The 72,089-nt window shown below is 37.1% G+C and overlaps 3 protein-coding genes and 1 long non-coding RNA gene across 5 annotated transcripts; 1 reads left to right on the top strand and 3 right to left on the bottom strand.

Moving 5' to 3' along the window:
- Positions 1-18,583: 18,583 nt before the first annotated feature.
- Positions 18,584-22,820, top strand: LOC145101069 (transcription factor MYB88-like). Its single transcript, XM_079038232.1, has 13 exons — positions 18,584-18,856; positions 18,946-19,018; positions 19,172-19,609; positions 19,702-19,748; positions 19,840-19,896; positions 20,011-20,139; positions 20,244-20,423; positions 20,511-20,605; positions 21,206-21,330; positions 21,431-21,543; positions 21,628-21,755; positions 21,834-21,979; positions 22,134-22,820. The coding sequence occupies exons 3-13, from the start codon at positions 19,490-19,492 to the stop codon at positions 22,245-22,247; spliced, it is 1,254 nt and encodes a 417-aa protein (XP_078894358.1). The 5' UTR covers positions 18,584-18,856; positions 18,946-19,018; positions 19,172-19,489; the 3' UTR covers positions 22,248-22,820.
- LOC145101071 (uncharacterized) lies at positions 19,491-23,066 on the bottom strand. Of its 2 annotated transcripts, none has more exons than XR_013705440.1 (3): positions 22,938-23,066; positions 21,584-22,310; positions 19,491-21,291 (listed from the first exon to the last, which is right to left on the bottom strand). It is a non-coding gene; the product is annotated as an uncharacterized LOC145101071 (long non-coding RNA). The 2 variants fall into 2 exon arrangements; XR_013705441.1 differs by having other exon boundaries at positions 21,797-22,310.
- A 951-nt stretch (positions 23,067-24,017) lies between these two features.
- Positions 24,018-26,783, bottom strand: LOC145101070 (UDP-galactose/UDP-glucose transporter 3-like). The gene is made up of 7 exons (XM_079038233.1): positions 26,575-26,783; positions 25,570-25,667; positions 25,329-25,459; positions 25,221-25,251; positions 25,015-25,118; positions 24,804-24,925; positions 24,018-24,619 (listed from the first exon to the last, which is right to left on the bottom strand). The coding sequence occupies exons 1-7, from the start codon at positions 26,676-26,678 to the stop codon at positions 24,211-24,213; spliced, it is 999 nt and encodes a 332-aa protein (XP_078894359.1). The 5' UTR covers positions 26,679-26,783; the 3' UTR covers positions 24,018-24,210.
- Positions 26,784-41,205: 14,422 nt separating this feature from the next.
- Positions 41,206-45,041, bottom strand: LOC145101068 (CDK inhibitor P21 binding protein). The gene is made up of 9 exons (XM_079038231.1): positions 44,744-45,041; positions 43,558-43,717; positions 43,355-43,458; positions 43,037-43,261; positions 42,733-42,942; positions 42,001-42,066; positions 41,819-41,908; positions 41,665-41,721; positions 41,206-41,466 (listed from the first exon to the last, which is right to left on the bottom strand). The coding sequence occupies exons 2-9, from the start codon at positions 43,697-43,699 to the stop codon at positions 41,371-41,373; spliced, it is 990 nt and encodes a 329-aa protein (XP_078894357.1). The 5' UTR covers positions 43,700-43,717; positions 44,744-45,041; the 3' UTR covers positions 41,206-41,370.
- Positions 45,042-72,089: the final 27,048 nt, after the last annotated feature.

Genomic DNA, 72,089 nt, shown 5'->3' with positions numbered 1-72,089 from the left:
GACTGTAAACATGCCGTTCCACTGTGGCGGCATGCAGGATTTCTTGAACTTCGCAACGGAGGTGAGCACCTCCGTGTACCCCATATTATAGAACATGTTGTACAGATGCCCAACCAGAATCGTCTCCGGATTAATTCTCGATGGGTCAGTAGCCAAACCTAGCAGTGTACCAAATCGTTGTCGAGAAATGGAGGTCTTGTGATCAGCAACCTCGAAGAACACACGCTCAACTGCTTTCTCGTAATATGCAGTCGCATACACCTGCGAGAGAATCTCCATGGGCACAGACTCAATCCTGGAGAGAGCTGGAGCGATTTGGGAATACTTCAGGCACTCGATGATCGGCGACATATAAGAGTCGTATGCCAGAGGGTTTAGATCGATCACCAAGCATTGTTGTGGACGAATAGGAAGGATGTGTGAGGTAGCATGGACTGAGGATGATTCTGCCATTGTTGAAGGTAGTAGAAGAAGATGAACAGTGAAGGTTTTGGGATGTTTTGCTCTCTTGGAAATTCCGGATGCAGTAAAAAAGGTAAATGGGAGTATAGACTGCCTTTTATAGTGGGTGAAAGGAGAGAGAAAAATCGTTTCAAATCTTCTATGGAAATACGAAAGGGTTTCCGAAATGACAGATGCGTGACAGTTAAGGCATGCGATGATTACGTAGGAGAGAGAGTGTTAGATTCCTAGGATCACGCCGCCCAGCAAGCGCCGTTTCAGAGCATACCGTTTCAAATCCTCACGCGCCTTTAAGGGCCAGAGAGGTGTTGCTTGAAATGCGCACACGCGTCCATGATGTCAGTAAAAGAATGGGCGTTTCAAATTCACACGCGTTCCCTTTTTACCGTCGTTTGAAATTCAATCCTTTTAACTCCCGCCTGAGTCAGCAACCTTTCGTCTTATCTTTTAAATGGCATCTTTTGAATTAAATACCCACGTGGATGATTTTTGACCACAGCTTGATAATTAACCACCAAAGCAATAATACAGCCTGTAATAATTAGTAATGGAATTTTGGAAAATCAAAGATTTTCGTGCGAAGAGTGTAAAAAGAAAAGAAATAAAGCAACTCTTTTTAGGAATGACTGTGATGTCAATAATGACACGAAACAAATGATCCCGGGCACGAATCTCTTACTTCAAGATCAAAAGAGACCTCAAAGTGTTAATGTGGATTCCCGTTGAATGACGATCAAACATTTATTAATAAATGTTGAAAGGCTTCTTTTAATTAGGCTAAGTAAGGGTGGCTTTCGCTTTGATTCAGCAATTCTAATCTTGAAATAAGAAAGAAAGTGAACAAAGTACTTGTGAGACCGGTGTAGTCTGTTGAACAAGTAGGTAGGAATTAATTTTAAATTGGCTTGGAAAATATAAAATCTCAGAAAAAAATTAAAAACCGGATCCCAAGGGAAGAAATGTTATGGTGTTTAACAATTTCATAGGAATCACTCAAAAATAAAAAATTGAGATTTCAGTAAGATACATCCGTCAATTCTTTGGTGAAAACTTGAGCAAATTTATTGTTCACCGTCAATTCAGATTTGGTGTTGAATTTTGGGTTTCACTCAGCTCGTAGTGGCACGAAACTGAGATCATAAACATAGTTGTTGTGTAACCATAAACCTCAGTGGTAAATTCTGAGAGTCTCAAGGGTTACGTGGATGAAACGAATGTAATGAAGAAATGTAATGGAGATGGTGTAAGAAATTAAAGTACCTCTGCTGCGAAAATAAGGACCAAGCAGAAAACTCTGATCTCATGTGAGAAGAGAGTGAGGTAGCTCACGATTAGAATAAATGTGGTAGCCTAATTGGGAAGACAAGGTTTGTTTATACAAAGTCATTAAGGCTATTATTCAGAATCTTATGAGGCTTGGGACACATACATCAGCATGCTTCTAGGGACACTTAAGTAATCCAACAATTATATCCTTATAAACGGACGAACACACAAACAAAATTAAAAGAGAAAAATGTTTTTGGAGTTTTGGAAATAGATAATAAAAAAAAATAAAATAAAGATAAAAAAAATAAAAAAAAAAGAAGCAAGAAAAAAAAATAAGACTTGGAAAGAGTAAAAAAAACTTTGGAAAAATTTGAAAAACCGAACCCGAGCGTTCGGTTGGTTTCGGTTGAAGAAAATTTTGAAAAACCAAACCCGAGCGTTCGGTTGGTTTCGGTTCAAGAAAATTTTGAAAAACCGAACCCGAGCGTTCGGTTGGTTTCGGTTCAAGAAAATTTTGAAAAACCGAACCCGAACCTTCGGTAGGTTTCGGTTTTGGAAAATTTTAGAAAACCAAGGAATTTAGACATGGAATCAGAAAATACTATTAACAATAAGATAAACAACTTTGTACAAGAAATATACAACCAAGAAAACTACCTTTGTGGTGATGAGCGAGTCAGATGATTTAACCGAACCTGAACGTTCGGTCAATTGCGCTTCTTACGTTTGAGGTTGAGATGTAGTTTGAGGTACTGACTCTGATTCCATCATACCTAGCCCTTGCAATATTCTGTTGAATGATGCTTCAGGAAGAGCTTTGGTAAAGACGTCAGCCAGTTGATCAGTGGTTCTTACAAAGTGTACTTCGACGTTTCCATCTTCCACGTGATCTTTGATGAAGTGATACCTCAGTGCTATGTGTTTGGTTTTAGAGTGTTGCACTGGGTTATGACAGATCCTAATTGCACTTTCAGAGTCACAATATAGTGGGATCTTCTTCATATTGAGTCCATAGTCTCGAAGTTGACTCTGGATCCAAATCACTTGAGAGGTGCAGGATGCAGCAGCTATGTATTCCGCTTCGGCAGTAGACAACGACACGCACGTTTGTTTCTTGGATTGCCAGCAAACCAACTTCCCGTCAAGGAATTGACAGCCGCCAGTGGTGCTTTTTCTGTCGAGTCCACATCCTCCAAGGTCAGCATCTGAATAGGCTTGAACGAAGAAGCTTGAGTTGGAAGGATACCATAGACCTAAGGAGGCAGTTCGCTTGAGATAACGTAAAATGTTCCTCACTGCAAGCATGTGAGGTTCGCGTGGGTTTGCCTGAAATCTAGCATAGTAACACACAGAAAACATGATGTCAGGCCTGCTAGCAGTAAGATACATTAATGAGCCTATCAATTAACGATAGAGCGTGATATCAACAGCCGGTTTGTCTAGAGATGGAGTTAGCTTGGTGCCGAATGCCATTGGGACTTTGACTTTAGAGTCTCCCATCATACCAAACTTTGCTAGGAGAGTCTTCGTGTAAGCTTCCTGATTGATAAAGATGCCTTCGGGTCCCTGTCTAATATTTAAACCAAGGAAAAAAGTTAATAGGACCCATTGAGCTCATTTCAAATTTAGTCTCCATCAGCTTTCTGAATTCAGTTGTTAGGCTGGGATTCGTTGAGCCAAAGATGATGTCATCGACATAAATTTGAACTATCATAAGGTGGTTACCTTCCTTTTTGCGAAAGAAGGTTGGGTCAACCGAACCTTGTTTGAATTTAGACATCTTTAAGAATTTAGTTAGCATTTCATACCAGGCTCTCGGAGCTTGTTTGAGGCCATACACAGCTTTATCCAGAATGTAGCAATGATTTGGATATTTTTCGTTCACGAACCCAGGAGGTTGCTCCACATACACGGTTTCTTTGAGTTCTCCATTAAGAAATGCACACTTGACGTCCATTTGGAAAACTTCAAAGTTTTTGTGGGCAGCATAAGCAAGAAATATTCGTACAGATTCCAGCCTAGCTACGAGAGCGAAAGTCTCTTCATAATCAATCCCTTCCTCCTGACAATATCCCTTTACTACCAGACGAGCTTTGTTCCTTATAACATTCCCTTCCTTGTCCATTTTGTTCCTAAAGATCCATTTGAGACCAACAACCGAGGCATCTGGAGGAGTTGCAATGAGGCGCCAGACTTTGTTCCTTTCAAATTCGTTCAGTTCGTCTTGCATCGCTTGAACCCAATCGGAGTGATCGAGAGCAGTGTTAACTGTCTTCGGTTCAACTTTTGATACGAAAGAGTTAAACATACAAAACTCAACTTTGGAAAATAAGGATGTCTGTTTTGCCTTCAGTTGTGATCGGGTCAGAACCTTTTCAGAGACATCACCAACCACTTGAGAGATAGGATGATCTCTGGTCCATTTGGTGAGAGGAGGATAGTTTGGATCAAAGGTTGGGTCTAGTTCAGCATTGATCATTTCTTCTGGCTCGGATTGGCTTTTGTAGTCGAGCGTCATATCAGCTTGCTCCCCCTCGATAGATGAGCTTTCTGGAATGTTTGGAGAAAATTGAGGTCCAGAGGTTTCTTGTGGTGCTTGGTATTCACGCGTTGATGCACCATCAGTTGGTGAATTACTTTCGGTTGGAGAAGTACTTTCGGTTGGAGTTGGACTTTCGGTAGCAGTTGTAGAGCTTGGCTCCCCCTCAACATGTGAGCTTGGCTCCCCCTCGACTAAAGCATCATTGGATGGGGGTTCATCAGAATTCGATCCTCCTTCGTTCATTCTCCTGGCAGCTTCTTCGACAATTTGCTTCATATGGTCTACCTTGTTGTCTGCCGCGCCTGCTTCTGAGAGAGTAGCTTTCTCTGGTTCGTCAAATAGCTCCACAAACTTCTCGAATAGATTAGCGATCGAGACTGTGACCTGGCCAGTTTGAGGAAAGATTTCCCCAGCGGTGTCTTCTTTGGCCTGTAGCTTTTTGACATAGCTATCGTCAAAAGTCACGTAATAGGTCTCTTCGATTTTTCTCGAGCGCTTGTTTAGGACTCTGTATGCTTTGGAAGTGAGAGAGTAGCCCAGAAAGATTCCCTCATCGGCTTTGACATCAAACTTGTTGCGGTGTTCTTTAGAGTTAAAGATGAAACACCGTGAGCCGAACACATGGAAAAATTTCACATTGGGCTTTCTGTTGTTGAGAATCTCGTATGGTGTGAGCGTGAATCGCCTGTTGAGATAGGACCTGTTCTGTGTAAAACAAGCAGCAGAAATTGCATCAGCCCAAAAATAAAGAGGTAAGGAAGCGAAACTTAGCATAGTTCGGGCAGCTTCACACAAAGATCGGTTTCGTCTTTCGACAATTCCGTTCTGTTGAGGTGTGTAGGGAGCTGAGAAGTTGTGACTTATTCCCTTTTCTGCTAAAAATTCTTCAAATTCCCTGTTCTTGAATTCCAGACCATTGTCGCTTCTGATGTTGCGAACGACCTTCTTGAGTTGTACTTCAATCTGCTTGATGAACACTTTCAGCTTATGAGTCGCTTCAGCTTTGAGCTTTAGAAAGAACACCCATGTAAATCGTGAAAAGTCATCAACAATAACAAGAATATACTTGCTACCACCGATGCTTTCGATAGATGATGGACCACACAAATCAATATGAAGTAATTCGAGTGGTTCAACAACTTTTGTGTTAATTATAGATGGATGACTTTGACGACTCTGCTTCCCCATTTCGCATGCAGCACACAGATGATCTCTGTCGAACTTGAGCAATGGAAGGCCTCGAACATGACCTCCAGTGACAAGTTTGTTGATATCTTTAAAGTTGAGATGAGAGAGTCTTCGGTGCCACAACCAGCTTTCGTCAGATTGAGCTTTTGATAACAAGCATATAGTTGGGTTTCCTTTGATGGGTTTGAGGTTTAGAGGAAACATTTCACCCTTACGTTCAGATTTGAGAATTACTTTCTTCGTCTTCTTCTCAATAATTTCAGAACCTTCCTCGTCGAATGAGACTTTGAGACCTGTACCTCCAACAAGCTGAGATACACTGATGAGGTTGTGTTGTAGTCCTTCCACATATGCCACCTTCCTTATAGTAAAATCACCATTAGTTATCATTCTGTATCCCTTTATGGTGCCGAAAGAGTTGTTTCCAAACTTGACGTTGCCACCATTTGAGACCTGTATTCCCTGAGCTCTTCTTTCCTTCCTGTCATGTGACGTGAGCAGCCACTATCGATGTACCATTCTTCGTCGAACTGCTCGTCACTTATAACCTGCAAAAATTAAGCAGATTTAGTAACCCAAAGTTTCTTGGGTCCACGTGAGCTTTTCATAGGAACAGGAATAGTAAGAGAGATGTCAACAAGATATGTTCGTTTTATAAGTGTTGTTTCATTTTTCTTTTTGATGGTAAAGACTTTTATTTTATTAGGATTAGGTGCGTTCGGTTTAGACTCTGGATTGGATACATTAATCTTCTGTTTGCCTTTTTGTTAAGCTGACAAATGAGATTTTTGAGAACGAACGGAATGAGCTTTTGAGTGAGATGGAGATGAATTGGAAGAAGTAGAAGAATTAGATGAGTGAGAAGGAGTGGGCTTAGATTGAGATGACTTCTTGGCTGGAGACTCTAGGTGACCCTTTTGCTTTTGATCATTGATGGGACTGACCTTAGAGTTTTGATTTCTTTTGACTTCAGAACCGATCCTTTGCTTTGGGTTGGAGTAGTTCTCTGAACCGAACCTATGCTTTCGGTTGGAGTCATCCTCAGAACCGAACCTTTGCTTTCGGTTGGTATTCTCTTCCGAACCGAACCTTGGCTTTCGGTTGTTGTGGCTCTCATGCTTTTTGACAGGATTGTTCTCAAACTTCAGATTCTTGTCTTGATGTGAGAAATATGCATTCTGGGATTGCCAGAATTGAGATTCTTCCTGTATCTCTGGTTCCTTTCACGCTTCTTATTCCTCATCTGTTTCGGTTGATGATGGATATTGGCTTTCATTTTCGGTTTCTCCTTGGCTGGTTCACTTTGAACTGTGGGAGTTTCACTTTGAACTGAGGAACTAGAGGGAAAATCTTCTTTTCCTGAGCTTCCATTCTCTTGAGGAATGTCTTTTGTACCACTGGTACTTGGCACATCGAAATTATCTGGCTTGTTCAAGGGTTCTGGTATGTATCTACCTTTACTAATCCATGAAGTCCTTTCTAACAAGCCTACCGTTTCATATGCATTATCGATTGGAGCGGACCAGAAGAACTCATCGCATCCATCAGCATTGTCTTCGTTTACAATTGTTGTGAGTTCAGCAGTCTGATGTTCGGTTACTCCAGTGACCTTGTACACTTGATTTGGAGTGGTCCCGACCTTTTGATATACAACCGCTTTCTCTGCTAAGATCGGGGACTTTTGTTGGGACAATCGAGCAAACTCCACTGAATTTTCAGAAATTAGATTCTTGTGGTTTTCAGGTTTGCTTTTTACAAATTCTGAACAGTCAACCGTGTCCTCTACAGAAATTTCACTCATGTTGTCATCCTCATTAAGCTCAGATGCATTTTCAACATCAATTTTGTTTTCTGAGCTCAAGTTGGCATTTAAAGAGTCAAATTTTTGTATGGTTTCGGTTCTCAGTTTAAGTCTATCATTTTCATCCAAAAGGTTTTTAAGCATGTCCTTATGGTCCTTGGATTTAATGAAAGATTCTATTTTGTCCAGTCCACACATATAGGTCGGATTGACGTCATCAGATGATATCACACTCTCACAATTATAAGCTTCAGCATCGATTTCATCCTCCTTAAACTCAAGGAAGGGCAAAATCATGTGATGGATCTTTTGTCCTATTTCACAATCCAAGTGAAGCTGAGTAATATTAGTGTAAAGACGTTTTGCAATCAAACAAAAAACATTACGCTGTTTTAACAACTTGAAATTGTCTCTCTGTAAATAAATGTTTTCGTCTTTTATTTTAACTAATTCAGACTCCTTCAACTCGATCCACATGCGCTGCTCCTCACTTTTCGAAGACACCCTGCTTAATTGATCAGTTAGGTTAGAATTGGTGACTCGAGTTTGAGTTAAACTACTATCTAGATGAAAGATTCGTGTATTAACACTTTTTAGTTCTTTTTCATAGGAGCATTGTGGTACTTTAAATGAAACAAAAACCGATTGTACCTTCTTGATCAGTTCATCGAGCTCGTTGAACTGCACGTTGAGCGGTTTGGCCGTAAAGCACATGTCCTGCTGCTCCTTCGGTTCATTGCTTCCACCATCAGTGTTGTATCCCCTCATCTGAGATACATCGGACACCATGAAGCACCGTCCTCCACTGCTCTCCTCTTTTGCCACACAAGCCTTTCCATGGGAAGGCTTCCTCACTTCATCGTCTTCTGAGTCGGTTGACCAAACTTCTACTCCGCCGAACTCGTCATCAGCAACCGAACCCTGCACAATTAGAGCATTCATGGAAGGGTTAGCGGTAGATTTCTTCTTCCTCATCTCATCAAGCTTTTTCTGCAGCAAATCTTCCTCATCCTTTTCCTCATCTTTTTCAGCCATCTTTTTAAGGACACAATCCTTAGCATAGTGGTTCTTCCCACCACAGTAGTAACAGCTTACTCCAGAATCACCATCTGCCTTCGGTTCCTTCTTGGGCTCTTCAACCTTCGGTTCATTGTTAACCTTTTCTGAACTATAACTCCCCTGCCAGTTTCGGTTTTTGTTGCTAGGGAATCTCTTCTTAATGAACCTCTTGGGGTTAGACACCATCATAGCATAATCCTCAAACGTGAGGTCATACTCCTCCAAGTTGAGGTCTTCATCCTCCATCACAGCTTTACTTTTTGACAGGAGGGCCAGTGAACCTAGGCTTGAAACAACGTTCTTTTCCTGCAGCACAATCTTCTCCTGGGACTTGAGAATACCCACAAGTTTCGCTAAAGAATATGATTTAAACTACTCATGGGCTTTAACTGTAGACACCACTGCTCTCCATTCTGACCTTAGACCATTTAAGAACGTAACCTTCTGCTCGATAAGCTTCCTTTCGATGTCATGTTTGATCATCTTGCTGAGAAGATGATTGAAGTGATCGAACGTCTGGGTCACAATTTCTTCGGCTCCTTGCCTGAATTCTCCAAACTCAGATAAGAGCAAGGTTTGGATAGAATGTTCAAGATCCTCATCTGTAGAGTACAGTTCACGAAGTCTATCCCAAACTTCCTTTGCCGTCGTGCATGAGCTTACCAACCTGAAAGTGTCGGACTGAAGGGCGAATCTGATCAATCTTAACGCCTTGATATTGCACTGGAATTTATCCTTTTCATCTTGCGCAATATCTTTAACATCCTCCAGCAGATCATTGTACTCCTTTTGAGTTTTGATAATCCTTGACGTTGCAGAGTGAGAAAACAGTCCATTGATAATTGCTTCCCATATGAGGTATCCATTATCCTCAGATCCTATAACATAGTCTTCGAAGTGATGCGCCCAGACTTCATAATCATGGGTATATAGAATGGGAATCTTCGTGGTTGAACCAATGCTGTTGGAAATATTAATGGGATTCGATTGCGTCTCGTCCATAATGATCAAATAACCTGTTTAAAGATCAGACTTGTAATAAATCAGATTAGGGCAAAACAATAAATATCAAGATACGTCAATAATGAGATGACGGCTCAATAAATATCAGTAATTGCGGAAAAACCCTAATCGAAACCTTTTCACAGAAAAGAAGTGTATCGATTACACAGCCTCCTGCTCTGATACCAATTGATGAGATTAAAACTTAATCTGGAAGATCGATTAGATCTTAAACAGGTAAATAAATATTAAACAGCAAGAACATGAAAATAAAGAACAAGTAAAGAATGAATCAAACGAGTCGAATGATTAAAAAATAAACCCTCAGAAGAGCTCGATCAAGAACATCAACTGTAGAGGGTTGGAGGTTTACAAGAACGATAAAGAAATTTGTAATTCTATCGTAATTCTCTAAATCATTTACCTAATATGCATGCAAGCATATTCTTATATAGTAAACCTAACAAACTCACGGTTGGACAGGCCCAAAACCAGAGTACAAAATAAATGGACTAGCAGCCGAGCCCAATGACGCAATCTTCAAACAAATCTTCAACCCAACAGTTGCTTTTTAACTTTCTTTGAAAATCCATAATCTTTTCTAAAGAAAAACTCTGATTTTAAAAGGCCTTCTATACCACTTATCTCATCTTTTTCAAAAATCAAGGAAAATGGTAGAACTTTACTTGTTAAATGCATCTAATAATTTTGGAGGTTCTAATCGAGCTCTAATACTTGTTGCAAGTGAATATCATCATTGGTCTCAAAGAATGGAAAGATATCTAAGAAGACTAGGAAAGAAAGTTTAGAGATCTATGGAAAAAGGACCACACATACTTGTCCTTACACCCATTGTCGCTGATGGAACTCAAACCATACTTGGAGGTTGTCAAGTTGCCATGACCAGACCTACCAACGATGATATAGAAAAGATGGAGAAATATGAAAATTCTTTCCATGAAATCTCTTGTGGAGTTCATCCTGACAGCTTTGATCTTATTATTAACTACAAATCTGCAAAAGAAATCTGGGATATTCTTAAGAATCTGTATGAAGGAATTAAACAAGTTCAAGACAAGAAGATGACCATAACCTTGAATGATTTCAACAACTTCAAAGCTCTCCTTGGAGAAAGTCTTGATGATTCCTTTAAAATATTCAACCTCATCGTCACCAAACTCTCAAATGCAGGTATTACTCAAAGTGATCATGAATCAAATATGTAGTTCCTAAATGGTTCGGGAAAGCAATGGAGTATGGCAAAGATGATAGTTAAAGGAGATAGCAAGATCAAAACCCTTTCGCTATACAAACTCTATGGTGAACTTGAAGCTCGAGAGTCTATAGTGATGAAAGACTACATGGATCTTGGTGGACCACTTGCCTTGGTCGCTCACTCACCACAGTTCACTAACAGACCACTTCAGTATCCTCATATCGGAGAGTCATCATACCAAACCTCATATAAAGACACACTACTGAAGGTTTGTATCGATCGGATACACTTCAAGTATAAAGACTAAAAAGAAACTTAAACAACTAAAAAAAGAACAAAATTTAAAAGACACAAAGAGTTCTCCAAATTGTTTCTTTCACCAAGAAAGATGTTTTGTCCTCACCAGGAAGATGGTTTTGTCACAAAGATTATTAACACAAAGCCACGATTACAACATTAGGGTTCGCCCTAATGTTGTATATATACTAATCTATACATATCAATCCCATGATTCAAGGGATTGCATCTAATCTATACTAAACCGATCTTATCACAAAGATATCGGATCTGTGATTTACTCTATACTTGTCTATATCATTACCTAATATACAAAAGATTACATAGAAAAGCTATGCTATACGCTAACACTGATAAGCTTGATATGTTGGCATTGTCGATATACTTGATGTTAACGCTGACAAATAGTGGTAGAGTGTTTGACTCATCAGATCATAAGGTCTGACCTTATAATCTCTCCTATCTGATGATGTTAAAATAATCTTCTTTAGAGTCATCAAAAGAACCAATGTAAAACTTTTCAACTTCACGTAAGTTCTCAGGCTTAATCCATCTGAATTTATCAACTTTAAGTTCTTTTAATCTTCGAGTCAACGCCAGAGATATTAGTACATGATATCCTCTTTCCAACTCATAGTGACTAGATCCTTCCATGCGAATATGAAACAAATGTTCAATGGGAGCAAAAGGAAGATCATCAGTGCGTTGAAAGCACATCTAATTTTGACTATCAAGATAGAAAATGCCATGCTCCGGTTATGGAATGAACTTATACCGAGCTGGTTCAACACCCGCCGAAAATTTGTTGTTGATGTACCTAGTGCCATAAGGAAGAAGAAAACTGGTATTCTTGGACTGTTTGGGAGCACCTGTTCTTCCTGGTGAGGATGGTCTAGATGGACCAGCGGATGGCACAAGGTTTAACTTCTTAACTTTGTTCAGCAGCTGCTGAATTGTCAACTTCACTTCTTGAGCATGAATACCCTTGTGTTTGTCGATGATTTCTTGAATTTGTATCCCTCGTTGTAGCCAAATTTAACTAGCTCGTGAGCATAAATAACTTCAGTGTATTCATATTTTGTTTTCATTCTAACCAAGTGAAGCTTCAGTGACTCATTCCTCGGTTTGGTGCATCTCACTTTGATGATAGGCTTAGGCTTTGACCTGCGAGTAAGACATCTCCAAACTTCTTACTATCAATCTGGTCATTCAAGTCTTAAACAATGTGTTTTCTCTCCACATTATTATTTAATATTTCTTGACCTGATTATCAGTTCTTTGCATATTTTCATTCTCATCAGCAGAGGCAAAAGCTTGAGCAACTTTGGTAGATAGACATTCTGCTTTTCTTTTTTCTTTCTTTTGACAAACAGAAACATTATATTCTACCATTATTTCTCTAACTTCCTCAATGGGTAAACTCCATGTTTTCGCTAATTCATTTAGATCAAAGATGAGTTTGCTTTTCTTTTTAGGAGGAGATGTTGAAAGATCACCAGTAGCAGTATAAGAGCTTCTAGTTAATATCACTATCAGTTCCTTGAGGAACCTTTCCTTTAAAATAAGAGTCAGGGTAGACATCACTCAAAGGAACAATAGGTACAACAACTTGTGGCATAAAGCCAAGATCAAGAAATCCTTCATAGTCTTCGGTGTCTGATTGATCACCAGAGTCAGGAGTGGGCCAATTATCAGTTGTTACATCAGCATCAGCGTTTGAAATATTAACAACAACAATCTGCTTTTGAGGATCAACTTCAAATTTAACCCTTCCATTCATCTCAAGTTGAGATGCAATCACCACCTGCTTTTGCGTTGGTTGAGTACCCTTTTGATTATTCTCCCCCTTTTTTGCAGCAGCAAATTGGGGATGAGAGTAAGGAGGAGGAGTGCTCGGAGGGGGATAGGATGGTGGAGGAAGATTTTTTAATGGAGTTGGAGGTGGAGGAAGTTGATCACCTGGAGAGCTTGGAGGGGTGTCATCAACAACCATATCATCATCATCACCTAAAGCCATACATTGCTTCATTATGGCCACATCCCTTTCAACTTTTGTTAACCTTCTATCCATTGACTGAGTAATTTGCCTAATTAGAGAGAGTTGGGAAAGCACAACATTTTGAAAGTTGGATTTGGATGCTTCCTAATCACCCCGATGAAGAGCAACAGTAGTAATGGGTGTTGGCGTAGGGGAACCATCTTAGCTTGAGGAACATTATCAGCTTGAGGAGAAGGAGACGGTTTTAGAGAAAGTTCGTCTTGGATCATTGGCTTAGTAGTATCTCCAATAGGAGGGGTTGACCCACGAGGTACAATGTCATCAACAGAGGAAGAGGATGAATAAGTAGTTGAAAAACGAATGTGCTTGTTCATCCTTGGGGGAGAGTCCATTCCCTGAGCAAACCCTTCTCCTTTGTCAGTGGTTGATTCTTCTTCATCTTTATCAACGTCTTCTTCCTCATTAGTCCCTTCTTTATTACCAACATCATCATCATCATTATTATCATCATCATCATCAATTTCTTCTTCAAAGTCTGAGGCTTCAACCACATAAGGTTGTTCAATCCACTTTTGCATCCTTGTTGTAATAGGCAAGCCACCTTTAGATGGAGCAACATTGATAAATTTTAAGGAAAGGGTAGGAATTGGAATAATAATTCCATGACATTCAACATAGCCTTCTTCTTGAGACAATATCAGACCAAGCCAACGAGGATAAGGAACATTCAATGGCTTCTTGTTTCCAGTAATGCAATCAATCGCTTGATCAAGAAAAATTTGAGCAAATTCCATTCTTTTGTCGTAAATGATGGAGTATAAAATCCTTTGCTCAAAGAGATTCAGTTGATCCAGACTCTCAATCTTGTGTCCAAGACATTTGCCAATCACACCTGCTAAGTACTTCCGCCCTACATTAAAACATTAATGAAGAGTGTTCTTGTATGGATCGCGAATAAGGCTTGGAAGATTGAAGTTATACCCTAATTTTTCACGAACATATTTGCAACTATCTTCGGATGGAGTTTTAGATTAACTTTCAAATCGAGGAAGACGAAGAGCAGTTCGAAAGGATTCAACATCAATGGTAACCCTATATTGACCATCTCCAATGGTTCTAGTAATGGTTCGAGCATCAGAATCAACAGAGCATGAATAATAGAATTCACATACTTGTTTAGGGTAGAACGGATCAGGAAAGTCACAAAATGCATATCGAAGAGGGTATCTTTTGACATAGTTGACAAAATTTTCGATTCCTGAGTTTGCAAACTGCTTTGGAATTTCATCCGAGAACTGAATGATGATGGTAGATTCGGGAGCATGAGGACCTTTGATGACATTAGAGTTGGGTAAAAATTCATATAGAGACTTTGACATGGTGAAAGCTTTGAGGAAGATGATGATTGGGAGTCTTTTTTAGAGAGAGTGTCAATTAATTGCTCTTAATTGCTTGTAAAATTGACCTAGAGCGGACAATTCCTACTTTATACCCAAAAAGATTTCTTCCTTTTTACTTAATCACGGCTGAGGAGATCTTCGCCATAAAAATTTTGTATCCTAAGATAATGATAGACCATTTAATCGTCATTCAAAAAGTTACCGTTTGGATAATATAGATACATCAAACATGTCATCAGCGACAATGAACATCAGCGTGTGTAATCAACGAGTAACTTGAGATGGTCACCCAGTAAGTTTGTGATGTCTCCTAATAGTGTGGGTTTAAACTATCATTCATCGACATAGTATTGTGAGATCTCATCAGCGTGTGGTGTCATACGATGAATCATAAATCTCTTTTATTATAATAAAAATGGCAAGAGTGGATAGGTGCGTGTAATATATCACAGACGATGATATACCCATCAACACATATTTTGTCACGCTCTCATCAGTGTATGGTACATTACGTTGAATCATAAAGCTTTTAAAGAAGAATATAAGGGCAAGAATGGATTGGTGCGTGTGATAGCCTGCAATACATAGACTAACCATCGGCACAAACTTTCAAAATTTTATCATTGTGTGGTTTTACACAGTGAATCATCAAGTTCTATATTAGAAGACTTGTGGAGAGAATGGATTGTTTTAGTCACGCTGAGGTGAAATCAGCGTGAATCATTAACAATTTAACACATCAACAAGAAGTGGTTTAAACTTTCGTATCATGGAGTAAGTTGCAATCTAAAATCAAAGATGCATTGTTAAATCATAATGGTATCATGTCGTACCTCAGACTAGGAGGTCAGGGACATGAACAACCCTTTGTCATTTAAGGACCAGACAAGTAACTCTTACGCTGATGAGTATGCAATCAGGGTAAGCCATTGGGTTTTGATCAATGTTTCAGCAGAACATGAGACTTAAAGCATACGACAAGCATGCTTACAGGGACAGGGTCAGGTGAGAGATAATTGAATAAAAAATGAACACCCCTAACATTTTTATCGATTTTTTTTATTTGGACCAGGCAATATCACTTAGAAAGTTCAGACAATGCTAGACAGTCAGTGTGAGGGGGTGACTCAATGTTATCAGCAGATGGTCTAGTTGATGAGAAACTTATTAGAGAGATTTAGTCACATACAACAACATGCTTCTAGGGACGATAATGTGTCAAAAATTGCATACTAGGCTTAGTGTTGCCACCATTGGATTCCTTTCCAAAATGGTACAAAATAATACACAATATAAGAATACAAACAAAATAATTAATCAAACAAGAAAATATTTTAAACAGGGAAATATGTGCAACTTTTTCATAAAGGTGATAAAGACTCGTTCCATCAAATCTTTGGAATTGAATGGTCATTAATGCATTTCCATTTTCTGAGATATCCACCCCTAGATTTTTTGGTTGTAAAAGAGAACAAACAAGATCAACAAAAACAACACAATGCAAAGTAAACAAGGAGAGAGAATTCCTTTAATCGTTGAGGTTCTGCAGATCGATTCCAAGCTTCATGTTCACCAAGAACAAAATAACATGAACCAGTCTCTGTAACCAACGAGTTAGAGGGATCCAATCTTTGTAACCTTTGAGTTATGAGAGTCTTCAAGACACAACTCAAAGGTTCCATACATTGAGATCCCTGATGGAAAAGAGGGTGAGATCATTGTCTTGTTGAAGACACTTTGGATCTTTGAGGTGATGGATTTGTGGTGACAGCGTCTCTATAAGTTAGTCGCACCAGGTCACAGAACTCCACTGCATCTCATTGCAACCGAAATAGGTTGTTCAAGGAGGAAGAGATATGTGCACAGAGGAATGCTTAGTGGCACAGTTATCCCCCATCTGGTCTCATCAACATAAAGCAACATGTCGATCAGCATGTGCATCAATGTTAGTGAGAGGGAAGTTGTTGTTGAAGAAAAGATGCAGAGTCAGTGTCAACTAGCTCTTACAATGGAGGATGATGCATTCAAGAAGTGACATGATGATCTTAATCAATTAAGATCAATGTTGAGAGGAAAACAGAAGGTCTTAACACATACAAAGGAAATAGAAGAATGAACATTGGCAGTGTTAGTAGCAAAATGTGTATGTACAATGTATACTCCTTTGGTAAAGTATAGAAGAAATTTTTAATGTAAACAAACCAAAAATAAATTAAAAGTGTAGCAACTTATGTTCAAAATTTTAAGAGTAGCAAAACAAGAAAAAAATAAAGTATTAATGTTTAAACAAATAAATCAAACCATATAAATATCGTTCTCCCTGAGAGCAGAAAGCACGATTTTGTTTTTAGAATTAAACACTTTCCCGTCATGACAATTGAAAAAAACTATGTAACCATATAAATATCGTTCTCCCTGATTGTATTTTGGTTAAATTCCCAATTAGAAATGGTGGTGGCATCACTTTGACTTGTTCTAGAAGTGCTAATTTTCTTTTGTTTTTTTTTTATCTATACTATCAGGATTTTGTAAACATACAACATTATGTTTACCCAAAGATGATATACCATTCTTTGTAGTAACTTTCATGAGGCTGGAATAATGTTTGCATTGCACCTTTACAATCTTGTCTGTCTTTGGATCTTTAACGTCTGTGTAGTTGCACCAAGCATCTGATGTCCTTTTGTCCCCAACTACCGGTATTTTGTTTTGCTCAACGACCTCACTTTCACCATCCAAGTCTACATCAATTCGACTACTTTCAATTCTTAAACCTAAAATTTCAGAAAAATAAATTGATAACAACCAAGATATAACAATGAACTTTTGAGGCGACAAAAATAAATCAATAACAACCAAGATATTTGATTACTTTTTTCTGATTACAATGAACTTTTGAGTATACAAAAACAAAATAATGAACTTTTGATTATTGTATCTTCAACAAACAACAAAGCACAAACCAAGTGAACTGATCTTAGTTACCAGATGTAATATATGCAAAAAAAATTAAGATATCGGATATGGATTGGTTTGACTCTTAAGTACAGAGTACATACTATAGAACATAACATATTACAAAACAGATGAACAGAACAGATGGGAACAATCATGGAAGTAACAATTAACATATGCAATTTCGGAATTCCAAGTTACAATCAACTGAAAAATCAAGATATCAGATATAGATTGCTTTGACTCTTAATTACAGAGTACATACTACAGAACATAACATATCACATAACAGATGAACATAACATATGGGAACGGCCATGGAGGTAACAATCAACATATGTAATTTCAAAATTCCAAGTTACAATAAACAAAAAAAAAATCGACATATTAACAGATGGAATAATTGAAGTTTCAGGTAATAATCAACAGAAAAATTGAGATATTAATAGATGGAGGTAACAGTTTGAGAATTTGACCTTGAAGACGGAGACTTGTAGTTGCAGCGATGGTCGGTGATTGGATTTCTCCAGTCTTTGATTGAACAAGGAGAACATCGTGAGCGGGAGATTGAGGGAGGATTACGAGATACGAACTCAAATTGGGGGAGTCCACTGTCGTCTTCTACTCCATTGAAACGAATGAGTTAAGAAAACCAACGAATCGAATTGAGAGACAAGAAATAATGAGACTGTGAGAGACAATTGAGAGACGATAAATAGTGAGACTGTGAGAGACGAGACGACTGAGGTCTAAGAATGGAGCAGAGATAAAAAGTGTGTCGACGTCTTACGATTGTGAGAAGAAAGTGTAGGGTGTCTGCGTTTTTTGTAAGAATGAATCACACAAACCCAAAAAACAACTAAGGGCAGGTTCTTTTTCCCTATTTTTTATAAAAAAAAAAAACCAAATATAAAAATTAAATATATATTTTTAGAAAAACGCAGGTAGCCGTCGATACCGGTTGCGGTTAACCGCCTGTTCCGGATACTCGATATTGGAACCATAACTAGCGGGTGTCCAACGGTTATCGATTTCGTAAAAATGAGAATTGGAGTCGGAATCGCTTAAGACGGTTCCGAAACTTTAGAAACTAGAACCAAAACCACTTAACCAGTTTCAGGACCGACAGTTTTGAGACGGTTCCGATTCCAAAAACAGGTTCGCTTACACCGCTATTAATGTGTGGTTCTAAAAATAAATAAATCAATAAATAAACTGATAAGCATGAAAGACAAAAATATGATAAAATGTAATATGTTTAGATTGAATCGATTGTTCATACATTAATGAGTGGAAGTTATTTACATATTTGAAAAAAAAAAAAAAAAAAAAAAAAAAAAACAGGTATATACTGTATTTAAAAAAATTAACATTTACAGAGATCACATGGAAGAGAAAGGGAAAGTGACAGCGAAATCAAAACCCCTACCCCTACCACCACCGCCGGCCCATCATCATCAGCATCATCATCATCCCGGAGCGTAAAAATCAATAACCACACCATTAATAATGTTGATTTTACTGAATTTCAATTGATTAGATTACATTACATTTTCTCTCTCCTTCGTGGATTTCAGCGTCAGTTTTTTCAAACTCCTCCTCATGCCCGCGCTCTCAAGCCCCACCACCCACACCTTTTCTTAGAGAGCGAAACACCGATTTACAGGTATATTTTCCATTTCTTCCAAAATAAATTTCAATATCCACAGTTTCTCCGCCCTCATTCGATCGTATTAACTTGTATTATACTTCCAGATCAACCGCAAACTCCCTCAGATCTACGGAGACTCCTCTTTCTCGATTCTCGCGATATATACGATACCAAAAGGTAGTAGTATATATGATTTCAATATAATCCTTAATCCATAATCCAATCCGTGTTTGATTTCGCTTCTTATAGCTGTGAAGTTTAATCAATAATCTGTTTTCAGTTTCAACTTTCTCGTTCTCATTTATTTGGATTCTGTTTGTATGGTTTTAGGGCATCAAAGGCGGCTGATTTTTGATTTTTGATTCAATACAAAAGGTTGGAATCCAAGGCAAATGCGACGTATGACGTTTTGCTCCATGTGTGTGTGTGTACATGTGGTGTTCCGTTTGAAGTAAACAGTAGCCTGTAAAGTTTTCTCCCTAAAAAGAGGGAAATTTGGGGTTCCTTTTGCTTATCTTTTATTTACTTCTTTATATAAACACAAATAACAAAATCCACCCACATATAAACGCAAAAAGAGTTCCTTTACCATAGCATGCGAGAGCTAGGTTTTTGGGATAAAGGAGAGAGCGGTTTTGTTGGTGAAGGATGCAGAATATGAAGAAGAAAGCCTGTGATTCTACTAGTAGTTCTAATAACAACAACAGTAGTGGTGATGGTGAAGCTCAGAAGCAGAAAGAGAGGCATATAGTTTCTTGGTCTCAAGAGGTTCATTATGAATATGATCACTCAAATAACAACTCATCTTTCTCTTATAATCATCATCTTGCTCAATATCTCCATTGTTTGTATTTCTTCAGGAAGATGATATATTAAGGGAACAAATCGGTATCCATGGAATCGACAAGTATGATTTCCTTTCTTCAAATCTCATATTTGAAAAAGCTATTTCTTATTGGATTCATAAGATTGATGGGTGTCAATACTGTAATTTTCAGTTGGGCTATTGTTGCATCAAAGTTTAAGGATAAAACTACAAGGCAATGTAGAAGAAGGTAACCATAAGGAAAACTTAACATGTATCTTTACTTAATCTTATATTTTTTAAGATCCAAAACTTCCTTTATTGCTACTAACTCTTGATTTTGGATAAATGTTATAAAACACAGATGGTTCACTTATTTGAATTCTGATTTCAAGAAAGGAGGATGGTCACAAGAGGAAGACATGCTTTTATGTGAGGCTCAAAAGATTTTTGGTAACAGATGGACTGAAATAGCAAAAGTCGTTTCAGGCAGGTAAATGATGTTCTTCTCTTCTATATATGATTTTTGATTTGCTAAATTTTTATTGAAAAAATAACTAACAAGACTATAATTTTTTTATTTAAAAAAAACAAAAGAACGGATAATGCTGTCAAGAATCGGTTTTCGACATTGTGTAAGAAGAGAGCAAAGAATGAAGCAATGGCAAAAGAGAACAACACTTGTTACATCACACCAAACAACAAAAGGACCAGATTTCAGAATGGACAAAATGAAGACAGAGTTCTAGAACCTTCAATGCCTCTTTCCAAAATGAGGTATTTTTGGATTTAGATTTTTGGTATGAAATATTAAAATCAAATTCTAATTCTTACATTAATGTATGTATATGTATTTTGATTTAGGAGGAAACATATTCCTGATACAACAGAAGAGAGCCATAACATCAACACCTTGACAACACAGGTTCATCCCAAAAGTGAAGAGGTCTCAAAAGATGGTAATACACCATAAAAATGGAATCTTGAAGTTGTTGTTTGTATGATGGTGGGTGGAGAGTTAAATCAGAAACAAAATGCACAAAGGATTCGTATGTGTTGTTTGTTTCTTTTTAACTTGATGGGGACATGACTTAATCTGGACAGATATATAGTGGTGTTTCTTTTTGACTTGCTATAAACAATGAGCTCGATTGGGTTGACTGAATTGAGGATATCTTTATCCATTAAACCTCATTCTTTATCCATTGAACCAAACTCTTTTTTTTTTAAACCTATTCAAACCCACTTGTCTTCTTTTCTTCTTCAAGAACAATCGGGTTTTGTTGCATTTTATCAATCATTTATTAACCAGCATCACTTTAAAACCGAAGGTTAAAATGGTCATTTTTTTCACACTCAAACTGTTCAGAAAAAAATATTGGTTTATACATTCAAAGCACTTTAACCATACAAAACCAAATGAAGAAAAAAAAAAAAGAAACAATTTCTTCGATAATAAAAACTCAAGTTGTTGAAATTCGAATGCTTTGATTGGATAATGAAATTAATAAAATGTGTTCGAAATTGATAAAAAGAAACTAATGGTATGATTCTTGAAGGAACATTTCTGAAGAAAGATGACCCGAAGATTATTGCATTGCTACAACAGGCAGAACTTCTCAGTTCACTTGCACTCAAAGTTACTCTGGAGAAAACAGAGGAAAGTTATGAAAAAGCTTGCAAGGTAAATAATATATTTTTTTATGATGACTATATTGTTCTTGTTTCTTGTTGAAAAACGTATGTGAAAATCTTACATTTAATCAAATACTATTTATTTTCAGGCTGTTGAAGATTTTTTAAAGAAAACCAAAGAAAGTGATGTGGTTGGAGTTAACAATAGCATGTCTGATATGGACATAAGAAGTTGTGATGAGGGCAGCCAACAATCATGGAGGTAGTAGGCATAACTCATGAGGGCATAATTGGAAATTCACCTGATAATATTTAATATTTTATCATGTTCATTTGTGCTGTGCAGACAACCTGATTTATATCAGGGATCCCCAGAAAGCTCAGAGTACAGTACAGGGTCAACTGCTCTCTCCCAAGTGATTGAGAAAATTTGTGGTAAAAATATAATAACACCTGATTCAACAACAAACCTAGGTAAATTTTGCTATACAGGGTGAAGATTTGGTGTGAGTTACCTTTTTTACCCCTAACAAGAAACCTATGTTTACACAGATGTTTTAGCTTCTTGTGATGAATGTGAGAATGATGTTGGAGGCATATGTCCCTTGCCAAATTCACAATTCAATTCCCCACTTCAAGTAACTCCATTGTTTAGATCAATGGCAGCAGGAATTCCAAGCCCACAGTTTTCAGAAAGTGTAAGCTCTCTTGCTAAGATGGAATGGAATCACAAAAGGAATGGAATGGAATGGAATCTTCCATTCCCTCTTTGATTACTCCATACAGAACACTACCTTAGCATTTTTTATGACTTTGAAGTACAAATTTATGTTTATACATTTTTTTTTTCAGGAAAGGAACTTCCTACTAAAAACACTTGGAATGGAATCAACACCACCACCAAAGCCAGGAATCAGAACTTCACAACCTCCACCTTGCAAAAGGGCTCTTCTCCATTGCCTTTGATTTGATTATTCCCATGTAATGTAGAGTTTTTTCATAGGATTTTGCATCTCATATCATATCAGCCTGATTTTTTAAACAAAAAGGTTTGATCAACATCAAGATCTGCATCAAAATCTGGAATGTTCCGGTACATTCCAGAACAACCACAAGTAGATCAAGGATTTACATTTTACTAGTTGACATGCATTGTTTTTTGTTTCTTCATTTTTGGAGGGTTTCGAATATGGCTAGTATTCCCCCTCATAATTATTTGGCCTTCAAATATGCCAAAATCATGCACAGAACATATATATATATTTTTTTTCTTACAGAGTGTAATTATACATCGGCGAGTTGCTGATATTTACAATATTACCCCTAAATGGAAAAGGGGGAGGTTTTAGAAGCATAGAAGTGAGTGAGCGAGTGAGGAGGAGGCTCAACCACCCCAGTTGAACTCCATTTTTAGAGTGTGTGTGTGTGTGTGTAGAATAGAGGTTATGGTATAAGTTTTTTTTTTTTTTTGATTTTTTGATATTGTGTATTAAACCTACAATGATTGGTTTTTAGCGGATGTGATTCTTGTGTGCAGAAGCTTATTTCTTTTATTTTTTTGCCTTCAAAGTTTATTAAATTATTATATAAAATTGTGATGAAAGAATTGAATGCAAAGAAGACAATGTAGTTAAAGAAAGGGATATAGAAACTTACTTGCAGAAGATGAAAGATTGATGCTGTTTTTCACACTGTGTGTCAGTGTGTAAATTTGGTTAAAAATGGTGGTTTTGGGCTGTGGGGAAGGTGGGGATTGTGGTGTGCAGATCTGTTGGTGTATTTAAGTTGGTCAGCTCTGCTGATAATGATGAGCAAAAAGAAGTTTTGGTCTTTTTTCCAGGGTGGAAGTTGGTGAATTTAGAGATGTGTACAACTCTTAAAGTATTGGGTACAAGTTGGTATAGGGGGCTGTTGGTTTGGGAAAATGATTTCTTAAAGAAAAGGTATGTTGGAAGTGATGAGAGAAGAGAGGGAAAACTGTACAAATTTTAAAAGCATGTTTCTATGGAGGCCCCATTTCATCCACCTTTTTTCCTTTTTCTCCAATTTTAAATCGCATATATAAATCAATGATTGGTTGTTGGGTTGTAAGCATTTTAAATAAAACAAATCTTGTTTGGTACGCGTTGTTTATTTTTTTAATTTATAGGTAATTAATACGATTTTAAAAATTATATTCAGTGGTAAGCATTTTAAATAAAACTTCAAATGACTTTTGACATTTTAGACCAGTTTTGTTTTTGTCAGGTTCTAAACTATTACCTGAAATAGACTTTTTTTTTTTTTTTTTTTTAAATAAGTTCGTGCGTACTGATACCTACAAATAATTTCTAGAGTAAATTACAAATTTGGTCATTATAATTTACGTAAAAGTTGCAAATTTAGTCCAAATTTTAAAATTGTCTCAATTGTATTTTCATTGTGGATATTGTCCCCGTACTTTAAAAGCAAAAGTTTAGTCCAAAAGATGAAGTCATTTAATGAGTCGAGGATCACATTGAGAGAAGTACAGAATTTGGACTGAACTTGAGATTTTTGGTAAAGCATGAGGACCAAATTTGTAATTTACTATAAATTCTAAGTTGGCAATAATAACCAATAAAGCCATTTTGTCACATGTTACCTTGACGCGAGCATAACTACAGCATACATGCTTCACATACTTAACACATCTAATTAGATAAAATACCAACTTAGCAAGCTAGCAAAAGCTTAAACTACTTGACTATTAAAAAAGAGAGAAAATACTTGACATAACTTGAGAAAAAAGAATTATGTGAAATAAGTACAACTTTTTCTCTATGGTAACACTCAAGAAAATTCTAATCTAAAAAAAAATAATTTTTATGGATTATGTATTCGAACTAAACAATGAACTAATGAAAAAAAAAAGATTTACCTAAAAAATGTGGTTTAGACCGAATTTTCATCAAACATTCTTCTTCTTTTTCTTCATTCTCTTGGGTCTCTTCTTTTTGAGGTAAATCTGAAAGGATAATCCAGTAAAAACCATAGCAACACTCCCCCATTGCTTTCGAGATAAAGGATTGCCACTAAGCACAGATGAAACCACAATACTCACAAATTTGCGAGTTGTGGTGATAGTGGTGTTAGTTAACGAACCAAAACGACTAATTGTAAAAAATATAAAATTTTGACCAATCGCGCCACATAAGCAGTAGTATAAAATATCCCATGTTGCTTCAGGGTTGTGTTTGCAAAATTGAACTGCTTCATATCCACTCGCTTCAGGCCAACCAAACATGAAAACCGTGTTGTATACTGTTCCCCATAAGTTCATTCCTAACATCATGTCCCATGCATTTGTTTTTGGGTACCTACAAAATACTGTGTTTCACATGCATTGGACTGGAACTAAACCCTACCTAAAATTAGCAAGTTATTTTCGACCTGTTTAATTAAACGCGCAACAACTATATTTATTTCACTTGATATTTTAATTTAATGTATCACAAAACCCTAATCTTGTTACATACATGATATATTAGGAAAATAAAGTACCTTGCGGAAATTGAATCTTGTGTCGCATTTGTGAAACCATCAAACACCAAGTTGAGAAAGCAAAGTCCATATCCGAGTGGAGCATTTGGATTAGCAAGTTTATTTATGGTTTTTGAGCTAGTCTGGATAAAATAAAGTCATTGAAATTAAATTAGTTTTGAATTTTTATAAGCAAAATAAACAAAATTGAGTAGAATGATGATAAATTCACCTTTGCCAATGCAAAGATTGACACACCACCAGCAACAAGGAGGCTGCAAAGATACTCCTGAAAAGTGTATCGAATACCATAAACGAGGGACCCCATCAACATCACTGTGCAAAAGATTAAGATTGATTATATATATATTTTTTTTGTAAATATGGTATTATGAAGCTTTTTTATATAAGTGATATGAAGAACAACATATGACACACCTGGAATCATTTTGGAAGATTTTGCAAGAACCTGTAAGTGATATAATGATTAGGTTCTTTAAAAAAGAATAAGATTGTCAAAAACAATAAATACATTTGTTACACAACCTGAGCAGGATAACTGATGTATTTTAGAGCTTCAATCCCCATTGCAGGGCCAATTGTGTTTGTAATTCCAGCACTCCAATAACTCCACCATGGAGCACGAACACCTTTACCTTTGCCCCAAAGCTTTATCACTAATGCAATGAACAGAAATTGTTAGTATTAATATTTATTTAATAGAATAGTGATTTGGATTTAAGATCATGAGAAGAAATGAAAATGAAGAAACATAAGAAAGACTCACTAACGAAGGACCATTGCAAACAGACAGCACTTTGTGCCAGGTTTAAGAATGCCAAATGTTCAAACCTCTCCTTGTCAGGGCCAAATCTCTTAGTAGACCTGGAAATTCAACAACTAAGTTTTAAGCAAAAGATGATAAAAAGTAAAAACATCTACCATGTTTTCAAAGAATTGTAAACATGTTTTACTCTAAAAAGGAAAATAGAAACAAATTTGTTATTGGTAGGATTCATGAATCATGACCACAACAATTAGAAAGGAAGATTAGTACATGTTTGTAAAAGAAGCCCGACATCAACAACATTAACATAGAAAGGAAGATTAGTACACGTTATATGGCTGAGAAATTTGCTTAGATTAGGATTGCTAATTCTTTCAATTGGTTGTTCAATTTCGGTTGAAGTTGCATGAAGAAAAAAACACTATATGTTTGAAGAAGAAATATCCAAACAAAAAGAGAACAGCAAATCATCATTATCCACGACTTTCATCTCTAAAAGCCCAATTTATAGGGTTCTTGGATCCATGATTCCAAATTAGACTTTGTATCCAAAAGTCATAGTCGCTTTCTGCTTTACAAATAACAAAAATATCAGTGGAGTTCATCCCCTGAAAAAAACCCAAACTCTGCAATTCTCATAACTTAATAGAACCTTAGATTTCCATTAGTAAAAGGTGACAGCAATGTTAGTCTTAAGTTATGTGTTTAATGTGAGAGGGTAGATTGAAAAAAAAACTTCCAATGGATCTTAAAATCGACATCATTTTGACGTAATTTATCGTCAATGTTGATAGATAGTAAGTTAAAACTTCCTGTATACGTTACTTTCAATTTCTTCGACGAGTTCATGGAAATTAAACATCAATCATCAGAAATTCCATTATTACAAGTTAGAAATTCAAAATTCACTAAATGCTAAAAGTATGAAACAATTAGATGAATAACATAATACATGAAATCAACAAAAGGAATTTAAGAGATCGATAGCTAAAAACTAACGCTTACACGGTCTCTTGAAGAACGCCTTGATATATATAAGCCGACCAAATACCAGCGATACAGAATGCTAGCTCCAGAGCACGGCGGAGACCTACGCCATGGAACACCATCGACGCCGAACCTAGAGATCCGGCGAGATACGTCGATTCGCCGGTATCACAGATCCAACGAACTCTTCCAAACGGTGGTGCTATAACCGAAAACTCAAACGACGGGAAATTTTCTATCAACCAGAATTTATATTTAATTTATATATTTTACGAGGAATGTTCAGGTGGAATAAAATCTCTTGAAGCTATGATGCACTTCCCACGTGGACGTCTTTGATTCGATGGAAAGTTAACTTTACAAATATCGTTTGATATGTTATTGAAAATGAGTTGTTACGTTACATTATGTTATCAGATTTTGCTGATTTATAAAATCAATGAGTATCCAACGTGTCAAATATCTATATAAATATACAATTTACTGAATTAAATTGATATATAAAAATAAAAAGATGTCGATTTATTAAAGCATATTAGATTAATGAAATTGTAACATTTAATAGATAGTTAAACATTTGGTAAAATTATGATTCCATGGGTATGCATGTTTGAGTTTTAGCAAGTATTGATGTTGCTAGATCTTGTGTGCATTAAATAAAATCCCATAAGATGATATGTTATGTTAAGTTTGTATATGATATTAAAGTGTTGTCCCAAACCCCAAAAGGCAACCTAAATCACCTCGCTCCAAATTGTCCCAAGCTGGTGTTAGAAGTAAAATCAAGTATTTAGGGAACGGACTAGTTAGCAGGAAGTTGCACATAACATATATTATCCATATTCTAATAAAAGACTTTTTTTGTCCACATAACATCTTCTAAGCCCTTCTCTTTTACAAAGTGAAATACCTATTTTGCCCATTCAACTCACATCTGTTTATTCTATTCTACTAAAGGATAATGACTTAAAAGGGTAATATATTTTTCGATCTGTACACATTTGGTCACGGGGTTTTTTTTTCGTCCACATTTACCTCTTCAACTTGTTAAACTGTACACATTCAGTCCTTATGACCGGTTACTGCATGTTAGTCGGAAAAACTGACTTAATAGGGTAATATATTTCTTATTTTGTACACATTTAGTCCTTAATATTTTTGTATACATTTAGTCCTTAATATTTTTTGTTTCAAAATAAATCATTTTTGTTTTTGTACACATTCAGTACTTATGACTGTTTTCTTTAGGTTTTTCTCACGACATCTTACGTAGGACAATCATTGATGAAGTATGTGGGCTGTTGATGTTTATGTGTAATGTGTCATTTTCACAAAAAACAAAATTTCATTTTTAAATAAGGCAAAACTCCCTAATTAAGAAAAAAAAACGTTTATTCCAAAATACATTTATCGAAAATCAGAGCAATATAAGAAACGCAGAATCCTCAATATTGTTAATGAGTGTGTACAGTCATGCATTCCCCTTCCCACGACCAACGATAGAACCTGAAAACATAAACAATTGGGTAAACACAAATTTTAGTGAGTTTCCCCCTAAAAGACCCGATACAACAAACGTATTATCATGCATAACGTACCCACACTCATCGGAATGGAATACCTTAGCCCAATTAGTCATCGGACTGGAATGCCAAAATGCAACAGGTCCAATCAGTCATCGGATTGGAATACCCAGGGTTTGTTGGCATGTCGCCTTAACCCAACCGCTCTTCTCGAGTCTCTGTGCCTAAAGCTTATAGCCGGCCCGCACCAGGTATCTTGGCCTACAGCATATAGCAGGACCACCTCCACCTATCCCACCACCATATAGCTATCCCACATAAGATGTCGTGAGAAAAACCTAAAGAAATCATTCGTAAGTACTGAATGAATACAAAAACAAAATTGACTTATTTTGCAACAAAAAAATTATTAAGGACTAAATGTGTATAAAAATATTAAGGACTAAATGTGTACAAAGTGACAAATATATTACCCTATTAAGTCATTTTTACCGGCTAACTTGGATTAACCAGTCATAAGGCCTAAATGTGTACAATTTAACAAGTTGAAGGGGTAAATGTGGACAAAAAAAAAACTTAGTGACTAAATATATGACTAAATATGTACAAATCAAAAATGTATTACCCTTTTAAGTCTTTATCCCATTCTACAAATCACATAAATCACGTATCTATTTCCTTTAATTTGACCTTCTTGTATTAATTCAAACAAGCGTCATGTATTGTATACCCGACATCCTAAGAAGAGCAAATGTATGGTTCTGAGTTCTGACCATTATGTTAGACCTACAATTATATGAATTATATATGTTATAAGGTCATCTGGTATACCTACAACTACCACAAATATGGTGGGATGTTATCATTATCACCGCATCGCCATACAAAATCCATATAAGTTTGGTATACCCACAATTCACATCATCTTTTTTAATTAAAATTAAAAAGTTCCTAAAAAATGTAAAAATATCAATTACAAGGACCAAATCAAAACGGCTAAAAGATGAGGACAAAAGTTGTCAAACCGTTAACGTTTTGTGGCCAAACTTTAAATATTAAAAGGTTCCTAAATAGAAAAGGGATCAAAGTTGTCAAACCGTTAAAGTTTTGTGGCCAAACTTTAAATATTAAAAGGTTCCTAAAAATGTAAAATTATCGATTACAAGGACCAAAAGTGTAAAATGGCTAAAAAATGAGGACCAAAGTTTTATGAAAAAATGTAAAAGTTTTGACTGCAAGGACCAGAAGTGTCAAAATGGCTAAAGAATTAAAGCGGTAGGAATTAGCAAGGTTTTAGAAAAGGGATCAAAGTTGTCAAACCGTTAAAGTTTTGTAGCCAAACTTTAAATATTAAAAGGTTCCTAAAAAATATAAAAATATCGATTACAAGGACCAAAAGTGTCAAAATGGCTAAAAAATGAGAACCAAATTTTTATGAAAAAATGTAAAAGTTTTGACTGCAAGGACCAGAAGTGTCAAAATGGCTAAAAAATTAAAGCGGTAGGAATTAGCAAGGTTTTAGAAAAGGGATCAAAGTTGTCAAACCGTTAAAATTTTGTGGCCAAACTTTAAATATTAAAAGGTTCCTAAATAGAAAATGGATCAAAGTTGTCAAACCATTAAAGTTTTGTGGTCAAACTTTAAATATTAAAAGGTTCCTAAAAAATGTTAAAATATCGATTATAAGGAATAAAAGTGTCAAAATGGCTAAAAAATGAGGACCAAAGTTGTCAAACCGTTAAAGTTTTGTGGCTAAACTTTAAATATTAAAAGGTTCCTAAATAGAAAAGGGATCAAAGTTGTCAAACTGTTAAAGTTTTGTGGCCAAACTTTAAATATTAAAAGGTTCTTAAAAAATGTAAAAATATCGATTACAAGGACCAAAAGTGTCAAAATGGCTAAAAAATGAGGACCAAAGTTGTCAAACCATTAAAGTTTTGTGACCAAACTTTAAATATTAAAAAGTTCCTAAATAAAAAAGGGATCAAAGTTGTCAAACCGTTAAAGTTTTGTGGTCAAACTTTAAATATTAAAAGGTTCCTAAAAATGTAAAAATATCGATTACAATGACCAAAAGTGTCAAAATTGCTAAAAATGAGAACCAAAGTTGCCAAAGTACAGGGACCAATTCTGCCAAAAAAACAACATGAAGTTCAGGGACTAAAATAGACAAAAATTGTGGAAGTTCACTATTAAAGTACAGGGACCAATTCTGCCAAAAAAACAACATGAAGTCGCCAAAAAAACAACATGAAGTCTAGGGACTAAAATAGACAAAAATTGTGGAAGTTCACTATTAAAATACAGGGACCAATTCTGCCAAAAAAACAACATGAAGTCCAGGGACTAAAATAGACAAAAATTATGGAAGTTCACTATCCCTAAGGAACAATTTCCATAATATATATATATATATATATATATATATATATATATATATATATATATATATATATATATATATATATATATATATATATATATATATATATAAAATAATAATAATTTGAAATACCCAAATCTCACAAGTAATTCCAAATCAACAGTTTTAGACGAAGTTAGGGTTCTAAAACGAAATCATCTTCAAATCAATTCCTATAAACTATGGTTGCACACTTTCTTCTTAAAGGGTGTGTTAGGATACAGAAAAAATGGCTACTTATTAGCTTATTGCTTATTCTCACCACAATAAACTAATTAAAGTGTTTGGATAGGATGCTTAAAAAATTAGCTTATTGTGGTAGAAATAAGCAAAATAAGCTGATTTTAATAAGCAATGGGGGAATGCTTATTACTTATTGGTCATTTTACTCATATAAGTTATTTTATTTTGCCAAACACTTAAATGCTTATTGTTTATTGCTTATTCCCACCACAATAAGCTAATCCAAACACATTTAAAAAAAATACTTATTCTCACCACAATAAGCAGATAAGCAATAAGCTAATAAGCTAAAGACTATTTATCCAAACACCCCCTAACTTCACTGATTTGCAGGTTTCACAGGTATCTTGATGATTCATTCTAAAAAAATACTTGAAGTTGTTTCACGATTGTAAGTCTTTTCAATTGGATTCTCTGCTATAGTTTACATACACAGTTTTTCCATTGAGATGATTTATGTTCATCATCTAGGTTTCAATTTCCCCATCGATTTGTTTCTGATGGTCATCATCGAATGGGTTTATGTTCATCTTTGTCTTTAAATTTGGGTTTTGTATGTTTATATTTTCTTTCATTTGATTTTAGCTATGTTTCAGTTTGAAATATTTCATAGTATTTTTCCATGAATCAACTAAAGAACCATTTCATGAAACTTTAGGTTTTGATATTACAAAGGAATACAAACTTAAATTGAACAAAAACCTGCCCAAGGATTATGGATAATCGTTCTCCACTATTGAATCATACCCTTCCTTTTGTTAAACTTAAATTGCAATATTTCTTCGATCTTCTCCTGCGATTTGAAGTTTATAGCAACTATTAATCATCCTTCTAGAGGTATTCTAGAGATAAAAAGTCGAAAGAAGCAGGCATGGAAGTTGCAAAAGAAGAGATAAGAAGGATCAAGGAATAAGAATAATTGGCTATGAAGGAGGCATTGGGTTTAACTCCCAAGCGTTCTTCAAAACCTCAAGTTAATAGACTTGATAAACATGAATTTTCTGAACTTGTGAAGAGAGGTTCTACTGCTGAAGATTTGGGAGCAGGTCATGTTGAGGCTGCTCATGTTCAAGGTCTTGGTTTTGCCAAGTAAGTTTCTGATCCATAATACCAAATATTAGTATGTTATTTATGTTTTTAAGGTTGTAAAGTTTTAACATTTGTTTAAAATTCTACAACAGGGTACCTAAAGCACGAGAAGAGTCAAGTTCATTGTAGCCTGTGGTGACAATGGAGGCACCCAAAAGTGCAAATGCAAAGAGAGATGAGAGGAAACATGAAAGGAGAGAGAAAAGGCATGATGATGATGATGATGATGATGATGATGATGATGATGATGACAGGAGACACAACAGAGGTAAGGGGAAGAGACGCCATGATTCTGATTAGTTTTGGTTTTTGCATCATTGCTCTCTTGATTATCTACATTTATGTTTTCATGTTTGCTATAGAACTCTTTATTTGTTAAGATTTGATCTTAGATGTCAAAATGTATCTTTTTTCTTTTAGGATTGAACCATGTATTGTACTATCTATCCAGGTATATCACAAATTTTGTTTTAAATAATTCACCAAACATGACAAATGTGATAAAGAACAGATAAAAAGGTAGGTTTTTTCCAAGATTTAGTCAATAAGTTGTAAAATAGCCTTATATTCTACAAGTCCTAACTATGAAATTACCTGCAAAATGCATAAAATGTCAGTCAGTTTGAAAAAAAATCATGTAAATGCAAAAAAATAACAATAATAATAATAAATTAATTAATTAAATTAAGAATATTCTTTTTTGTAGGGTTGACTTGCAAAATGCAAATAAACAATAAATTTAGAAGTTTTGCGAAATTACATCCAAACTTTCGAAAATCATGAGTTATTTTTAAAACTTTGTTATTTTTAGATTTTATTCAACTGTTTTTGTAGATATGTTACTTTTAAAACTTCTCGATCCTTTTGAATTTTGTTTGTTAATCTCAAAATCAAGGCTTCATTTTTTATATTTGTTTTAAACTATCCATTCAATCTATTGCACTTTTTTATGATTTTTATCAACGTGATAAAAATTCTAATAAATTGTCAATTTCTTGATTTATTAGAAAAAAATGTTCTAACTGGATTACCATATACGATTATGGTAATTTATTTTGTTGATTAAGCGATCTATTATTTGGCTTGGATGGCTTTTAAGGATGATGCTTGGCCCCATAATTGTTCCTACCACCAGAATTACATAGAACTATCTATTTTAATATATAGATTTTAGCTATGGGATTTAATTCAATATAAATTTGGATCTATGATATAAACAAGTAGTTGTTACTGTAAATGCCAAATACAACGACGTATACTTTGTAAAATCCTTAATGTTACTTTTTTTTATTGATTATGTCTTCATATACTCTTATTAATTTAATAAAAGTTTAAAAATATTTTTCTCGTGGTTCCACTGCTTGTAACCTAATATGGTATTAAAGTTAACACCAAGTGAGAGGAGCAAAGCCTAGTTAATAAGCTATCCATAATTCTACATACTGATTATGCTTATCTTGTATTTAAAAGCGAACATCTAAACTAGATACAATTAATTATCGTAATACATGTAGTCTGACACTCTTAACTCCTTTACACCTTGTTCTTGAGTTTTTTTTAGGAGAGAAAGGGGAGGAAACCAGAGGATTAAGAGGGAAGAGGGAGTTTTTTTAAGAGGGAAAGGAAATGGGAGGAGAGGATTGAGAGGAAGAGGAAAGAAGGAAAAAGGTTTAGCTTCTTTCCGCTCATGTTTGGGCGGATTGTGAAGGAAACAAAAGAAAAAGGTGTTTCTACCCTTGGCCCATCTTCATTTGTTCAACAAATAGGGCATGCCGATGAGACTTCTTCTTCTCCATCAAGCAAAAAAGCTTACGATTTTCTTCCTGTATCTACAACTTCGCGGGTATTTGTTTTATCTTTTAAAACATCTTTTAGCTTTTAGGAAAAAACTAAAAGATGTTTGGTAAAAACAACATACCTTGTAAAAGCTCCTTTTAGTTATAATGAAAATGAACTTTTTGCAACTTTTTTTAAAAGGACTTTTACTCTTTCAAAAACTAAGCCAAACACCCTATTCATCGTCTCTTTTTCCATATGTAATTTTTCCTGCCTGCAACTTCATCTTTTCCTTCTTTGCCTGTATTTTTTCTTACTTTTTCTTACGGCTTTGACTTTACCAGGTAAAAAAATTTGAATTGAAATTGTTTATTCTTTACACACATTGTTATTTTGATTAATTACAATCCTGATTGCTATCAATGCATTGTAGGCGGTAATTGATTTTTTATATTTAAATCAATGAAAGACAAAAACATAAAAAGGACATTTTCATTTCCTTTCCTTCCAACTCGAGAACATAACTTTCATTTCTTTTCTTTCCATTTCCTTCCGACTCCATAACACTAATCATTTCATTATTTATTTTCTTTCTGTTTCTTTTCATTCCCTTTTTTTAATTTTAAAACTCATGAACAGGGTGTGTTAGAGTTTAGATCGACAATTTGTTAACTAGTTTGGAATTGGATCTGTGATCCAAACAGGCCTATAAGTCCATGTTCTATCCGTAAAATTGCTAAAGCAAGTCTAAACTATTTTTACTCTCACAGCCCGTTAGGCCCATGCACCCATATGATATATTGTTTGGCTCCTTTAAGATTTTAAATCCAAAACACTTAGGAGTTTGGGTGTATATATTTTTAGAGTCGGAGCAGCATCTTTATTCTTTAGGTTCATAGTCGCTCCCTGTAATTAGTTATTTACAGTATGGACCTTAATAATAATTTATCTAACATTTGGATGTATTATTCTAATAGTCTTATTAGTCTTTGGTATAAGGCAAAATTTATTTAAATAGTTTATGGGGTTTTTAAAAATTACATCTTTTTAACTTTTTTTTTGACGCACATGGTCGCTGTTTCAATTTCTTTTATAGTTTGTTCTTTATTCATGTAAAACAAAAACCCTATTTTATAATTTATGTTATAATTCTTAAATAATTTTAATTTAAGAATGAAAAGAAAATAAGATAGACCCCATCAATACCCATATAGCAAAACGTACTTTGTATATACTTATAGAGTAAATTATAGTTTTGGTCCCTATGGTTTGGTCAGATTTGCATTTTCAATCAAACCTTTGAAAATTTGACAAGATGCATCCTTGTGGTTTAAATAAATTGTATTTCACATCCTTAGTCCATTTAAAAAGACCATATTACCCTTACTTTTATATTTTGTTTTTCTTATATATATATATATATATATATATATATATATATATATATATATATATATATATATAATTTTTTAATTTTAAAAAAATTTTCGCTTACATTTTATTTTATTTATTTATATTTTTTATTATTTAGATTTTATTTGATATTTTTTCCAATATATTGTTTAATGTTTTTTTACATTTGTATGTTTATATTTTTTTGAATAAAATTTTCTATTTTTTTAGCGTGTTATTTGAATATATTTTTTTTATGTTTTGTTTGTTTATATATTTTAAAATATTTTTTGTAGAAAATGTAAAAAATTTCGTTAAATTTGAATATTATTAACATAGATTAGGTATAAAAAAATTTTAATATGATAAATAGATATGCCAACCAAAATTCCAAAACGGGTTTCAAGTTATGAAATGGCTAATTGGAAACCATATAACTCGAAAACGAACAAAATTTCAAAAAATAAAAAAATGAACTCGAAAAATATTTATAAGTAGCTTTACAAATATATAAGAAAACAAAATATCAAAAACGTTAAAAATATATTCGAACAAAACATATAAAAAAATTATTCAAAAAATCGTTAAAAAATGTACTCAAACAAAATATAAAAAAACATTAAAAAATATATTCGAATAAAATTTCAAAAAATTACAAATAAATTAAAATAAATGCAAGCAGCAAAATATAAAAAATTAAACATATATATATATATATATAAGAAAAATAAAAATATAAAAGTAAGGGTAAAATGATCTTTTTAAATGGATTGAGGATGTACAATGCAATTTCTTCAAACCACATAAATGTATTTTGTCAAATTTTTAAAAATTGGATTGAATGTGTGAATCTACCAAACCATAGAGACCAAACCTGTCATTTATTCTATTTGATATGTAGCCCATTTGTATTGTTTTAGGTAAAAGTCTTGTAGAGCTGGCTGATTGTCTTGTCTACATCTATTTATAATCATACCCATGTGGTTCGTGGTCCTAATATGTACTTAGAAAGTATCCATCGAACCTGAATTAAGTCTATTGTTTTTTATTATCATTTATAAAAAAATAAAAAAAACTACAAAAACATAGCCCTTGTGTGTTGAAAGAGAATGGAGACCCCTGACTCGAGTTTCTGGAAGAAGATGTAGACTTGTTAGTGTTTTCAATTATGTACCAAGATATTGTTTGCTTTTGGTCAAACGATACGAAGACTTTCCATTGGGTCACAAAGTATAAATAGTTATCAATGATAATTGGGTGCGTTTCTACCTACGACAAAAGCGATTGAGTGGATAAGGACAAAATAATATTTTTTAAAGCCATTATGAACAATCAAGTTAAAAAAAGTTAAGGACTAAATATACACGCTACCCAAAATCAAAAGAATTATTAATATAATTTACTCTAAAATAATTGATGCAACATATTTAGTTATGGAGAAAAAAATAGTTTTATTTTTTATTTTTTATAAATGATAATAAAAGAGTGAAAAAAAAAACGAAAAAAAAATAAACTAGTTCAGTGATTAATGTAGTTTAAACAAATATTATAATGATTAAAAATAAAACACATAGAAAAATTCAATGACTAATTATAATTATAACAATGTCGTTCGATGTTATACACCTGCTATGAGATATCACCGATTAGAGTGACCAAAATAAATAAATTTCAATAACCAATGGTAGCTTAAACAAAGTATAATGGCCAAAATAGAACATCCAAAAAAGTTTAGTGACTAAAAATGCATAAACACTTTGATTTATTGGAAACGAAAGTTACATATTTATATTATTAGTGTCTATTTTTTCATGTTTAAGCCATCCATGAATGACATGTAGTCATTCTAGAACATCCTCACTTGATAAATATCATGGGAATGATAACAAAACAAAGTTATAGTAAGCATCTAATTCATTTGTATTTGTTTATAGGGAAAAAGTTGCATCGAATTCATTTGTATTTGTTTATCGAAAAATGTTAGATAGACTTATTGTTGAAATCACTTCATGGATTGTCGTTATAAGTGACTCTCACAGATCTATATTGCTTTGTACTTAAAAATATATACTTATAGATATCGGCATGGTTAACACTATGCTTAGATGTAGACAAACATTATGCTTGTGTCTTCACTAGAGTGTATGTCCTGCACTAGTGAGAGTTTGATAGAATATATGCCTAAAACATAACACACTGATATCACTACCAAACGACAGTTGAACCTAATAGGTCATATACATAAATAAAAAAAATAGTCAATAAATATAATAAAGATATTTGTGAGTGTTAGTATGTTAGTATTTAGGGTTTAGGCCTAAGGACCTTAGGGTTTAGGTTAGGCCAACAGGCCCGGCGCTAAAGGGGTGTGGGGTGTGCGATCGCATAGGGCCACGAAAAAAATAGAACCCGAAATTTAGCCAGTTTATCTAAGCAATATATTAATATATATGGGTTTACGTAAATGATAACATAAATGTTTTATGTTTTTACTAAATATTGATAACATAAAACATTTATATAACTTATTAAAACAAAGATTATAGAAACAGAATCTTGATAAGAAAAAGGTGTGATCACCAACCCACTAAGGCACTAAGGTCTTGTTTGTTTTTTAGAAAAAACCTTTTTAGACCTCTTATTGCTGCGCGGTGCAGCACACACGCAACACTTTTCATCTCGCAGTTGTTTGTTTTTTAGGAGTCTTCAGAGTCAAAAACCTTTGCGCGTGTTCTGTTTGGCGCAACACTTGTACTGCCTCTTCCAACCTCTTCCAGCCTCTTCTTCTTCTTCTTTTTTCTTGTTGAATTTTTTATTATATGTTGTTGAAATTTTATTTCACTTTTTTTTTTGTTTTTTTTGTTTATTCTTGTTGATTTTTTTTTCGTTTATTTATATTGAATAATGATAATTTTGATGAAATATCATTATTTTTTACTAAATATCTTTATTTTTTTTGTTGAAATATCATTATTTTTTATTGAATTGTCATTAACTTTTGCCGAAATGTTATACATTATTAAATTTTCTGTATTAAAAAACTATTTTTGATTTATAAAATTAGTTTATTTAATTTTTTTAATATCTGCAGCAGTATGCAGATGTTAAAAAAACAAACACGCTTCTTATTACAGCTTGCAGCCGTTTGATCCACCTCTTCTACTGCAGAGGGTTGCAGAGGTGGTCCGTAGACTTCATGAATTTTTGCTTCAGAAAATCAAACAACACCCAACTCTCCACCACAAGTCAACATTCTACAACCAACATTTGACCATAAGACGAGCTGGGACTGGGTTTGATCACTGATGTGAAATGCATTCATGATTTATAGTTTTATACCGTAAACTTTACAAATAATTTTATGTGACCAGACTACCCCGGCCCTATGTGCCTCGGTTTCATTTTTTTTCTTCAATTCATCAAATGCATTGAGACCTATCCCATCCCATAGGATCAGGAGTTGTTAGATTATCGTATGATTCCAATTTCTTAATGACAAGAAGGTAGGGTTCATTAGGATGTTAATGGTTGTGGAAAAATGTTTTTAGTTTTCTTAGAAAGAAAATTAAAAAAAAAAAAAAAAAAAAAAAGGTAGAGTTTTTATTTTCAGTTTTCAGTATCTAGAAAACACGTTTGGTTAGAAATGATTGGTTTTTATTTTTCATTTTAGAAAATTGAAAGACTAGCAATAGTAAGCAGGGAAGCAGAAGCAAAAGGTCTTCAAAGAACTTTTGTGTAATAAAGCTTCTTGGTCTCATTTCATTGGAGGTAGCATTCTACTGATGTTAAGTCATGGACTGGTTTCTTCCTGAGCTACTAAAATCTTGGAAATCGACTAGCCTTACTTCTTTCGGGGCTCCATCCCTGTTACCCTCGAGGAACTGTTTAGCGGTCCGGTTGTCTCGCACTCCTGGAGGATGGTCGCGGTGGACGAAGACCTCGTTTCGGGGGTGTACTAATCAATGAACCCCCGAAACCTACTTTCTTTTCTGACAAAATCAACTAAGCCTAACCGGTCACGATGTGCAAATTAACTAACATAATTTGAAACGATTGATCCAATTACAATTGGATTGGATCGGTTCTTGGATGACCCTGAAATCCAATAGAGCCTAAGTAATCCAACGTTTATCCAATATCATCATCTAATAAATATCCAATTGTCAACCAATATTATTATCCAATTAATATTATTCAGTTAAAAAATAAAATTGATCAAATACATTGTTATTATCAATTATCATAATTATGTATTTATAGTTAGTTGTTTAATTTGATAGCAATTAGATAAAAATTAGTTAGGGTAATAAATCAAAAATATCTCATGGATAAAACTGTTCCAATTCAACATCCGACTGGATTTGGTTTAGTTTTGTAGCCTATACCGAATTAGATTGGATCAACTAACAAAATCTGACATCCAATAGATAATTAGATTGGATCGGTTCTAGCAAAATCCAAGTGACTTGAACTGAAGAACACCCTAGTGTTCGGAGCATACGGTTAGGTGGGGTCGTGGGTGCATGTTAGGTTTATATTTTAGAAAAAGTTTAGAAATTGAAAAATATGAAAATCACTTTTCAAGTTATATGTAATTGAAAAAAAAAACTCCTCTTCGAAATTTTTTGAATATATATATATATATATATATATATATATATATATATATATATATATATTCTAATAAAAGAATAGTTTTAATATCCTTTTGACATGTGTCATCATATTAGGCCTCCTAATTAATACACATTTTATTCTTTTTTTTGTTATATGTCACCATATTAAACCTCTTAATTAATGCATGTCACTTGTTAACATATTAATTCTCTATTTCAAATTTTAAAATTTTCACTTTAATTACAATAAATTAATAACAATGCAATAAAAATTAAAATAAAATTAATACAAATTATAAGGTGATATAATTTCACATATTTATTTAAATTAACGATTATAATTGATTAATAATTTTGTGTTCTAACTATTAAAGTTTAATTAATTTTGTAGCCGTGGTTTCACGGGTTATAAACTAGTGTGTGTGTGTGTATATATATATATATATATATATATATATATATATATATATATATATATATATATATATATATTGAACAAACATGTTTTCTAACTTTTTGATTTTTCTTAGGAATTTTTTCAAGAAAACTGTAGAAACCAAACACACCATAACCATTTAAAGATAGTTCAAAGATTGTATCAAACACAATGAATGTCAACTAATTCAATGGTGAACTAAAAAAAATGGTTCACTTAGAGGTTATCAAAAATCCCCTTCAATGAGATTTCAATGCTAATAGGTTTCACATTTTGGACCAAGACTGATATAATGAGATAAAATTTACAATTTTTTCTCCCACTTTAGAAAAAATACGTCTGGAAATCACTCTATTTCCTTTTTCTGTAAGAAAACATGATGAAACCCATAAAAAGCTTGCTAAGGTTACTCTCATCAAGACATGGTGGGACAAAATCACAGAATCTCTCATGAGACTAGGGAATCTCTCATGCGACTAATTTCCATGAAACAAAAAGTGTAAAAAACCCAAGAAACAACAAAAAAAAAAAAAAAAAAAACAACTCGAAAAGATAGAGAATCGCTCTCAATTTTTCGCTTGTTAAAAAGACATCTCCATCCCATTAAACGAAAAATGTTAATAAGACAAAATTTGCAGCTCTTTATAACACTCACAAAGATGGGATAGATAATCGCTCTCGATTTCTCGTTTGTAAAAAAGGCATGAATGCCTTCTTTATCTGATCAACAAAATAGCATTAGAAAGCTTTTACATTCTCATACAGCGGGACAAGAAATCTCTTCCGATTTCTAATCTGTACAAAAGACATAAATACCCTTTCCATCCCAATTATTGAAATAGCCTTATAAAGTTTGTTCAATCTTGTCATGTCCAATGTAACAAGTACAATCTACAAGATCAAACTGATAGGTATCCTACATCTGAACCGAATTATTTCTGGTTAAAGAATCTCTTTCTAGTTGCTCTGAATTATTTCTGGTTAAAGAATCTTTTTCTAGTTGCTCTGAAACAATTAAGAGATTCTCTAGGTGGCAATATGCTATTGAGTGGGCTTTTTTTGTTCCAACAAATTCCATATATATATATATATATATATATATATATATATATATATATATATATATATATATATATATATATAGGAAACATATTCTAAAAAAAATACCCTTGTCAATATTTTTTCTCATATCCATTGCACAAATAAAAATTGTCCATTTGATTCTAAAGAAAAAGAAAATTTCTAAACAGAAACTTGGAGGTTGAAAATGAAGAAAGGATATCCGCAAGGGCTAAATGTGCACTTTCTAAAAACTTATCATTCGTCTATTAACGAACGTAACTGTCGTTGAAAAGTTGGAACACTAGTTGCTTTAACGGCCATCACTAAACCCATCAATCGATACTCTTTCAGCTACAACAGAACATATTACACAATCACTAGTGTTTCAATTGTATTTACTTTTAAAATTATTTTAATATATAAAGAATTTCTATTTTTACTTTTTATTTTTTTGGAACTTCAAATTATGTCGTTTTAACTTAACAGTTAACACTGTTCGTAGGTTTTAATCAAACAGAAACGACTTTAAGTTTTTTAAATAAAACTTACCTCATTGGTGGTGACCTGTTGGGTGCGCAAGGGAAAGCAGAAGGACCATTCACTTAGCTGATGGATTTATAAAAATAAAAAATAAATAAATAAATCAGAATTCCTCAAGCTAAAACAAAAATTAAATAAATAATTAGAAAAAAGAGAAGGGTACATTATGAAATATTTCATCTTCTGGCTTCAAGTAAATTATAGCCTCTTCACTCGAGCTGCTTCCCTTCTTTTTCTTGTCAGCATTCTTAAGCTAAAAGTCAGACAATAAAATAATAAATAAATAAATTATAATTAAAAATATAAACCAAAAGACCACTCATGTATGTATAGACATTACATTACCTTATAAATTTTGCTGATCAATAAATAATACTTGAAGCAGAAAAACTTCCTAAGCTCCTGTGTAGGCTATAAAACAAAAACTAGAAATTGATATTTCATAATCAAAAAGATAAGAAGGTATTATATTAGAAATAATTCTAGTTATTCATATGAGTAAAAGACCATTCTGCCCTTCTGTTTAGAGTGATGCTGAGGTGGGTAAATGATGCATTAGCCATCATGCATGTCTAAAGTACGTGTTGTATACATAAATTCTGTTATGCTTTTGGACTGAATAAGTTGTCTGAATGTGAGTAATTGACCATTCTACCCTTCTGCTTAGAGTGATGTCAGTAAATGATGTGCATGTATAGAGTACGTGTTGTATATACAAAGTCTTTCTATTTTGGACTGAATAAACTGTTTGAATGTGAGTAAATGACTATTTTACCCTTCTATTTAGAGTGATGCTGAGGTGGGTAAATGATGTCTGTCTAAACTCAAGTGTATCTGTCGTACACACAAAGTCTGTTTCTTTTTTTTCGACTGAATGAGAACAAATGACCATTCTACCCTTCTGTTTAGAGTGTTGTTGAGATGAGGTCTGTCTAGAATATGTATTTGTATACACACAATATCTAGAGTAAATGTTGTATAAACAAAATCTGTTTCTATTTTGATAAACTGTCTGAATGTGAGTAAATGACCATTTTACCCTTGGGAGAAAAGTTTATAGGAAAGTAATCATCTAACCTCATCTTCTGTAGCCCAAGAGATTTCATTAAAAATAGCATCATATAATGATGGGAGAAGCTGAGGAGGAAGATTTACAACACGTTGTGAGATCAAAAGACCAACATCAGCTGCTTTCTCCCCTAAAAATGATTTTAAATTTTCTTTTATTTCTTTTTCTTGACACTTTGATAACAAAAACTCTTTCACTTCCATCATGCATTTACAGTCCTGGATTAAACAACCACCATATATTTATTCAATCATGTTTCAAAAAAAAAAAAAGTGGAATATGAATCTTGAGATAAATGAAGAATATTTTTACCTTATATCTTTGTAAATTTAAAGCAGAAACAAAGCCATAAACCGATTCATCTTCATCATCTTCTATTTTAACAACTGATCCCACTGAAGTTTGTTGCAATATTAAGTCAACAAAACTGGTCAAATCCCATTCTTTATTATCAAGGTAAGTCTGCATCAAGACCTTTACTCCATGGAAATCATCAGGCTTTGGGTCAAAGAAGACAAAATCTACTTGAACAGCTCCCTTAAAAAGAAAATCATAATTTTAATAAAAAGTAGAAATAAAAATTTCAACTTATTAGAAGGGCGAAATGTGAATAAATAAATAAATAAATACCTCAAAGTCATCTTCATCTTCTGAAGAAGAATCTTCATTTTCAGAAGAAGAACATGACACTTCTCTCTTTGATTCTATGACATCATGTTTCTCCTTTTTTCTACCTGTAAACACTTAAAATTTTAGCTTTCACAATCCATGAACAAAATAATGACCATTTTGCCCATAGGAGAGAGAGAGAGAGAGAGAGAGAGAGATCATGCCTGTTGAGTTGAAAGGGGCTTTTATGTCATTTTGTTGCTTGGCCTTTCGTGCAGAGAAAATTAAGGCCATGGAACGGCCCAAGCGGGAGATGGCATGTTGAGGCTTTTGTAAATGAGTTCTTCTTGTTGGCTTTCGTGGCATTATAATTAATATGGAATCCTAGAAAAGTTCATAAATATAAAGATTGTAATATTTATAAAGTATAATATACTCATAGGCATGTAAAATGATATCACAAATATTCTAATTTGTATAATGTAAACACATGAAAACATCACAAGTATTTACAGTTATAATCATATTCCAAAATTTAACCCAAAACCTAAACAACGTATAAGAGGCCTGAATGATTCAATGATGTTTGGTAAGGTTGCCCTTCTAATAAAAACAACTTTGAAATGCATATTAACTACTCAAAATCAACAACATTTATAAATTATATAAAGATAATTGCAACATATAAATTATTCAAAATCTACCATTTTACCTTCTATCAATGTTATCTAATCTCAAAAAATCAAGTTTTAGAGGCACGAAACTAATCAAATGAGATTCAAGAACCAAAAAAACTGAACCACTCAACATCACCTTCAATAACTTTTAAACTATCCTATGCTAACATACAATTGTGATCATTCATTACAGATGTGAGATGTGAACAAAATGTTCAAATGATTCATGAAGAGAGGTTACAGATGATATGGATTGGGCAAACATGAAAGTCCTTTGACTGGGAATAAACCCATTATCCAATAAATGACATTATTGCCCTCAACCTCTATAAAACAGTTTATGTGCTTCATCTATTTGCCCTGTAAGTGAAGACATCTAGTTGGGGCAATTTATCATGCCATTGTAAGTATAGACATCCAAAAGTTTATTTGCTGCCTTCATCTGTGCCCTGTAAGTGAAGACACCTATTTGCTCTCTATAAAAAGTTTATGTGTTTCATATGTGCATCCAAAAGTTATTAACATGGCATTGTAAGTGAAGACATCTAATTGGGGCAATTTATCGAACACGTTCTCTGCATCCAAAAGTTCTTCGTACAAATCAAGAAGACGACTGTTGATAAAAGTGACGGTGGGTTCGTAGAGAATCAACTGCTTCCTTAATCTTGTACAAAGAAATATCTATTGGTCTGAACAATCAAATTATTTTAGCAAAATTGAACGGAATTTGTACCTGCTAGAACCAACTGTGTGTCGACGGACGAAGGATTTTTCCTTGAAAGCTCGAGGGAAGCGAAAGACTGCAAGGACGGCGGTGGCACCGGGTACGGAGGAAGAAGGTACCGCCGGTTAAGATTAACTGGAGGAGTATATCTCCGGTAGCACTGCACGAGTCGACGGAGGGAGGAGCACTTCTCTGGTGGCCGGCGGATGGGAAAATAAAGAGGGAGGAAGTAGCTGTTGGACTGTTGGAGGCGTTTTTTAGATTAGGGTAAAACAGAGATTTTCACATAAATAAATGAATCGTTCCGCACATATCTAATCTCCCGACCAATTCTAAGATAAAAATTGAGGCTTTTAATGGTTCAGCGGTACTTTTAATAGTTTAGAGATGAAATCTTTTTTGTTGCTAAACCGAAGGCCTATATTTAAAAAAATCTTTTTTTTTTTTTTTGTATAAAATCTTTAACACATAATTAGAATGTAACTAGTAAAAAGGTACGTGCGTGTTGTACGGGTCATATTTTTTTGTTGATGTTTGGTGGGTCACAAAAACAGAACACTATAAATGGTTGACTCTGCAAGTATGATGCTTAAAAACAAAATAAAGTAGAAATAGAATTTTAATGAATCCTAAAAAAAATCAAAATTACATAATCTTACATTTCTACTATACACGTCAAACTTCATCTAAATTTTATATTAGTCACACAGTTTTAGCTTTCATTCCAATTGGCAAAAAATATTTTGCTTTCACATCTTCGATTAAGATGATTTTTGTAAGAAAAGCATCATACCAAATAAGGCTAGTTCATTTTCAATCACATGTAATGATCACATGTATCAAAAAAGACTTTAATAGTAATGTACTTTCAACTTTCTATAAATGTGCCATATCTTAAATGTGTGCATGCTATGCGTGGATATGACCATTTTTTCCATTTTAAATTATAGAATATATGGTTGTGTGTGTAACTGTGTAGTTTTTGTGTATGTATGTGTTAATGATCGTATTTATATGTGTGTCTATGTTGTTATGTATGTCTTATTGTATAAAGAGTAAAACTCTAATTTTTCAAATGTGTGTCTGTCTTTTTAAATTCAGCCTCATGTGAATCTATGTTCTTTTGTGTATGTATTATACGGATAAATTGTATTAAAGTTATGGATTTTAAAAACGATTTTAATCCATAAAGGGTAAAATTATAAATTTTCAAATGAGTCTCTGTAATGTGTTTCTGTGAAGTTATGTATGAATCATTTTTGTAATTTACATTTTACCTAAATTAGGATCATTTACTATAATATTTACATATCAGGGACCATTTATGTAATTTCATAGTGAAACCCTTTTGGTTTGAAGTACTTAAAGGGATAAACCCTTTTTGTAACATCCCCTCTGGCACTTATCACAATATTGTCTGATTTGGGCTCCCGATACGAAAACTTTCCACGGGTGTTACACTTTTGATTTGAAGCCATTGAGTGAAACCATTCGTAAATTTAATATCTCAAAGTGAGAAACCTATTAGCTTCACTAGCCTGAAATTTATAACTACCAATATTTATAAAATTTTAATCTTTTATTCCAAATTTATAAATATTATAATCTAGTAACCTAACCTATTGCCTTGCAATCTCTTGATCAACACTTCACCAAGTAGCTTTCCAGTCTTGTGAGAAGGGGATGGAAAATGGAATTCGTAATGTGCAATTTAAAAAGATAATAAGAATAAGAATTGGAATAAATATAACCGTGAAAATATAAAATTATAAAAATGAAAACCTGTTGACATCGATTATCCATTGTGTTTGATCATAAAACATAGCACAACCAATATGTACTCAGCTTCAACATACATAACTTGAATCCAATAAAAACACACATATTTATTAGACGGTTGAGAAAAAAAGCATCATATCAAGTAAATGGAAGATAATTAATTCATACTTGGTGGAATAAGTGGGAGAAAATTATATTTGTTTACAAATTGAGGCCATGGATTCAATATTTGATCCTCTGTGTTATAACACCTGTTCCAGGTATCATATAATTTATCTATTTTTTTAGGATTTTGTGCTTGGACTCGGCGAGTTAGGGAGCTCCAACTCGTTAAGTAGAGTCATTTATGAGGACGCGGGATTCAGATCCTACTCGACGAGTCGGAAGGCCCCGACTCGACGAGTAGGCACTGTAAAGGAAAACCCCAATTTTTAGTGTTTGCACCTTATTTAATGGACTTAATATGCCTCTTGTGGCCTCCCTTATCACTTCACTATCTAGAGAAGAAACCCTAATCCGTTCATTGATGTTTCCTTAAGATTGAGAGGCTAAGAGAGAGTTTTGGTGCATTTAGTTGAGGAAGTTGAAGATTGAGGAGCTTGGAGCGAGAAGTAGATTGTAAATCCAGCATCTACAACATATGGACACCCATTTGAAGGTAACAAGTTGTTACCTTGATCATTCTAGCATTAGATCCTCTTCTTCTTGGGTTTTAGGCCATTTCAAGTACATTTGTGAAGCATTTCGCGTGTTGAGTAAGATCTGGAGTTGCAACTTCAGATCTGCACTCTTCTAAGTCCTTAAAGTCATAAAGTTGCTAAATTTATCAAGCTTGGCCCTTCTCTTTGGCTAAAACCCCTCCCTTAGCTTGGTGTTGGCAACTAAGAGCTTGCATACATGTAAAGTTTGCAACTTTACATGGAAACCATGCCTTAGGTGTGACATCCAAATTTTCAAACCAATTTAAACTTTTTATAACATATCAAGTTCGTCAAACATTACAATTTTGTTTTCAAAATATTGATTATCAGAGTTTTTCCCAGAAACATAAACACAATAGGAGGAGTTGTACGATCACGCTTTGGCCTTGCCTCGATCCCCTGATGTACCTAAAATAATGAACTGAAACTGTAAGCCCGAAAGCTTAGTGAGTTACCCCCAAAATACTGATACACATACAGTCCACATAGCAATATCAACATTAGCATATCATATCAATCAGAACAGAACAGCATGCACTAGGTCCACAATTTTATAGGCTGGACTACCCCTGGGCCCTCAGTACGAGTCTGGAATGCCTATCTGGCCCTCAACTCGTATCTGGAATGCCATCGAGCCCTCAGTACGAGTATGGAATGCCTATCGGGCCCTCAGCTCATATCTGGAATGCTCCAGAGTCCTCAGTATGCGTCTGGAATGCCTACCGAGCCCTCAGCTCATATCTGGAATACTTTCGGGTTTGTTGGCTACCGCACGAAGCAGTACAACCTCAACCCACCCCCACATAACATGTCGACATGTAACAGATAAATGCACATACAGGTAATCAATCAGTATCACGGGCAGTCCTACCGACCTACCCGACTAGCATATCAACTGGCATACATTACCAACTCAACTCAACATACCAATAACTACTATGATATCAAATCCAATGGGCCGGCCTTGGTGCCTTAGACCCCTTAGTATAGTGAGGATAACTCACCTCGCAACTGACGTCAGAAAACTAGAAAGCTTCAGCTCCCGGATCACCAACACAAACTCCACTACCTACGATTACCATACAATCCTTTTTCATAAGTTTCCAAATTATCATAACACCCTCAAAAGTCATCTGGTCAACTCTTGGTCAAATTCAATGCTCACAGTCAAAGCCAACAGTCCATGTTGACCCAACTCGTCAAGTGCAGTTCACCGAATCGTCGAGTCCTTCCTGAACTCAAGAAGTCGTGAAATCCTTGATTGGCTCTTCGAGTCCTCTTTTAACTCGTCGAGCTCATACGTGTCCAAGAATTGGGGGAACTTTAGTCGACTCGCCGAGTTTTCTAACAACTCGTCGCGTTCAAGGCAAACTTCAACGGACTCGTCGAGTTGTTCATCAACTCGTCGAGTTCACGACCAAATTCATCGGGCTCGCCGAGTTGTTCATCCAACTCACCGAGTCCTCGCAGACCTCCATCCATGCAGACGCTTTTTAAGCCATGGCAAGGCTCCAAATTACAGATCCAAGCCTCTAAGGCATGATTATCGCGTAAAGTTGCAAACTTTACGCACATGCAAGGTTCTAAAGGCTCTAAATGACCAATTTATGCTTCCAATGGAGTTTTACACCTTGGGAGAGTCTCATTCTAGCACAACCTGGAAACTTTATGCACTAAGAAGCCCAAAGGAGCTCAGTTCTAAAGTTACAACTTCAGATCTGAGGTTGCAAAGAAGGGTAGCTTCCAAACATACTATGAAAACCCTAGAAGTTACCCCATAGAATGAATGAGGTTAGAATAACAATTTATACCTTCCAGAAGATGCTAACCACAGAAGATCTTAGGTCCTCTAAGCTCCTTTCTTCTGAATGCTTGGTCTCCAAGCTCTTTTCTCTCCAAGAATTTCTCCTTCAAGCTTAAAAATGCACAAGATGAGCTCACATACACGATTGGGACTTTTGAGGGACAAGAGGCGGTGAATGGGAGGCCAGAGGGTGGCCAATGATCCTTTAAATAGGGTGAAATGCCCCGAAATTTAGGGTTTCATCTGCCAGCTCCTACTCGTTAAGTCCCTTTGTGGACTCGGCGAGTAGATCACTAAATTCACGATCCCACCTCGATGCTACTCGATGAGTAGGGCAACCTTAACTCGTTGAGTATGACTTAAAAATAAAGAAATTCTTTATTTAAATCTATACCTGAGAATCGGGGTGTTACAATTCTCCCCTACTTGAATTAGACTTCGCCCTCGAGGTCCTCTGGCATAAACAACGTTGGGTAGTGCTCGTGCATCTCTGCCTCCGGCTCCCATGTCCACTCGGGTCCCCTTCGATGTTCCCACTGCACCTTCATCAAAGGTATTTCCTTGTTCCGCAAAATCTTCTTCTTCCTTTCCAAGATGGCCATAGGCCTCTCCACGTAGTTCAGGCGCTCATCAACCTGAATGTCATCCAGTGATACTACCACCTCTTGGTGCGTGATGCACTTCCGTAACTGCGAAACATGGAATGTGCTGTGAATTCGGCTAAGCTCCTCCGGAAGCTCAAGCATGTAGGCCACTTTGCCAACCCTGGCGATGATCCTTAATGGCCCAATATACAGAGGGCCTAATTTTCCCCTCTTTCTGAAGCGGATCACACCCTTCCAGGGCGAGACCTTCAGAAGTACCATGTCACCTACTTGGAATTTCAACTCAGATCGACGTCTGTCAGCATAACTCTTCTGCCGACTCTGAGCTGTCTGCAGTCGCTACCTGATCTGCTGAATCTTCTCGGTAGTCTGCAAGACCACCTCCGTCCAACCTATTACCCTGTGACTCACCTCGCTCCAACAAACCGGGGTGCGACACCTACACCCGTACAATAGCTCGAATGGCGGGGCGACAAGACTAGAATGATAGTTGTTGTTGTAGGCGAACTCCGCAAGCGGTAGGTGAGAGTCCCAACTCCCACCGAAGTCGATGACACACGCCCTCAACATATCCTCGAGGGTCTGAATAGTTTGCTCGCTCTGGCCGTCTGTCTGCGGGTGAAATGTTGTGCTAAAATGCAATCGCGCGCCCAGCTCCTCGTGAAACTTTTGCCAGAAGTGGGAGGTAAACCTGATATCCTGATCAGAGACAATGGAACGTGAATCCCATGGCGAGACACGATCTCGCGAACGTACACCTCGGCCAACTTCTCGTCCGACGAACTCTCCTGAATGGCCAAGGAATGGGCGCTCTTGGTCAATCAATCCACGATGACCCAAATGGCGTCAAACCCCTTCACCGTCCTTGGTAGCTTAGTGATAAAATTTATCGTGATATGTTCCCATTTCCACATGGGAATCTCCAGGGGCTGCAGCTTGCCATGCGGCTGCTGATGCTCGGCCTTAACCATCCTACAGGTCAAGCACCTCTCGACGTACCAGGCAATCTCACGCTTCATACATGGCCACCAGTAGCTCAAACTCAAATCTCGTTACATCTTGGTGGCCCCCGGGTGAATGGAGAAGTGAGACTTATGAGCCTCCTCCATAACCATCTGCCTAACCCTACCAGACATCGGAACCCAAACCCGACCACATCGGGTCAGTAACCCCCGACTATCCTGCACGAACCTGGTGTTCTCACCCTTGATCCTCTCCAGCTTTAAATTCTCCGGTCGCATGCCCTCTATCTGGGCATCTCTGATCAAACTCACAAGCAGGGAATCCACTTCTATCCTCATACATATCGCGGGGGTGGAAGACCCAGCCGACTTGTGGCTTAAAGCATTCGCAACAACATTTGCTTTACCCGGGTGGTAAAGGATCTCGCAATCGTAGTCCTTGACTACATACAGCCACCTGTGTTGCCTCATGTTGAGGTTCGACTGATCCATGATATGTCTCAAGCTCTTATGATCCGTATAAATGGTACAGCGGACCCCATAAAGGTAATGTCTCCATATCTTGAGGGCGAACACCACCGCCCCCAGCTCCAAGTCATGCGTAGGGTATCTCGTCTCATGCGGCTTCAGCCGCCGCGATGCATAGGCTATCACTCGCCCTCTCTATATGAGGACCGCCCCTAAACCTGTGATGGATGCATCACAGAACACCACAAAATCCTCAACCCCCTCGGGGAGTGTCAATACTGGTGCCTCACACAAACGCTGACGGAGGGTCTCAAACGCCCTCTGCTGCTCGGGGCCCCACCGGAAATCCACCCCTTTCCTCATCAGACGAGTGATAGGTACTGCAATCTTGGAGAAATCTCGTATGAATCTCCGATAGTATCCTACCAATCCCAGAAAGCTCCTAATATCTGAAGGAGATTTCGGAACCTCCCACTGCATAACCACCTTGATTTTGGCCGGATCGACCAAAATCCTCTCCTGGTTAACAATATGTCCGAGGAACTGGACCTCTCGTAACCAAAACTCACACTTCGAGAACTTGGCTTACAATCGTTCCCACCTCAGGACTCCCAACAGCTCTCACAGGTGCTCCTCATGCTGCTCTCGGGTCTTGGAATACACCAAAATATCATCTATAAATACTATAACCGAGTGGTCTAGCGTCGATCTACAGACCCGATTCATCAAGTCCATAAATACTGTTGGCGCGTTGGTGAGCCCAAACGTCATTACCACGAACTCGTAATGTCCATAACGAGTTCAGAATGCGGTCTTCTCCACGTCCTCCTCTCTGATCCTTACCTGATGATACCCAGACCTCAAATCTATCTTGGAAACCCAAGATGCGCCCTACAACTGATCGAAGAGTTCATTTATCCTCGGGAGTGGGTAACGGTTCTTTACTGTTAGCTTGTTCAACTCCCGGTAATCAATATACATCCGGTGCGAACCATCCTTCTTCCGGACAAAAAGAATCGGCGCTCCCCATGGAGAACTGCTAGGTGGAATGAACTGCTTACCCAGCAGTTCCTGTAGCTGCGACGACAGCTCCTGCATCTCTAGTGGCGCCAATCGGTACGGCACCTTAGCGATAGGGGCCGCACCTGGAACTAGGTTGATCCTGAACTCGACCTGCTTCTCCGGAGGTATCCCTGGCAATTCCTCCGGAAACACATCTGCAACCTCCCTGACCACTGGTACATCCGAAACCGAGGTCTGGTCCTTGACTCGCGTATCTACCACATACGCTAGATAACCCATACACCCATGTTGAATGTACTACCGAGCCCTGGCATCTGAACAAAATCTTGATCCCACTCTGGTGCCCTCACCATATATAACTAGTTCTCCCCCACTTGGGGTCCGAACTATCACTCGCTGGCCCTCGCAATCAATCATAACACCGAACCGATCGAGCCAATCCATACCCACAATCACACACACCTCCCCCATGGGGATCAAAATCATATCTATCAGAAAAGACACCCGGAAAATCTCCAAGTCACATCCTCGATAAACTGAAGAAGCAGAAACCCCATGTTCTTTGGCGATAGACAATCGCAACGGACACTCTAACTCGCTCACTGGCGCACTGAACTCTCTACTAAAAGACTGAGACACGAAGGACCGACTCGTCCCTGAGTCAAATAAGACCAAAGCATGCAAAGAGTTCACCAAAAACGTACCTAATTACAGGTACAACAGATAAGCATACAATAGATAAATAAAACGAGATGAGGATAGAAACGTACCAGCAACCACATCTGGTGCTGCTCTGGCCTCATCCGCCGTAAGCTGGAAAGAATGACCCTGAGCCTTCGGAGGCTCTGTCCTGACTGGTCTCCCATCCGTGATCCTCAAAGTAGCCGACGTTGCAGCCTGCACTGGCTGGGCGGCAAGTAGTGGACAGTTGGCCCTCATGTGACCAACCTGGTTGTAGTGATAACATAACCTCATACCCTGAACTGGGGCGGCCTGGCGACAATCCTTTGCGTAATGCCCCTCCTTGCCATGCTTGTGGAACCCAGTACCAGCCCGACATACACCAGAATGACCCTTGCCACACTTTCCACAAGTGCGGCCCTGCTAACCCCCAGTCCTAGTATCAGCGGTCTTAGACCACTTCGGTGCCAGCTGTGATAGTGTCGGGGCCGGCCGGTGCTCCCTTAGCTGCAGCGCAATCTCTAACTCCCGCCGTCTGGCAGCCTCCTGCAACTCCAGAAGAGTATCACATTGCTGGGTAGAGACAAACTGTCGGATATTAGTCTTGAGCATACTCAGATAACGGGTCATCTGAGATTGCTCGGAAGCAAACTCTGGGCAGAACATCGCCCGCTCGATGAACATACGGGTGATCTCCTTCACCGACTCTCCATCTTGTCTCAAACTTAGAAACTCCTGTGCCAAACGTTCCCGCTCAACCTTCGGAATGTAACGGGCGCGGAACATATCCCTGAACTACTCCCAAGTAACAACAGCTCTATGATCATCAGTGTAAGCCCCAGTCGCAAGTCTCCACCAATCCTTGGCCCCGGACCTAAGCAGGTTCAGGGCACACCTGACCTTTTGGTCAGCATGACACGAGCAGGTGAAGAAACACCCCTCCAAATCTAAAACCCATCTCATAGCCTTGATGGGATCCTGCGTCCCATCAAAAGTAGGGGGCTTCGTGTTATCGAAGTCCCTATACTGAAAACCCCTACCAACTCCTCCCTCAGCCATAGATACAGCTGATGTAGCTGCTACGGGGGGCTGTCTCTACAAGGATGCGTAACGCTCATCAAAATACTCCACCATGGCAGTCTTAATCGACCCGAACATCTCCAGCAACTCGGCCCGGAACAACGCAACAACCCCCATCATGCAGGATCGCTCGGATCCTGTCATCCATCTCATCTGGCCGATAGTCTCGGGTGCTGTCAGCTCCCCCTGTCCGCCCTCTCCTGATCCTGATCCTGATCCCGAACCGGATCCAATCACAAAGCGCCTGGTCATCACCATTCTGAAACCCAAAACAAGGTATCAGATAACTCATACAAATAATTGGGGACCAACCCCCGACAAAACCCTAGGGGTTGTGAGTTCCTTGTTATGCGTATGGGTCCTGTGCTTTCAGTAGTACAGGCCCATACTACCTTCCACACCTATCCATATTTGTCCCAAGAATCATCACAAGGCCCTAACAATACACATAATAATATCGAGCACTCAAGCCTCACTGCTAAAGGAAGGCTAAATGCCTCGAAGTCGGCGAACTCCTCCCAAATAACCTATCCATCCACGAAACTTCCACCATCCCTGTAGCACTAGCGTATGCTATCCATACATAACGTTGGAACTTATAGACTTTCGAATATTCAATTCTACCCTAAGCTCCCAATCAAACAAGAACGAAACAAAAGGCTAAATCAAACATTCTCATGATATAAGATCTTAATTATGTACGACCGTGATGCCGACACTAGATAACTACAGTAATGATGTCAATTTCATATAAGGAAAACCCTAGGCTAGCAGGCATCATGTATCAGGCAGTTCTATCATGCAATTCCTGAAGATCCCTAGCCTAACACTAGCATGCTGTTCTAACATATCACATAATCAATTAACTGTATGGTATTTTGGGGTTTGCTTACTGGCTCCGGTTGATCGACACCCAGCATCCTCCTTTATTTATTTTGAAAACCAATTTCTTAATATATATATATATATATATTTTGAAAACCTTTCCTCGATTTGAGACTGGATTCACACGAAAATTCCTCCAATTCACTCAAACCAAGGCTCTGATACCAACTTGTGACATCCAAAATTTCAAACCAATTTAAACTTTTTATAACATATCAAGTTCGTCAAACATTACAACTTTGTTTTCAAAATATTGATTATCAGAGTATTTCCCAGAAACATATACACAGTAAGAGGAGCTGTATGATCACACCTTAGCCTTGCCTCGACCCCTTATCTACCTGAAACAATAAACTGAAACTGTAAGCCCGAAAGCTTAGTGAGTTACCCCCAAAATACCGATACACATATAGTCCACATAGCAATATCAACATTAGCATATCATATCAATCAGAACAGAACAGCATGCACTGGGTCCACAGCTTTACAGGCTGGACTACCCCTGGTCCCTCAGTACGAGTCTGGAATGCCTATCTGGCTCTCAACTCGTATCTGGAATGCCATCGAGCCCTCAGTACGAGTATGGAATGCCTATCTGGCCCTCAGCTCATATCTGGAATGCTCCAGAGTCCTCAGTATGCGTCTGGAATGCCTACCGAGCCCTCAACTCATATCTGGAATACTCTCGGGTTTGTTGGCTACCGCATGGAGCAGTACAACCTCAACCCACCCCACATAACATGTCGACATGTAACAGATAAATGCACATACAGGTAATCAATCAGTATAACGGGTAGTCCTACCGACCTACCCGACTAGCATATCAACTAGCATACATTACCAACTCAACTCAACATACCAATAACTACTAGGATATCAAATCCAATGGGCCGGCCTTGGTGCCTTAGACCCCTTAATATAGTGAGGATAACTCACCTCGTAACTGACGTCAGAAAACTAGAAAGCTTTAGCTCCCGGATCACCAACACAAACTCCACTACCTACGATTACCATACAATCCTTTTTCATAAGTTTCCAAATTATCAGAACACCCTCAGAAGTCATCTGGTCAACTCTTGGTCAAAGTCAATGCTCACAGTCAAAGCCAACAGTCTATGTTGACTCAACTCGTCAAGTGCAGTTCACTGAATCGTCGAGTCCTTCCTGAACTCGAGAAGTCATGAAATCCTTGATTGGCTCGTCGAGTCCTCTTTTAACTCGTCGAGCTCATACGTGTCCAAGAATTGGGGGAACTTTAGTCGACTCGCCGAGTTTTCTAACAACTCGTCGCGTTCAAGGCAAACTTCAACGGACTCGTCGAGTTGTTCATCAACTCGTCGAGTTCACGGCCAAATTCATCGGGCTCGCCGAGTTGTTCATCCAACTCGCCGAGTTCATGGCCAAATTCATCGGGCTTGCCGAGTTGTTCATCCAACTCTCCGAGTCCTCGCAGACCTCCATCCATGCAGACGTTTTTTAAGCCATAGAAAGGCTCCAAATTACAGATCCAAGCCTCTAAGGCATGATTATCGCGTAAAGTTGCAAACTTTACGCACATGCAAGGTTCTAAAGGCTCTAAATGACCAATTTATGCTTCCATTGGAGTTTTACACCTTGGGAGAGTCTCATTCTAGCACAACTTGGAAACTTTATGCACTGAGAAGCCTAAAGGAGCTCAGTTCTGAAGTTACAACTTCAGATCTGAGGTTGCAAAGAAGGGTAGCTTCTAAACACACTATGAAAACCCTAGAAGTTGCCCCATAGAATGAATGAGGTTAGAGTAACGATTTATACCTTCCAGAAGATGCTAACCACAGAAGATCTTAGGTCTTCGAATCTCCTTGCTTCTAAATGCTTGGTCTCCAAGCTCTTTTCTCTCCAAGAATTTCTCCTTCAAGCTTAAAAATGCACAAGATGAGCTCACACACATGATTGGGACTTTAGAAGGACAAGAGGCGGTGAAGGGGAGGCTAGAGCGTGGCCAATGATCCTTTAAATAGGGTGAAGTGCCCCGAAATTTAGGGTTTCATTAGCCAGCTCCTACTCGTCGAGTCCCTTTGTGGACTCGGTGAGTAAATCATTAAATTCGCGATCCCACCTCACTGCTACTCGACGAGTAGGGCAGCCTTAACTCGTCGAGTAGGACGTAAAACTAAAGAAATTCTTTATTTCAATCCATACCTGAGAATCGGGGCGTTACATTAGGAGGCTACATCTGAAACTTGGAGCTTTGGAGTAGCTTAAAAATGTCTGAACACAAAAAGGACTGAAGGAACTCACCGAGTCCCTTAGCCAACTCGACGAGTCGAGTAGGGTTTACCCATTTTCGAGACTTCGAGTTATTCTGTGAAGGATTGGGGTTTTTGGTCTGCATGGGTTTTCGGTCTTCTAGACATTGAGGAACTCGATGAGTTACATAGGTAACTTGTCGAGTTGAAGAGTTACTCGGGTAACTCGACGAGTTGATGGATGCACTCGACGAGTTGAGGTCAACATGGAATGTTGACCTTGACTTTGACCATGGTTGACTTTGAGGATATTAATGATAATTCGGGATTGTGACAAGTTAATCACATGATGATTATAGGCAGTTGAGTTGGAGCAGCACGTGGGATTTATCTGATTGTAGCTTCTCAGTCCAGCATTCACGATAGATGAGTCTCCTCACCATACCAATTGGTCTAAGGCACCAGGGCTGTCCCATTATTGTTATTAGTTATGATTAGTTGGTTATGGGATATGTTATGCTAGTTATTTGTGATACTCGCATGAAAGACCTCGGGGGGGGGGGGTCATGAGGCACTTATATGTAAGACATAGGAGGGTTTCCATGGCATTCTAGTATATTTGTTGGTGTAGATTGTATGTCGTCTCTTGATTGTAAAGACCGTGTGGGGGTTCCCACGGCAGGAAAACCATGTAGGGCTTCCCATGGCAGGAAGACCATGTGGGGGTTCTCATGGCAGTCAGTGAAGACCACGTAGGGGTTCCAGTGGCACTAAGTGTAAGACCTTGGAAGGTTTCCATGGCTTCCTGATATGTTTGTATGCATGGATTATTTGTTATATGTAGTTGTTATAGCTAATATGATATGTGTTTATGTGGATTGTGTGTGGGGTATGCTATGGGGAACTCACTAAGCATTAGCTTACAGTTTGTGGATTTATTTTAGTTACATCTGAGCCCAAGAGCAAGGGCAATGCTTGATGGTGCGACATGCACTCTCTCTCAGGCATTTTTTATGGGACATTCTGATGATTGGAATAATATTGTTATTGTTAAGAATTTGAAAACAAATGTATTGAGATTTTATTGTTTATGGAAAGTGTTTGACTTTTTAAAAATGAAAATTTTCTTTTGGAAATTTGGTTCGTTACAAGTTGGCATCAAAGCCTTTGTGACAACCTGAATCTTTTCCGTTACCATTAGCTGATTCCATTAAATAAAATTTGAATTTATTTAGTTCCGTCAAAATTCTTATGGTTTGGAAAATCATTTAAGTCATATAATTGAATTTTATATATGATTCGGAACCAAAATCGCCCGAAAAACCGAGTCACTTAGAAAATTAGCGAATCCGGTCAGACTGGTGTTCACGACCGTAAACTCGATCACGGTCGTGAACCATGCACGACCGGACCCCACCGACCATGAAACCCCCTATAAATATGTGCCCCTACCCTTGATTTATGCTTTTCTGGCCGCGAACACCCCCTCTCTCTAAAAACCCTCACCCGAAAACCCAAGAAAACTCAATATTTCTCTTTATCTATCACTCTATCCGCCTTAGAACACGTTTTGGAGCATCAAAACATCTGTTTTTCGTCAAATCCGGTGTTGTTGTTATTGAGTTCACGACCGTAAACCCTTCGAATCTTCATAAATCAGGTCGTGAACCCTTCTAACCTTCAAAGACCGTGAACCATTCAAGGTCAGTAAACCGTTCACGATCGAGATCAGTTCACGGCCGTAATCCCTTCACGGCTGTAAACAGCCCTACACCATGAATCTTGGCTGCAAACCCGCTTTCACCAATTTAATCTAGTCCTGGTAGAATTCCTAAACGAAAAGCAAGTGTTTTTCCAACACTATAAATAATGGTTTCGCTAATAAAATGCATATATGTATTTAATTGTTATTAGGATCCCGTTAAGTTTCACGTACATCAACCCGAGGGTCTTCATTTCCAATCTTATCATTTGACACTTTCACGCAACTAACTATGAGTTCATACCCATATGCTTTTACTGTTTTTAATTTTTTCAAGTGGGAATACAAGCCAAACACAAATGATTTTGTGAACTTATACAAAATAATTTCAACATGTTAAAACTGATGCAATGGATACATTCAAATGATTTCCACATTTTATAAAATATTTAGATATTTTATCCCTTTTGTATTATGCTGAGCATTAAGGAAGATTTCAACATATTTATAGGGTTTTCAGTGTAAAACTTGAATTGAATACATTAACGAACATATAAGCTATAATAGGTATAGCGTATGGAACAATTACCTTATTAATGTAAGAAACATAGAATCAATGTGATCAAACATATAAGCTATATATAGTATAGTTTATGAGTCATATAAACAACAATTTAAAATTAAATGCATTCATTTTATTCTACACCTAATCGTTAGTATAGCATTTTATGAGTGAGCATCTTCGCGTACTTACTTAAGTACTAACAAAAGTCTTGAGATTATAACCAGAGTCTCCTCGAGGGAGAACGTGAGTTTGTGTATAGATCTATACGGGATTGACAATCCCGCACCATAACTGTTAGCTACACTTTGGTCGGCAGGCCTGGGTGACAAAGTCATTTCGATTCCGACGCCTGAAGAACGTCGTTCAGAAAATTTAATGGTCAAGTATGGTTATAACAATTCATAAATTTGGTACTAATTAATACGATTAATGTATGAATGATAACAACTTCAATTAGTTTTATTTTTGAAGTAATAGAACTACTATACATACTGAAGGATTCTAGGGTTTTCATATATGGTTTTCATGTAAAACTAATCTACATAATACAACTGGTGGTATCTAGATATACAAAATAATACATTCATATAGTTTCATAGTATACAGTAATGAACATACACTTCAGTTTTAGGGTTAAGTCTACTTTTCAAAACTAAAGAGAACATTGGATTTTCTTGAGATCATGTAAACACTTTTTTTACAGATTCACAGACAGGTTTCCTTTTCAAAAACATACTTATGAACTCACCAAATTTAATGTTGATACTCTTTCAAATCGTTTGTATTCTGAGGAAATCAGTAGACAGGTACTACCGCAGGTTTTGAGAAGACGGAGCGTATAGAGTCACGTCTTTTATATTTGGTTATACTTTTGATGTATATAAATACGAATCAAACAGATGTAAACATTTTACATATTCATTGTAATGGTTGTGTTTACTTTGATTTATATGATGCAATTGTTGTGATACTATACATAATGTCCTCAACCCCCGAACGTTTCTGTCGCTTCGGCTTGGGGGTGTGACAACCTTGGTTTAAGGGATTCAGGCACACTCTCGGGTGTGTCACGACTCAAACTAAGGAAATGGTAAAATTATTTTCAAAAATAAAAGTTAAAAACTTCTTAAACTGGAAAAAATGAGAGTGCAATGTGCGTGATCGGTCGAGCCAAGTAAGTAGTTCCCTAATATGTTAGCCATGTTATACTGATATGTGAGTTATGATAATTTTATGAATCTTGCTATGTGTATGCTTTCAAAATTATATACAGTTAGGGTCTTATAGCCTCAAAATGATTGATTTGACCTTATTTCTTGTTCCTTGTATGGTTGTGGTCCTAGGGTAGAATCTACTATTTGAAAGTCTATTTGATCTTGTTCTATGTATAATTTGCATGCATTAGGCAACTTGTTATGATTGAGTTCTGGTTTGATATGGATGGAGGAAATATTAGGTTAGCCTAGGATTTGAGCTATGCGGTAGTTGTGAGATATGATTTGTTTTGGGACTAATTAGAGTTACAGGTAGGATCTTGGGGAAGGTATAGGTAGGTGTGGAAGGTAGTATTGGGCCCGTACTACTGAAAGCACAGGACATGTACCCGAACCAATGTTAGACCTGGAAGCTCTAAGGAGGACCAGTGTGGGAGGATCCCCTCTATATACATCCTGATCATTATGTTTTACGGTATTATAGTATAGTATAGTGGTGAAATGACATGGAACTGGGAGATCAGGATCGGATCTGGATCTGGGTCGGGCGATGGTACCGAGCCCATTGACGAGGGCTGCGAGAGCTCATCGCAGCCGAGGTTACAAGGGGCATCCTTGAAGCTACCCCAGTTATCTTTGGGAAGGTCAAGGAGGGTATGATGGAGATCATGGAGGAGAGGCTTAGGGAATTCAAAGTCGAGATTGTTGCGGTCCAGGTCGGGGATCGAACTCCCTCGTTTCGGGAGTTCAAGGCGTGCAGGGGACCGGAGTTTTTCGGGGTCAGGGAGCCCATTGTTAGCCAACTATGGGTGGAAGACATATAGAACGCCCAGCGCACAAGTTCATGCCTTGATGCGGCGAAGGTGGGGTTTGCTTAATGTGTGTTGAGGGATCAGGCCCGTGATTGGTGGAGAGAGGTGACGAGTCAGGTGGGAGCAGCCAGTGTGGCTGAGATGACATGGGATGAGTTTGTTAGGCGATTTGATTTTGAGTTTGCACCACCTATAAAGGTACAACGACTAGTGAGGGAGTTTCATGAGCTCTAGCAAACCACCAAGACTGTGGCGAAGATCACCGCCAAGTTTCGGGAACGCGCATTGTTGATTCCACAGTATGTCGGGAGTTTGTGAGTGTTACAGAGTGTAAACCCCTTAATGAGATGGTGGAGAAGGCCCGTAAGCGGGAGATGGAGTTGGACTTCCACACCAAGCGGAAGCCTGAGCAGGCACATATAGTAGGGGCTAGCAGGGCCATGAACGGTGTGCCAAGTGTGGGAGATCTCATGGTGGAGCTTGTCGGGGGACGGGTCCGGTATGTTATACGTGTGGTCAGTCGGGCCACGTGAGCAGGGACTGCCCCAAGAAGGGCCTGATTTGTTTCCACTGCAACCAGACTGGCCATAAAAAGGCCGATTGTCTGAGGTTGCAGGGAGGGGGAGGAGCAGTGGTGGTGCCTGCACCGGCCACATTGAGGATTACTGATTGCCACCCTGCTAAGGCGGATGCTCCAGTGGTCAAGAGTCGGTGTTTCAATTGACCACCGAGGAGGCTCGGGCAGCGCCATACATTATGGTTGGTACATATTTTATCTTCCTATTATATACTTGTTGCATTGCTTATGTGTATATTGTGCTTATGTATAGGGACCTTTTTGGTCAATGGTATGTTTGCCCACATTTTGTTCGATTCGGGAGCTACCCGATCGTTTGTATCTCTTGTGCTTAGCAAGAAGTTTCGGGATGCGTTGGGGACTCTGGATTCCCCGCTTGAGGTCGAGATTGCGGATGAGTACACTGTGAGTGTTGCAAGGGTGTACCGGGACTGTGTCCTGAATGTGCTTGGGGAGAGGTTTTGTGTTCATCTAGTCCCTATACCGTTGCGAGGGCTGAAGGTGATCATCGGGATGGATTGGTTGGGAGCCAATGGGGTCATGATAGATTGTAAGCACCAGTTGGTGAGGGTTCGAACCCTAAGTGGGTGAGAATTGGTTATTCATGGAGAGAGGGCCTCGCGGGGGTCGACCCTCTATTCAGTTGCAAGGGCCAGAAGATTTCTACAGCAGGTTTGTATGGGATTTTTGGCATATATAACGGATACGAAGGTGGAGACCCCGAGGGATTTGGATAATGTACCGGTTGTACAGGAGTTTCAGGATGTCTTTCCCGAGGAGTTACCTGGAGTGCCTTTGGAGAGGCAGGTGGAGTTTTGCATTGATTTGGTATTGGGTGCCGCTTCGATAGCCAAGGCACCGTACCGGTTAGCTCCGCCTGAGATGCAGGATCTATCTACGCAGCTTTAGGAGCTGCTAGACCGGGGGTTTATCCGTCCGAGCAGTTCTCCGTGGGGAGCTCCGATCCTGTTCATGAAAAAGAAGGATGGGTCACACATGATGTGCATCGATTATCGAGAACTGAATAAACTAATGGTGAAAAACTGTTATCCGCTACTGAGGATCAACGATTTGTTCGATCAGCTGCAGGGTGCGTCCTGGTTTTCCAAGATTGATCTTCGGTCAGGGTACCATCAGATGAGGATTCTTGATAAGGATATACTGAAGACAGCTTTCAGGTATCGATATGAGAACTACGAGTTTGTGATGATGCCATTTGGTCTCGCCAATGCCCTAGCAGCGTTCATGGATCTCATAAACAGAGTGTGTAGACCAATGTTGGATCGGTTGGTGATCGCTTTTATTGATGATATCCTGGTCTATTCTAAGACCAAGTAGCAGCATGAGCAGCATCTGAGGGAGGTATTGGAGACACTGAGAACAGAAAGGCTTTATGCCAAGTTCTCAAAGTGTGATTTTTGGCTGCGTCAGGTGCAGTTTTTGGGGCACATCATCAATTAGGAGGGTATTTTGGTTGATCCGACCAAGGTTGAGGTTGTGATGTGGTGGGAAATACCGAAGAACGCATATGAGATTCATAGCTTCTTGGGTTTAGCAAGGTACTACCGGAGATTCATTCAGGATTTCTCCAAGATCGTTGTGCCTTTGACCCGCTTGACCAAGAAGAATGTGACATTATGATGGGGCATAGATCTGCAGATGGATTTTGAGACCCTATGACAGTTGTTATGTGAGGCTCCGATTCTAGTACTACTTAAGGGGCTGGATGATTTGGTAGCGTACTGTAATGCATCGATCTCAGGGTTAGGCACGATACTGATGCAGAGAGGGCATGTGATCGCGTACGCTTCGAGGCAGTTGAAGCCTCACAAGGCGAACTATCCCACTCATGACCTGGAATTTGGGGCAGTGGTGTTTGCTCTCATGATTTGGAGGTACTACTTGTACATAGTGTGGTGCACTATTTGTACCGATCATAAGATCTTGAAGTATTTGATGGATCAGTTGAACCTCAACATGCGATAGAGGAGGTGGTTGGATGTGCTGAAAGATTATGACTGCGAGATCTTATACCATCCGGGGAAGGCCAACGTGGTGGCCGATGCTTTAAGCTGCAAGACGGCTGGTTATCCGATTAGGAACGTTTGTCTGAGGACGATTGTGGTCTCTTGACTGCTTGATATGATCAACAAGGCTCAAGTAGAGGGTTTGAAGAAAGAAAACTGGAAGATAGAGTGTATTCGGGGGCAATTTCCTTTGTTTGTCCGGGATGGTCGGGGGCCCTTGACACAGTGTGGCCGGGTCTGGGCACCGGTCACCAGGGGAGTGAGACAAGAGATATTGGAGGAGGCGCATAAGTCCAAGTTTTCTATACATCCGGGAGCTACAAAAATGTATAGGGACTTGAGACTGAGTTACTGGTGACTCTACATGAAGCGGGAGATTGCCTGGTTTGTGTAGCGGTGCTTGACCTGCCAGAAGGTCAAGGCCGAACACTAGCGAGCATATGGTAAGGTCCAGCCGTTACCCATTCCTATGTGGAAGTGGGATGAGATCACCATGGACTTCATCACGAAGTTTACCGAGGGCAGCAAGGGGTATGGATACCATATAGGTGATTATGGACCGGTTGATGAAGAGTGCACACTTTATTCCAATCTCCGAGAGCATCTCTGCTGAGAAATTGGCAGATATTTATGTGCGAGAGGGGGTTGATAGACACGGAGTGCCAGTGTCAGTAGTCTCTGATAGAGATGTTCGATTTACATCTCGATTTTGGAAGAGTTCCATGAGGAACTGGGTACTCAGTTACATTTCAGTACGACATACCACCCCCAGACAGATGGCCAAAGCGAGAGGATGATCCAGACGCTCGAGGATATGCTTCGGGCATGCGTGTTGGGTTTTGGAGGTAGTTGGGATACATACCTCCCATTGAAAGAGTTTTCAAACAACAACAGTTACCATGCCAATATTGATCGATCTCCGTTTGAGATGTTGTATGGTAGAAGATGTAGGACCCCAGTTTGTTGAGGTGAGGTAGGGCACCAGGTCACGGGGAGCACCGAAGTGGTGCTCAAGACTATTGCGTTGATTCAAAAGGTACGTGACAGGCTATGAGTTGCACAAAGCCGCCAGAAAAGCTCTGTTGACCAGCGTCAATAGGATCTTAAGTTCCAGGTGGGGGACTTTGTGTTACTAAAGGTGTCTCCATGGAATGGGGTCATCAGGTTTCATAAGAGAGGCAAGTTGGGGCCGCGATATATTGGCCCGTTCAGGATTTCATCTTGGGTGGGCAAGGTGGCTTACCATTTGGACCTGTCGAACGAGCTTAGCCTGATACACAACACCTTCCATGTGTTGCGGCTTCGGAAGTGTGTCACTAACGAGGCCGTGGTTGTTTCACTGGATGGCATTCAGGTGGGCGAGAGCTTGAACTACACTGAGAGGCATGTTGTAATTTTGGATACAAAGACCAAGGTTCTTCGGAATAAGGAAGTGAAGCTAGTAAAGGTGCAATGGCAACACCGAAGGGACATGGGAACCGAAGGATGAGATGTGAGACACTATCCGTACTTATTCGTGTCAGCAGACTTCGAGGACGGAGTCTAGTTCAAGTGGGGGAGATTTGTAACACCTGTTCCAGGTACCATATAATTTATCTATTTTTTAGGGTTTTGTGCTTGGACTCGGCAAGTTGGGGATCTCCAACTCGTTGAGTATAGTCATTTATGAGGACGCAGGATTCAGATCCTACTCGACGAGTCGGAAGGCCCTGACTCGACGAGTAGGCACTGTAAAGGAAAACACTAATTTTAAGGGTTTGCACCCTATTTAATGGACTTAATCCTCCTCTTATGGCCTTCCTTATCACTTCACTATCCAGAGAAGAAACCCTAAGTCGTTCATTGTTGTTTCCTTAAGATTGAGAGGCATAAAGAGAGTTTTTGGTGCATTTAGTTGAAGGAGTTGAAGATTGAGGAGCTTAGAGCGAGAAGGAGACTATAAATCTAGCATCTACAACGTCTGGACACCCATTTAAAGGTGACAAGCTGTTACCTTGATCATTCAAGCATTAGATCCTCTTCTTCTTGGGTTTTAGGCCATTTCTAGTACATTTGTGAAGCATTTCGGGTGTTGAGTAAGATATGGAGTAGCAACTTCAGATCTGGACTCCTCTAAGTCCTTAGAGTTATAAAATTGTTGATTTTATCAAGCTTGGTCCTTCTCTTTGGCTAAAACCCCTCCCTTAGCTTGGTGTTGGCACCTAAGAGCTTGCATGCACGTAAAGTTTGCAACTTTACGTGGAAACCATGCCTTATGAGGCTAGATTTGCAACCTGGAGCTTTGGAGTATCTTAAAAATGTCTGAACACGAAAAGGACTGAAGGAACTCGTCGAGTCCCTTAGCCAACTCGACGAGTCGAGTAGGGTTTACCCGTTTTCGAGACTTCGAGTGATTCTATGAAGGATTGGGGTTTTCAGTCTGCATCGGTTTTCGGTCTTCTGGACATTGAGGAACTCGACGAGTTACATAGATAAATCGGCGAGTTGAAGAGTTACTTGGGTAACTCGACGAGTTGTTGGATGCACTCGAAGAGTTGAGGTCAACATGGATTGCTGACCTTGACTTTGACCATGGTTGAATTTGAGGATATTGATGCTAATTCGGGATTGTGACAAGTTAATCACATGATGATTATAGGCAGTTGAGTTGGAGCAGCACGTGGGATTTATCTTATCTTAGCTTGTCAGTCCAACATTCACGATAGATGAGTCTCCTCACCATACTAATTGGTCTAAGGCACCAGGGCCGTCCCATTATTGTTATGAGTTATGATTAGTTGGTTATGGGATATGTTATGCTAGTTATTTGTGATACTCGCATGAAAGACCTCAGGGGGGAGGGGGTCCCGAGGCACTTATATGTAAGACCTAGGAGGGTTTCCATGGCAATCTAGTATATTTGTTGGTGTATATTGTATGTCATCTCTTGATTGTAAAGACCGTGTGGGGGTTCCCATGGCTGGAAAACCATGTAGGGCTTCCCATGGCAGGAAGACCCTGTGGGGGTTCCCATGGCAATTAGTTAAGACCACGTGGGGGTTCCAGTGGCACTAGGTATAAGACCCTGGAGGGTTTCCATGGCTTCCTTATATGTTTGTATGCATGGATTATTTGGTATATGAAGCTGTTATAACTAATATGATATGTGTTTATGTGGATTGTGTGTGGAGTATGCTCTGGGGAACTCACTAAGCATTAGCTTACAATTTGTGGATTTGTTTAAGGTACAACGGAGCCCAAGGGCAAGAGCAAGGCTTGATGGCACAACATGCACTCTCTCTCATGCATTTTTATGGGACACTCTGATGATTGGAATAATATTGTTATTGTTAAGAACTTGAAAACAAATGTATTGATATTTTATGGTTTATGGAAAGTGTTTGACTGTTTAAAAATGAAAATTTTCTTTTGAAAATTTGCGTCGTTACATGTGTCAAGCATCACATTGTTATTACTTAACTATCTTTATAACAATAATATAATCACACTTCTTCTGGAAAGAGTTTACAATTATAAAATTAATAGAAGTATGTGAACAAATAACCAATATTATGATGTGATCAGATTACAAAAATGACAACTCACAAAAACACACACACACACATAGGTTTTAGGCTTTGGAACTTCTCTTAATAAATTTTTCTTCTTAAAACTAATAGTTTTACTAAAAAGGTAATAACTTTATTAATAGGTTCCACATTTACCGAATTAAAGATTTATCAATGATTTCTTGATTAAAACTCACGACGTAATAAAGTCCCACAAGGAGCTCATTGACTTCCATGAACTCAATTGTTGCACATGCTCAACTTTACCCACTATATGGTCCTTGGGTGAAGATATTCATCATTGCTAACATTAGAAAATGATGATACCATCCCATACATAAACAATTAGAGAGTGAAAAATAAATTTTCAAATTATGGAGAAGCATAAATTATGCTCCAAAAGACCAATCATTATGTTGACCTTTTCTCATTTAAAAAAAATATACATTAGGATGTAGTACACAAATCTGCTTCAATCTCCATAAGTAAGCTTTTCACATTGAATTCATCTTCTAACATTGTATTAGAAGGGAACTGGGTATCTCACTCATAGAGATATCAAGTGGACCTTAAACCCATCCATATAACAAACTTATTTACTAAGTCTCTAGTTAACCCCTTCGTCAAGTGATCAGCTAAGTTTTGTTGACATCTAACAAACTCTAAAGAAATGATACCATGAGTATTGAGCTCACGTAGCATGTTGCGCCTAACACCCAAATGCCGCGACTTTCTGTTATACACTTGACTGTAAGCTTTTCCCAAGGTGGAAGCACTATCACAGTGTATAGAAATAGGTGATACAGGCTTTGGCCACAAATGAATTTTATAGATCAAATTCCTTAACCATTCTGCTTCTTTTTTAGCAATTGCAAGGGCTATAAATTCATATTCCATAGTTGAATTTGTGATGCATGTTTGTTTCTTATAAGCGTGTGAAATGTCATATCTACCAACAAGAAATAGCCAACCACTTGTAGAAGAGTGTTCCTCAACATTAGTGATCCAACTAGTATCTGAATATCCTTCAATAACCGAAGGAAACACTACATAAGTCAAACCAAAATCCATGGGTTTCTTTAGATACTTCAACACCCTCCTTACAACTTGTTAGTGATGAGTACTAGGATTTCTAATAGACCTACTTAGCTTTCCTACAACAAATGCAATATTAGGCCTTGTGTTGGTCATAGCATACATCAGACACCCAATGACCTTTGAATCTTCAAGTTGTGAAACTGCTTCACCAGTATTTGGCATAAGTTTCATACTTGGATCAAAAGGTGTACTATCAGGAGAACAATCAGAACAATTGAACTTCTTAAGCACTTTCTCAATGTAACAAGACAGTGAAATTGAGATTCCTTGATGGTCACTCTCACTTCTTATTCCAAGAATCACTTCTGCCTCCCCCATATCATTCGTCGAGAACTGAGATAATAAAAACTCATTGGTCATGCCAACTTGCCTTTGATCAATACCAAAGATTAGCATATCATCTACATATAAGCATATGATCATTCCTTTGACAGATTCATCAAACTTGGTGTATACACACTTTTCTAATTAATTCAACTTGAAACCATGTAACAAGACAACATCATCAAATTTTTTATGCTATTTTTTGTGCTTGCTTTAGCCCATATAAAGATTTAACTAACTTGCACACCTTATGCTCATTTCCAGTCATAATAAAACCCTCGGGTTGTTTCATATATACCTCTTCCTCTAAGTCACCATTTAAGAATGTTGTTTTAACATCTATTTGGTGAATCATCAAATTATGAATTGTTACCAAGGCAATCAACAGTCTAATGGTAGATATATGAGCAACTGGAGCATAAGTGTCAAAATAGTCAATGCCAGGTTTTTGTCTAAAACCTTGAATAACCAATTAAGCCTTAAACTTGTCAATTGATCTATCAACTTTCATCTTCCTTTTGAATATCCACTTACAACCCAAAGGTTTGCATCCAAAAGGAAGATCAGACAACACCCAAGTATTATTTCCCATGATGGAATCCATCTCATCATTTATTGCTTCTTTCAAAGAAGCAACATCTTGAGACTTCATTGTTTCACCAAATGTTTTAGGATCCTCTTCAACACTAAAACAATATGAATATTGATTTGCAATTTCATCTCTAGTACCCTCAACTAGCTAAAGCGTAAAATCACTACCAAATGATTAATATTTCCTTTGTCTCTTGCTTCTTCTAAGCTTGGGTGATTGGTTTGAATCATGTACAACTTCATTGGTATTCCCATTGGAACTAGAAACCAAGTCCTTTGGTCTTGGTATTGATGAAAATCGATTTTCATCAAATATTACATCTATAGATTCTATAACATTATTAACTGAAACAGAAGCATTAGGTTCTACAACATAAAACCTATAAGCCTTGGAATGCTCATAAATCCAATAAAGATACAATTAATACCTCTTTCATCCAAAGATTTCATTTTTGGTTCATTCAGCTTCACAACGGCCTGACAACCCCAAACTTTAAGATAACATGCAGTTAGCGTAGCTTCTCCCCATTTTTGGTTCATAAGGAGTTATCTTGTTCCATTTTTTTGTAGCTCTATTTAAAAGATAACATGTAGTTAGCGTAGCTTCTCCCCAGAAACCATCACTCAAACATGAGCAAGACAACATAGAATTCACCATTTCCTTTATAACTCTATTTTGCCTTTCAGAAATCCTATTTTATTGAGGAGTATATGGAGCAACTATTTCATGTATAATACCAACAAATCGGAAATAACTAGGATCATAATACTCTCCACCACGTTCAATACGAGGTCTTTTGATTAAATCATTTTGTTGCAATTCAACTTCATTTTTATAAATTTTGAATCTATCAAGGGCTTCATCCTTGGAATGTAACAAGTATACATAGCAAAACCGAGAATAATAATCTATAAAAGTAACTATGTATTTCTTATTTCCTATGGATGGATTTGAATGCAAATCACATAGATGACTATGAATTAATTCAATCATAACGTAATTCCTTTTAACATTAGGAAAAGTTTGTCTAATTATTTTAGTTCACATATGAATTTTACATTTTTCTATGATAGCATCAAAATATAGTATTAATCCAATTTTAGACATTTCAAGCATTCTTTTATAATGTACATGTCCTAAACAAACATGCCATAAAAAAGATTCATCAATACTAGAACAGGCCATGTATATAGAATCTGCAACTTTATTATTAATATTCAACCTAAACATTCCCTTATAATAGTATCTAATCCCAACGAATGTATCACACTTCGACAATACATATTTATCATATTCGTAGACTTGTTTATATCCACGTCATTAATTACACCACGAGAAACTATGTTCTTTCTAATCTTAGGAACATGAATAACATCCTTAAGAAAAAGAATTTTTCCAGAACTAAAGCATAATGAAACACAACCACAAACCACAATAGGTGTTTTACTATGGTCTCCCATGTACAATATTGATCCATCATTAAATACTTCTTAATCCTTGAACGAAGAGCCATCTTTACACACATGACTCGTCGCCCCCAAGTCTATCTACCATGCATGATCATCATCCTGAACATAGAATGATTCAAGAATTATTGTTACATGATATATAATAACACTAGTAGTAATTTCAGAAAATTTTTACCTTGTGGTTTTGGACCTTGATCATTAGATCCTTGTCTAGAAGTGCTTGCACCATTTTTTCTCTTCTTTAAATGACAATCTCGCTTTATGTGACCGGGTTTGTTGCAATTCCAATACACAAGTTTTTCTTTCTTGTTTGAACGCTTATGATGGTCATCTTTCTTCTTCCTTTTCTTTTGTTATTTTTTTGATGTTTGTCATCTTCAACCATGTTCACTGAAGATCCAATAACTTCCTTTTCTTTTTCCTTGCCACTTTCTTGAGCCTGAAGACCCTCTTTAATTCTCAAGTGACTACCAAGTTGTACTAGAGACAACTCTTTTTTTTATTTTATGTTTTAGTGTGTGTTTAAAGTCTTTCCAAGATTGGGGGAATTTGTAAATAACACTTGAGACAGGATTGGATTCATCCATTTGCATTTGTGTTGTTCAAACTGTCCCAAAAACCTCATGAGTTCATTATACTGTTCCATGAAAGGACAAGAATCCACCATCTTATAATTATTAAAACTACTAATAAGAAATTTCTTACTTGAGGCATCCTCTTCCATGTATTTGGATTCAAGGGCATCCACAGATCTTTTCCAAATTCTTGATATTGATAAATGTCAAAGAGAGAGTCAGGCACACCATTTAGAATGTGCCCACGACAGATGTAATCATCATTTTCCCATTTTCATCTTCTTATAGTATGTTAAAGGGTCTCATCCCCCATTATTTTGGTGCAAGAGTGCTCAAAACATGAACAAATTTCAGGGTAGCGAGAAGGAAATGCATATTCTTCTGCCAGCGACGAAAATCAGTGCCTTCAAACTTATCTAACTTCCCGAATTTGGAACTCATGTCTTTAACATAGTTTTCCATTGATATTCTTCCCAAAATCACAGATTTTGAATGTTAGATTTTGGGTCTGGAGAATATCAATTAACTTAGATAATTTTTGGGATTGTGATTGCAGTCACTTTCCAAATCTGTGATTTTGACCTTTATGCTTGGGGTATCACGAAATTTGGGATAATTCAAGATATTCAATTTAGA

This window comes from Lactuca serriola, chromosome 4 (genome assembly GCF_051521515.1).
Source record: "Lactuca serriola cultivar US96UC23 chromosome 4, Lser_US96UC23_V15, whole genome shotgun sequence".
In the NCBI taxonomy this organism is placed as follows: domain Eukaryota; kingdom Viridiplantae; phylum Streptophyta; class Magnoliopsida; order Asterales; family Asteraceae; genus Lactuca; species Lactuca serriola.
The sequence above is the reverse complement of the archived record's forward strand: the minus strand, read 5'-3'. Positions and strand labels throughout refer to the sequence as shown.

Bases quoted from the DNA above. Each gene is read 5' to 3' on its own strand.
- LOC145101069 (XM_079038232.1), top strand. From the start codon at position 19,490: ATGCAGAATATGAAGAAGAAAGCCTGTGATTCTACTAGTAGTTCTAAT. The intron at 19,749-19,839 runs GTATGATTTCCT...TGTAATTTTCAG, and splicing joins GGTATCCATGGAATCGACAA to TTGGGCTATTGTTGCATCAA. The intron at 20,424-20,510 runs GTATTTTTGGAT...ATTTTGATTTAG, and splicing joins ATGCCTCTTTCCAAAATGAG to GAGGAAACATATTCCTGATA.
- LOC145101070 (XM_079038233.1), bottom strand. From the start codon at position 26,678: ATGGTGTTCCATGGCGTAGGTCTCCGCCGTGCTCTGGAGCTAGCATTC. The intron at 25,460-25,569 runs GTGAGTCTTTCT...TCATTGCATTAG, and splicing joins TTTGCAATGGTCCTTCGTTA to TGATAAAGCTTTGGGGCAAA. The intron at 25,252-25,328 runs GTTGTGTAACAA...TATCACTTACAG, and splicing joins ACATCAGTTATCCTGCTCAG to GTTCTTGCAAAATCTTCCAA.
- LOC145101068 (XM_079038231.1), bottom strand. From the start codon at position 43,699: ATGCCACGAAAGCCAACAAGAAGAACTCATTTACAAAAGCCTCAACAT. The intron at 41,909-42,000 runs GTAATGTAATGT...TCTGACTTTTAG, and splicing joins TGATCAGCAAAATTTATAAG to CTTAAGAATGCTGACAAGAA. The intron at 41,467-41,664 runs GTAAGTTTTATT...GTTCTGTTGTAG, and splicing joins AACAGGTCACCACCAATGAG to CTGAAAGAGTATCGATTGAT.